The 72089-nt window shown below is 43.8% G+C and overlaps 1 long non-coding RNA gene and 1 other non-coding gene across 2 annotated transcripts; both read right to left on the bottom strand.

Moving 5' to 3' along the window:
• Positions 1–30344: 30344 nt before the first annotated feature.
• Positions 30345–58784, bottom strand: LOC112194929. Its single transcript, XR_005807777.1, has 5 exons — positions 58709–58784; positions 58505–58587; positions 32152–32194; positions 31651–31807; positions 30345–30465 (listed from the first exon to the last, which is right to left on the bottom strand). It is a non-coding gene; the product is annotated as an uncharacterized LOC112194929 (long non-coding RNA).
• Positions 31032–31133, bottom strand: LOC112195606. Its single transcript, XR_002934659.1, has one exon. It is a non-coding gene; the product is annotated as a small nucleolar RNA snoR109 (small nucleolar RNA).
• Positions 58785–72089: the final 13305 nt, after the last annotated feature.

Below are 72089 nucleotides of genomic sequence, written 5' to 3' on the forward strand. Positions count from 1 at the left end.
ATTTAGGTGAAATGTTTTTCACCTTCTTCTTTTCTGAAAAGCAAAAGTATCTTTTGAAAAAGGTAACAGTTGCTTTTTTGTTTTGGTGCTTTTTTCTTCACCAGCTGCTACATGTTGTCGTCAGTCTCTAAGTTGTGGCCAAAGACAAAGGAGTTGTTGTCTGCCTGGACCATTCTAACTGTTGTAGCATTGTCTTCGACATCTATATCAACATACATCTTGTAGTGGTTGTCAGTTTCAAGTTTTTCCACCTACTGTAAGCATGCCAGTGTCGAATCTATCTCTTTTCTGGTGAGAGATAGGAATAGGTCACTGCTAACTACGTCAGGATGATCGTAAGCAGTGATAATAGTTTTTTCTCCTGCTGCTAGGAAGGTATTGTTGATATCTTCAGAGATGATCTTTTTGATATATTCCAAGGCCATGGCTTTCATCCATGGGATGCTTGAGTTTGGCTGGCCATTGTATCCAACACAGGCTGGTTGAAGATATTTTCTTTGAATAATTCTCACATAATGATATGGAGAAATATACTCAACCTCTCCGTTTGCCTTGTGAATCCATTCTGGAGGCGTGGATCTGAACTTTAGACAAAGCATGCGGTCATTTTTTCTAATGTTCTTAACTGTATTGACAATGATGGGAGGCAAACCTTTTAGATCATCATTTGTTTTAGTCCACAGATTATGGACAAAACCATTTTCAACAAGCCAAAGCTTGTGTTCTTGAGGATGTTCACTCTGAACATTGACTAAATATCTTCCAACATATGGTCCTGCAATGATAAAGAGAGTTGGAGGAACCCGGTCTTCAGAATTATGACTTCTTATCAGACTATGAAATTCATGTCAGTCTGATTCATTAAGTGCCATGATAGAGACCCTAGCACTTTCTGGGCTTTCAAGGAAGTGAATTTTTTCTTTTCTTACAGCACTCTGCTGTGTATGAAGTTCTTCAAACTTTGGTCTACCATTTTCATAAAGTTCCTCAGCAAGTGCAAAGAGTGCTGGAAACATCAAACTACTGCTCCTTTCCTGAAAAGCAAACAGGAGATTATCCAGAATTGCTTTCTAGTGGTAGGCTAGTCTCCTACCAGTTCTGAACACAGGAGTATCGAATGTTTGAAGTTCATAATTAAAAACATTTATTACTCCAGTTGGAGTAGGTTTGCTTTTTGGCAAAGCAACAGTCTTCAACGGTCTTGATGAGCCTTTACCGTCTGCCGTTTGAGACGGGCTATCCAATCCTTTACCCTGGGATTGATCAGTTGTGGCTAGTCCTTTAGGACTTAGCAGAAACCTTTTGAGGATTTTTTCTTTGGTTTCCATGGGATCCTCTTCAGGTTCATGTTCTTTCCCAGTTCTTTTGCTTCTGGGATTACGACCTTCGTCGTCATCTTTTTGGCTGAACATTGCCAATTCTCTGATCAAGGCGTCTTGAAGATAGTTCTTGTTTCCTGCAATTAATTCAACAACATAATCATATTGGTTAAGAAATAATTGCCAGTTAGCTAATCTTCCTTTGTCAGCAGCTTTATCAAGTTTAAAATTTTTGAAATTCTTTACTCTAGCACAATCGGTGCGGACAGTAAAGGGTTTTCCAAGAAAAGCTGGAGAATTTAAAATTGTTTTTTTGACAGCCAAAATTTCATTTTCCCTTGTGGGATAACTCAGTTCTGTAGGGCAGAACTTGCCACTACAATGCAGATCTTTTCAATGTTAGTTCCAGGCGTTTTTTCCAGAACCACACCGGACCAATAATTATCGCTCGCATCTGTTTGGAGGATAATTTCCTCATTCTCTTCTGGTTGTTGAAGAGGAGGAAGGTTTTTGCAGAGATTTTTTATCTGCTTCACAGTTTTTTCATATCTTCTGTGAAGTTCCATTTTCTTTTGGAACTTGTCTTAGGAGATAACATTGCTGTTAATCCTGATATTTTGGGAATAAAATCTTTCCCATAATTTATGACACCAAGGAATCTCGCTAGACTCTTAGAATCAGGAATTCTATCTGGAAACTTCCAGATCTTCTTAAGGATGTGAGGCTGGAGTTTTATCACTTCGTTTTTGATATTTATTCCTAGGAAATCAACTTCATCGAGGATAAAGAAGATTTTCTTTTCTCCTACGATAATTCCATGCTGAACTATCAGCTTTACGACCTCATGGAGGTGTTTCATGTGTTCTTCTATGTTTTTGGAGAAGACCAGAATGTCATTTATGTAGACGACGCAGAACTCCGCAACATGCTTGAAGATGTTGTCCATCTTTCTCTGGAAGATTGAGGGAGCTTGCTTTAGACCAAAAGGCATTACCAGCCATTTGTAATGTCCTTGTGGTGTTCCAAATGCAGTGAGAGGTACACTCTCAGGGTGCATCTTGACTTGCCAAAAACTCGACTTTATATCGAATTTTAAAAAGACTTTAGCTCCTCTGAGCTGGTTGATCAGTACTCTTACTTGAGCAATTTGATAGCCGTCTTTGACAGTCTTTTTATTGACATCTCTGTAGTCAATCACCATTCTAGCTTTTCCTCTTAGAGTTTCTGCATGATTTCTCACGTAGAATGCTGGAGCATGATGAGGGCTACTGGAAGGTTGAATTAATCTCTTGTTCAGGAGATCTTCAATATCTTTTCTGAATTCCTTTTGATCTTCCTCTTTGTACTGAGGAATGGCTTTGACATGACAGATAGCATTCATGTCATGCAATCTCAGTTCACAGACCACTGGGTCTTTTTCCAAAAACTTCTGAAGGTTTACATCGATATTCTGTTCGAGTAGTTTCTTGATTTTATCTAAAGTGGGAATTTTTTGAGACTCAAGCTTATTCTGAAAGTGCTTGAGGTTATGCTCATGGATGAAACTAGTTTCTTCATTTTCACTAGTTTCTTCTTCTTCAGAAGATTCTTCAACAAGTAATTCTTCTTGTTGCTTGATTTGGAGTATGGGTTCAAATTTGGGTTTGTAGGGGGTAAGATCACCACTATTTTGTTGCGATCTCTGATATTGAGTAGTAAAATGAGGACCAACTACACTTTTGGCTTGAGTAAGCCTATCTGCCCAGAACACCCGTTCTCCTTTTCTGAAGCCTATTGCTTCTTCATCCTAAATAAATCTCTGTTGGAGGATAAAATCATTTCCCAACAAGAAATCTGATCCTTGGCCTTCAGATTGCCAAACATTATGGATGATAAATGTTCCTCCACCAATGGTGATATGAACATTTTTTGCTACCTTATTCATGGTGAGATGGCTTCCATCAAAAGTAACACCAGTATCTGTCCTTTTCTTATCTTCTTTCCAGAGTTCTTTTGGAATTGCAAATCTCTTTGCAACTGTAAATCCTGATCCATTATCCACAAAGGCATGTAGATGATATTTTTTGTGATCAGGGAATTTTAGTCCAATCTCTATGTAGTTGCTATATCTACTGATAGAGACGACTTTCGATTGTTGAAGCTCATTTTCTTGAGCTTGTTCCTTTGGAATGAATGGTTTACATTCTTCTGGAACAATTTCTGGTGGTTCAACCAGTTCAATGTTTACATTTTCATCGATTTTTTCTTCATCGATGATTTCTTCCTTTATATTTGAGGAAGATGGTTCCATAATTTCTTGGAACAAGGCTTCTACTTTTTTCTCTTTTTGTTCAGAGAAATATTCTTCATATTCTTGTTCTACCAATTGGCTGACAAGGCCATTCTTGGTTTTCCTTCTTGCTTCAGCTATGAAGCATTCTTTGTGATAAGTTTTTTTTGACTCCTCACAAAACATAGGGAGACCATCCTTTTCATGACATAGGCAGTAGTCACAACCGAATGTATCAGGGTTCACCTGATAAAAAGACATTAAAGATTCTGACTTACTTTCTTCCCAGTTTTTGATTTTTAGAACATTCATCTGTCTTGATTCGAAGTACTCTACTTCAGAATCTGACTCAGATTCAGATGAATCTTCTTCTTCAGACCAGGCAGAGTAAACTGACTTGTCGTCTTCTTCATCATCAGAATAGGCTATTTCGTAGCCTTTCATATTTGCTGTTTCTATTATCTGTTCATATTCTTCAAAGAGAGCTTTAGTCGATCTTTTACCCTTTTCCGGGCATTCATTGGCATAGTGCCCTTCAGCTTTACATAACCAACATCTGCAAGCTTTCTTGCTTGGTTGTTTATGCTGGTGAGTATTCTTTTTTTTCTTGAAGAATTTCTTTTTAGGATCTTCATCCTGATGTTTCTTGTAATTGGAACTTTTCTTGAATTTCCAATCTTTCTTCTGATTACTCCTTTTGAATTTTTTAGAGTAATATCTTTCTTTCTTCTTTCTGTGGAATTTGATTTCATGACATCCCCAGTTGGTAGGCATATCCAGTATTCCGTAGCAGAAATTTTCAACTCCTTTGAGTTGTTTCTTGGCCATCTTTGCTTTAAGATTGGCTTTACACTGTTCTTTCAGTAATTGCCGGATTCTGTCGGCAATTCCTCCAATTGAAAATCTTTTAATTGGTTTTTCAGCTATGCTTTCTCTCACAGCTGTTCTCCATGGTTCAGGGAGTTTTCTGTGCAACAGATTAACTAGATCAGTATTTTCTAGTTCACCAATTGTACAGTAATATTCTTGAAATTCATTCAAGTATTCTTCAAAATATCTCATGTCACAGATTTTGAGAGCATAGATATTTGATTTGGCCGTTTCTTTAGCCTTTTCACTCAGATTTGAAAGATCTCCACAGAACTGATCGTACAGGGGTACTGCAAAATCATACGGAGATTTCTATGTTTTGATCTCCTCCAGCCATTCTTTTCCTCTGGCTGTCTCTTTGAAAGAGAAGTAATACTTCTTTGCTACCCCAGTGAGAGTAGTTTCAAAGTACATCTGAAGATCGGGAGCTTCAAATTTTCCAAGGGTAAGAGCAGATGCCATCATCAGGCTGTCTACCCATTGGTCAAGAGTTTTTCTCTTGCCTAGAGCTTTGTCTAGATCTAGCTAGATACCATAATTGGAAATTGGTACTCTGGGAATCTTGTCCTCTGGGACAAATCTTTGAGAATTTCTTTCTCTATTTTTGCCAGTAGGGGCCTTCTGTACAGAGAGTTTTAGTTCTCTCTTTTCTCTAATTATGAAAGTTTTGGAGCTTTCTCCGTCTTCCATTTCAATATCCTGATAGGGAAGGAGTTTTCTTTCCTTTCTTGGTTTGAACTTTTTCATTTCTTCGATTAGTTTTTCTAATCGTTCAGGATTTTCGCAGAATTCTACTTCTTCATAGAGATCATAGAGCTTTTGTGCTCTAAGCATGTTTACTGGTCTGTTTAGATCAGCTTCTAATTCTTCTTCAGATATTAGCTCTTCAATAGTGGGTTTGGTAGTACTAGCCTCTCTAGTGCTGTAGCTTCTTCTGAGAAAATTTTTGTTTATCTTGATATTTTCAGGACAGACATCACTTTTCCTGTGATTGTCAAAATTTAGACTGATTTCTCCAGTCTTTCTACTTTCATAAATTTTAGCTTTTGCACTTTCTGCTGGTAGCTTCGGACCAGATAACTTCCATTCGATAGGAAAAGTCACTTCCTCCGAAGTAACTTTGTGAATCTGTTGAGAATGGTTCTTCTGACTGGTGAGGAATCCAGTAGTAAGACCAGGGATGTTTGATATCCATATCTTTGGCTCTACTATGGTGCTCATCAGTTTGTAGTATATTCTGTATACTATTGCCAATTCTTGCATATCATTTTTCATAGAGATGCCATCTGTCTTGACTCTCAGTCTTAGACAGTGGGCTGCATCCTTCAAGCTGGTTGAGAAGTTTGGAAAGCAGTTGAAATAAGCTACTTGATTGCATAAGGATGCTTCAAGGGTTCCCAGCAAACTAGCTTGAAAGTCTGTTAGTCTATTGTCTTGTAAGACACATAGAACTGAATAGTTTATGCCTTCTCGGGCAAGAAGTTTTATGCCTACTAGGACTGCTCCAATATGCATAAATTGATAATTTTTTGCTTTTGCTCTGGCAACTTCAGCAGGAGTGATCATCAAGAGATCTGTTTCTCCTGTTGTTGAAGGGGTCGTAAATTTCAATAATTTGAAGTGATGGCTGTCCATCAGGTCAAATGTTCCCCTTTTGTAGATTTGTTTGAAATCTAGCTTTGGAATTGAGGCGTTTTTTTACCTCATGCTCGATTTCTTTGTGTTCGAATTCTTCAGCATTTAGGAGTTGTACTCCTTTCTTTTTCCTGAAGATGCTCATCATGTTGACATCTCGAGTTTCTTTCGGATTTTCATACCGAATACTAGTAGAACTAGTTGATGGATCCAGAAAAATCATATTTGGAACATGATTCTTGTCTGGTTTTTCTAATGGTTTGAATCCATTAGCTTTCTTTTTTACTGTAGGCACTTTCTTGTCCTTCAGTATATTTTTCATAGAATCAGCGTTTTTTGCTGTTCATTGATTTTTCTACTAACATTTGTTAGCTTTTCTTCTTCCGTTTTTGGAAATTCCTTGATATAATCCAGTTTGTTTTCCAATTTTTCTAATTGGTGGATTATAGCAGGTATTTTTTCTAGATGATTTTGACATCTAGTCAATTCTTGCTGCAGGTTCTGATATTTTTCATCAAAAGAGTTTAATAGAGAATTCAGTCTCTCTATTATCAAATCAGATATTGTCCCCATTGGGGATTCCCCTGCTGAGCTCTTTACAAGCTCTGATACCAGTGATTTGCGGATCTAACCAATGCTCAAATGATCAAGAGGTTTTTGTTCCTCTTCCAGAATATATAAGAGATTATCAATATCTTGTTCTAATTTGTAAATTCTGGTTTGAAGTCTATAGATGATATCCCAGTAGTGGGGGGTTTCTCTATTAAGACTTTCTCTATAGTCTTTCAATTTTCTCAATTTTTCTCTTTCCTTTTGCAATTCTTTGCTAGTATTTTTACAGATAGCAATCAGCTCAAGTCTGTCAATGATCGAAATTATGAATAGTAATTTGTACTGTTTACCTTTGAAAAGTAGAGGATGACTGTTAACATCTGTATATATATATATATATATATATATATATATATATATATATATCTAAACAAATAAAACTTTGATGGGCCCACCACGTTTTAACAAAATTTTTGTTACGTAAATAATGAAGTAGAAAAAAAAAAACCAGACTGACAAGGACAACCAAGAAGGGTACTACTGGTAGGGGTTTCGACAAGATGGGTAGGTAGGAAGTAAAGGGAGAAAAAGTTGTGTAAAGAGAAAGAAAAATAAGACACTGGGGTGGATGAGAAATATTCTCAGGGATTTGGGGTGTATAAGCATTAACCCATTTATTTTTCCATCACCCAAGGCTCTCTCAAAATTGCCATTGGTAGCCTTGAAAAGTCGCTGCATAGCAAACCATTGAAAAAAAAAAAAACCAAAAAAGAAGTAGCAACATAGCATCATAACGTGGGACCACAGCATTGCATAATTGTTTAGAGCAAATGCACTGCAACTGGCATTTGGCAAAGGCAAAAGGAGAGGTTTTGCCTCCTAATTATGCACTATTCATTAATTTTGCCTTTGCCTTTCATTATTTTGGTGCACCCCTATCAGGCAAGACTTTCATCTGCTATAGAGTACATTCTTTTCTTCTCAGTTTTGCCCTTGCTTCTGCTTCTCTTTCTTCTTCCCCTTCTTCTCTGTTTCTGTCTTCTTTTTTGTAGCAAAGGTCAAAAGTGGGAAGAGAAAAAGCTGGTAGATAAAATAAAGTGTTTCATATGCTTTAATTACGTAGGTCCCACTGAATTGGTCGACCAGATCAAGAGACAAAAACTGCCAGTGTGCTTGGTCGATCAGCTTTTAATCGGGTAATAATCCATGCGGTGCATTTGATTCTGGGCTGATTAAGAGGCAAGACCATGGTCTTGCCAGTTGCGGTGCATTTGCTCTTAGGCCTAAAGCCTTGCTATAGTACATCACGTGGGAGTCTTCTTTCCATCACGTGGGACCACAGCCACCCAAAACAAATTTATTCTTTTTTAAATTTGTTCTCAATCTGCCCATCACATCGCAAGTTTGTTCTTCAGCATTGAACGGATTTCATAGCAGCATAACTTGGGGACAAGCCCTGCTGCAGCCGACAAGCTCCGCTCAAGCCGACAAACGCTGCTGTAATTCTGCAGTCCTTTTGTTTGTCACGTGCGGCCTTTGCTCCCTACACGTTGACTGTGGAAGTCCAGACCCTTGAGTTTTCTCAATAGAAGAGGACCCCGCCACCCTTGCACTCCACAGCATGCCTACAATCATCTAACATGGTCCTCCCTCAGTCTTCTCAACTCCTCCACCACACCGTCCTCCGGGTACAACAAATGCATATGCAAATACAAAGTGTCCGCTTTGTGGGATTTTGGGTCATAGCAAGCAACGGTGATATGAAGTAATTGGCTACCATGATTGGTGGGATTTCACTAAAAAACCTCAAAAGAATCTCGGAAAAGCTACTTTTCGTGGCTACTACAGAGGACAAGCACCCATCTAGTGCCTCCGCTAATGTAGCACAGTCAGGTATGAAGGGTAAGGTATCTATGAATAGTTCTTGGATAATTGATACATGTGCATCTGACCATATGACTAATGATCCTAGTCTCTTAGAAAAGCTGAAACCCTCCTCTCAAAACATTGTTTGTATGGCTGACGGTACTCCAACTCTGGTTACCAGAGAAGGTTCTATTGTTCTATCTAATACATTAACCCTTGAGTCTGTGTTAGTTGTTCCTTCATTGGCATATAATCTCCTATCTGTTGGCCAAATTATTCTAGCACTAGCATGTATTGTGACTTTTTATCCGTCGTTCTGTGTGTTTCAGGACATTCTGACTCAACGGATTCTTGGTTATGGTGTTAGAAGTGGGAAATTATACTACCTGGACCTGACAGAGACTGGAGAGAAATAAAGGCATCTTTTGGGACAAGCTAATCAGATCAACAGGGTCGAAAATGCAAAGGAAGCTGTATGGTTATGGCATCGCCGTTTAGGTCATCTATCTTTTAGTTATCTTAAGAAGCTGCAACCTCATTTGTTTTCAGTTGTCAGTGATTCAGATTTCCATTGTGACATTTGTGAACTGGCCAAGAGCCACCGTATTTCATATTCACCAAGTCTTCATAAAAGTCCTGTTCCTTTTATGAAAATTCACTCTGATGTCTGGGGCCCTGCGAAAATTCCTTCTTTTTTTGGAGCTCGGTATTTTGTAACTCAGTATCAACAATTCCTTCTTTTTTTGTAACTCGGTATTTTATTGATGATTGCACTCGCATGACATGGGTGTCTAGACTGAAGAATAAGAGTGATGTATTTGGGATGTTTATCGAATTTCACAAAATGGTGGCAACTCAGTATCAACAATCCATCAGAGTGTTTCATTCTGACAATGGTGGAGAGTTTGTGAATGGCCCTATGATTGAGTTTTGCTGGTCACATGGAATTCATCATCAAACCTCCAATTCTTATACTCCTCAACAAAATGGTCTAGCAGAACGGAAGAACAGGCAGTTGATGGAAGTTGTTCGTGCTTCCTTGTTTGGCATGAATGTACCTCGGTCCTATTGGAGAGAAGCAGTGAAATCAGCAGCATATCTTATCAACCGTACTCCTTCACGGGTGATTGAGTTTCAGAATCGTTATCAGAAGCTTCATACACTTCTGACCATCCATTATATGCCTAATTTGGAGCCCCGAGTGTTTGGATGCACAGCTTATGTTCATATTCCCAAGCCTTAACGCAGCAAGCTTGATCCTCATGCCCGTAAGTGTATATTTGTTAGTTATGCGGATTTCCAAAAGGGTTATCGATGTTATGATCCTGTGACTGGCACTATGTATGTTTCTCTTGATGTTGTGTTTCGCGAATCTGAGCCTTATTATTCAAGGGGAGGTTCAGAGTCTTCCCTTCAGGGGGAGAGAGATTGTGAAGGAAATCCTTGGGATTTATTTGCATTTGAAGAATTCGAAGAATTAGAAGCTTTGGAGTCAAAATTTGGAGTTGGGAACTTCCCAATATCAGTTGACTATGATGGGGCAGGAAAAGAAAAAGAAAAAGCAGGAAAAGAAAAAGAAGATGAAGGTGAACTTACTGTCAGGTCCGCAGGAGAAGAAGATGGGGCAGGAAACGAAAAAGAAAGAAACGCAAAAGCAGGAAACAAAAAAGAAGCTGGAGGTGAAGGTGAACTCACCGTGGCGTCCGTAGGAGAAAAAAGTGGATGGATGGGAGAGAGAGAAGGTGAAGGTGCCGTGAAGGGAAATAAAGAAGATGAACAAATGGGTGGAAGTGGACCTGCGATAGGAGCTAAAGAGAGTGGACAAATGGATGGACCCGTGGGGCCCCTAGAAAGACAAGCTTTTGACTTTACCAGCAAATGGCTTGGCTCATGCCGACAGAGTGACAATTTAAATAGTGTTGATGCATTAATGCCCAGTGGTGATGCACCAAATGAACATAATATATTTCAGAGCCCTCATCTATCAGAGTTCTTCCCCCTCTCTACATCATCAAGTAAAGAATCCGCTACGAGTGTTCCTTCTCAGGTACCTTTAATTTCGAATGAATCATCTGGGGTAGAGAATATTGAGCCTAGAAAATCATAGAGGGTTACCAACGGTATTCCTAAGAAACAATATGAACCAGACATCAAAACCAAAGCTAAGTATCCTATAGCTAATTACATGTCTAACCATAGGTTGTCTGGGTCATATGCACTTGTTGTTGATCAATTATCTACTGTATCTATTCCTAGTAATGTACAGGAGGCATTGACGGATCCTAAGTGGACTCAAGCGATGAATGAAGAACTAGAGGCCTTGCAGAAAAACTTAACTTGGGATATTATGACTATGCCTGCTGGAAAGAAGACTGTTGGATGTCGTTGGGTGTTTACAGTAAAACTTACGGCTGATGAGAGTATTGACAGGTACAAAGGCAGATTAGTTGCCAAAGGGTACACCCAGAGCTATGGAATTGATTATGAAGAGACGTTTGCTCCTGTAGCAAAGATCAACACTGTTCGAATCTTGATTTCACTTGCTACAACTAAAGATTGGCCTCTACATCAGTTCGATATGAAAAATGCTTTTCTCAATGGAAACTTGGAGGAAGAAGTGTATATGAAAATGCCGCCAGGTGTCAAGAATATGCCTTGTGATACTGGGAAGGTTTGTAAGTTGAAGAAGTCTTTGTATGGTTTGAAACAGTCTCCTAGAGCTTGGTTTGGGAGGTTCTCTAAGTCTATGAGGGTGTTCGGGTAGAGACAGAGCAACTTGGATCACACCTTGTTCATCACGCGTAGTCAGGGTAAGATTACCTCTCTAATAGTATATGTTGATGATATGATTGTGACAGGAGATGATTTAAAAGAGATGGAGGCTCTACAGAAGCATCTTTCTAAGGAGTTTGCGATGAAGGACCATGGGCAATTGAAGTACTTTCTTGGAATTGAAGTTGCAAGGTCTAAGAAGGGAATTTCTTTATCCCAACGTAAGTATGTACTTGACTTGTTAGCTGAGACCGGAATGCTAGATTGCGGACCTATTGAGACACCGATCGAGATGAACCACAACCTCGCTATCTATCCGGATCAGGTTCCAACTGATAAAGGAAGGTACCAACGTCTAGTAGGGAGGCTTATTTATCTTTCTCATACTAGACCTGATATTGCTTATGCTGTGAGTGTGGTTAGTCAATTTATGTATTGTCCCAGTGAAGAGCATATGGATGCAGTGTATCGTATTCTGAGATATCTTAAAATGGCACCTGGAAGAGGTTTATTGTTCGAAAAGAAGGGTGAATTGGAAGTTGTGGGGTACACGGATGCAGACTGGGCTGGTGATAAGACTGACAGACGGTCTAAATCTGGATATTTTACATTTGTTGGAGGAAACCTTGTGACTTGGCGCAGTAAGAAATAGAAGGTTGTTGCTAGGTCGAGTGCTGAAGCTGAGTTTCGAGGTATGGCACATGGAGTTTGTGAGATGTTGTGGATTTGTAATGTGTTGAAAGAATTGGGTTTTAAACTCAAGAAACCTATGGACTTGCATTTTGATAGCACATCTGCTATTGAAATTGCTCATAATCCTGTTCAGCATGACCGGACTAAGCATGTGGAGGTAGATCGGCACTTTATTAAGGAAAACTTGGATAGAAAAATCATTTGTTTCCCATTCGTGTATACAAAAGATCAGTTAGCAGATGTTCTTACGAATGGAATGTCGAGGAAAGTGTTTGACAACTCAATTGGTAAGTTGGGCATGATCTACATCCATGCACCAACTTGAGGGGGAGTGTAGAATATTATGTAAATATTTACTTTCCTTGTATGTGTAGATTAAGTATCCTGTATAATTGTAGGAGATCTTTTGCTATTAGGATTACACTTGTACCTCCATATATATCTCCTTTTTTGGAGATGAATATTATTATTGAAGCATTCCAAATACCTTGAAGTCTTATTTTCTACTCTACCCACACGTGGTAGCCCTTCTCTGCTTTTCTACTTTTTCTTCCCTTTGGGAAGCAAATCTGTCTCTTGTCCTACTCCCCTTCGCTCAACATGTCTTATCATGATCACCTTGCTTCCCGTTTGGAAAACACTTGCTGCCTCGACGAGATTGAGAATGGTGTCTCTCTTCTTGGAGCACTCATTGTAGATGTTGTACCAAACATAGGTGGCATAAAGGGATCCCTCAAAACTTCCTAGAGGGACCGCGGTACGATTAAGATTGCCCATCTGCACCACAACATTTTCTCCATAAAGGCTCCCCCTCAAGCTACCTCTACTCTTCTAGAAGGTGGTCCTTGGCATGTAGACAACATGAGATTCAACGTGGTTAAATGGCTTTCAAATCTCACTGTAAGGCCACGTTTGGTTCGCGGAAAAGAAGATTCAGGAAAGGAAACTTGCGTTTGGGATGCAAAAGAAAAGAAAATCGTTTTCTGAGGGAAGGGAAAATAAGGGGGAAAATGGTTCCTTCCAAATCTCAAAGGAATCATTTTCCCATTTCTTTCCTTACAACATATTATTTTATTACATTATTTACAAACTTTTTAACAACTTTTTTGATAACTTTTCTTACGTCACCAAACATCGGAATGGAAAGTTGTTATGGGAAAGACAAATGAATTATTTTCCTTTCCGTGAACCAAATGAGGCCTAAGTGATATTCACTTCCACAAGGTCTGGTATTGGGTCCAGATCTTCGGCCTCACAAGGGAGAAGATGAATACCAAGAATGCTTCGTTGATAGGCTTAGAGATTGGCACTGTTCTTGAAGTTGAAAACCATGAAGTTGTGGATGCTACCCTCAGTGGCTCCTTGAGAGTTAAGGTTCTCATGGATTCCGAAAACCCCTTCCCCACTGGCTTCTGGCTCCCACTTAATGAGTATACAAGTACTAGGGTGGATTTATGGGTATGAAGGTCTGTGTGACTTCTGTTATAAGTGTGGGAAGCTAAAGCATCACCCTGTTGTGTGCTAGAATTATAGGGTTATCAACCTAGAAGAGTGGAGAACCAGAGAACATTTGGTATGGCCCTTAGATGGAGAGGAGATCCATCCCTATGAAGCACCAATCTTGGCTCGATCAGCCAACAAGGGTTCACCGGAGAAAACCAAAATTCAAGAGAGTCACGGGTTCATGTTCAAACTCCCCTTTCGAGTCACATGCCAGCCCTAGTAGACAACCCCATGAGGTCAGACCTGAGTCATCACTGGTGGTCAGCGATGTGACTCTCCCTCTTATCATTGAGCCAGATGATGTTGACTCATCACCCTAAAATTCAAATTCTCAAGATTCCCTCGTGGTACTCCGAGGCCCAGGATCCTCTTTGCCTCCTACCCCACATGGAACGCTTACATCATCTGTAAAGGTAAACCCATATCCTAGTCCAAACTAGTGGAAGCTTGCTGTAACAACTACAAAAACCATGTGGAATGGACAAAGAAAATAATTTCCCTAAGCCTAACCCACCCCACAAACTCCAACAGGCCCATACCCTACTAGCTCCCAGTCTCTTACCCACAAAGACCCCCGAGGCCCCTCGTTCTTTCTGAACAAAAGTCTAGCCATGCTGTCATCACTGGTAGGCCTGTGGTCAATGACACGACTCAGGACTATCAAAGGGGAAAGGTCCAACCCAACCTGAGCTTCCAACCCACATAGCTGAGAACGATCTCACTTCTGGTGCTCTTCTATCCCACTATCAAACACAAGTGCTGAATTTCAGCTCCCCATCCCCTTTACCAATCTCAACTAAAAGATTCCACCCTCAAACTAACTCATCTACAAGCCCCCAACATGCCAAAACCATACTCATATCCCAACAGCCTCATAGCACTGTTCATGAAGAAGGTGGTGACCTTTTTATCCCAATCCCCACTCTATACATGGCTGCTCAATCTAGGGGTAGAGGCAGCCACCGTGGCATGGCAGAGGACAGAGAGGAGGATGATCTGACTCACAGTCTTCGGGGATAAATTCGGGCAGGAATGGCAGCAGATTAGGTACAAAAAAGAGATCCTTTGGAACATACCCAAGCACTGAACTCAACTTGGGAGCTGTCCAAGAGATCAGAGTTGAAATTATGGAGGATTCATCAGAAATTAATGCTAACACTCAAGGTTTTTCTCATGATCTGGAGGAAGTACCCACACTCAAGGGCGGTGGTGGCTGGCCAATAGCCACAAAGAGGCCATGAGTCAACTCCTCTCCTGGAACTGTTGTGGCTTGGGACGAGCCTTGACAGTCCAAAAATTAGGGGAGCTCATCCGCTCCCACTCCCTATCCCTGGTTTTCCTTTGTGAGACCAAACAATCAAGCTTCAGAATCAACAAACTTCGCCGCCAACTCAAATTCTGTAAAGGCATCACCATGGACCCATCTCTCAATTTTGCAAGAGGACTGGCTCTGTGGTGCCGTCCTGAAGTGGAGGTTAAGGTACTGTTTAAAGATAAGAACATTATAGATACTTTTGTTAAGTTCACAAATTTGAATACTTCTATGATAATTACATGGTTTTACAGCCCTCCTTACCAGGAGGATAAGATTGCCTTTTGGTCGTCTCTATCTTATTTATCAACTCCTCCGGATACTCCCTGGATTTGCCTTGGTGATTTCAATGAAATGATCTCAATTGACTAGAAAGAAGGGGGAGTCCCTTGGCATTGAAAATCGAACCAGGTACCTGAATAATTTTATGGATCAAAATGCTATCTTTGACTTGAAGTTCAGGGGACCCAAGTTCACTTGGGAAAAGAAGATAGAAGATTCAGGTGAAGTTGTTCGTGAAAGAATAGACAAAGTTATTGGAAACGCCGTGTGGTTGAGCTCCTGGCCTGATTGCATCACTCACTAGTCCTATATACTCACCCTCAAGTGAAAATAGGTCCTAAACTCTTCAGGTTCGAAGCAACTTGGGCTGATGACCCAAAGTATGAGGAGATAATCAATATGAACTGGTCTTCTCATCCCAACACTAATCCCTTCAGTTTATGGGGCTCGAATTTGTTAGCCTGTAAGAGGAGCCTAGTGCAGTGGAATAAGAGAAAATACCCAAACAATAGAGTCGTGATCAATGCTCTGAATTGGGAATTGGGTGAGATACAATTCGGGGAGTTTTCTTCTGTGCCAAGAACTAGAGAGAAGGAGATTGTGGCTGAACTGGAGACTACTTGGAAACTGGAAGAGAGCTTCTGGAGGCAAAGGTCGAGGATTAACTGGCTTTTGGAAGGAGATCGGAACACAAGGTTCTTTCACTTATCCACCCTTCACAGAAAACAGAGAAACATGATAAGTAGTCTGTGTATTGAGTCTGATATTTGGATTTTGGAGGAAGGTCAAATCCGTGAGGCTTTCACTAGTTTCTTTGGCAATCTTTACTCTTCTTCTAGTCCAAGGAATTGGGGAAATACTCTTGACAGTGTCGTCCCACAGATTTCCTCTGAACAAAACTCAAAGCATACTAGACCCTTCTTATTAGAAGAGATTCATACTGCTACTAAACAACTTGGCAATTTCAAGGCCTCCAGACTAGATGGCTTCCCTGGCTTCTTGTATAGCAGATTTTGGGAGATTTTCTGGGACAATATAAACCAAGCTATTTCTGGTTTCTATAGTGGGAACTACTCTATTGACACCCTAAACCAAACAAACATTGTTTTGATCCCGAAAGTCCCCCTTCCTGAATCTGTAAACCAATTTAGACCCATTAGTCTCTGCAACAATTCTGTCGAAATCTTATCCAAGCTTCTTGCCAATAGAATCAAGCCCATTCTCCCCCTAATTATTTCAGAACACTAAAATGCCTTCGTCCCAGGCAGACAGATTCAAGATAATCTCATCCTTGCTTATGAAGCTTATCACTACTTGAATCTGAAGAACTTAAAATCTGATCATGAGCTTGCCTTGAAATTGGATATGAATAAAGCCTACGATCGGGTTGAATGAGATTCCTTGGAGGCAGCACTACTGAAGTTTGGTTTTGATTCTAAATGGGTGAGTTTGGTAATGAATGTGGTGACAACAGTTTCCTTTTCTTTGTTGATTAATGGAAAGAAAGGCCGGAAGTTTTTCCTTCAAGGGGAATTAGACAAGGGGACCCCCTGTCTCCTTATTTGTTCCTTATAATAGGGAAAGTCCTATTAAGAAACCTATCTGCTGCCTTATCCTCCAATACTCTTCAAGGTTTGAAACTCACCAGGAACTGTTTAGGTTTATCCCATTTATTCTTCGCTGATGATGCCTTGTTTTTCATGAAGGCCACCACGGCAAACTGCCAAACCCTATGCTCAATCATTGATACCTATTGTGCAGCCTTGGGACAGTTGGTCAACTATGAAAAATCCTCCATCTTCTTCTCTGCCAACACTCATCCGGAAGCACAATATGAAATTGCTATTGTGCTCAACATCCCTATTTCGAATGAGCCAGGTACATATCTTGGTCTTCCAACCCACTGGGAAATTCCAAAAAGAAGGCGCTGACCTATATCAGGGATAGGATCAAGCAGAAATTGGATGGATGGAACGCAGACGTCTTATCTCAAGTTGGCAGGGAAATCTTAATAAAAGCAGTGGCAATGGTTGTCCCAGACTACCGATGTCCGTTTTCCTGATGCCTAGTACTCTCTGCAAAGTAATAAATTCTGATATCGCTAATTTTTGGTGGGGATCAAATGGTAACAAAGGAAAAATTCACTAGAAGGCATGGGATTCTCTGTGCAAAAGTAAGTCGGAGGGGTATAGGCTTTAAAGAGTTGTTGAAGTATAATAAGGATCTCTTGACAAAGCAATGCTGGCATTTGATTAAAAACCCGAAGTCCTTTTGGAGTAAGGTTTTGAAGGCTAGATATTTTGATAATACCTCTTTCCTAAAAGCTAAGAAAGCTACTAGACCATCATGGATCTGGAACAGTGTGCTGGCAGGGAGAGATACAATAAAAAAGATTGATTTATGGCAGATCAGAAATGGTAGAACACACTACTAGAATAACTCAATCACATGACAGCCATCAGACGACACATGGGTTTTTGCTGCATCTGAGTTAGTCAGACGACAGATTTTTTAAACCTGTCGTCTCACTTCTACTCATCCAACACATGATTCTTTGGTAAATTTGAGAGATTTCAGACAACATGAACAAGGATATCTGTTGTCTGAAAAACGAAAAAAAAACACAAACAAAATTTAATTTACATTTATTTTTTTCCCACTCAAAACCTAGCAGCCTTTATGAAAAACCTGTGTTCCCTCCCTTAGCTAAAATTTTAGGAAACTCTCCCTCCCAAATTGCTCTCAGCCTCTCTCTCACTTACTGTAGCTCTCAGCCTCAGTCCCCCTCACCCTCTCAGCCTCGCTCTCAGTCTCAGTCGATACACTCTCAGTGGGCTGTCTCTGTCGATCTAGACTGACTTTAGTCTTCAACCTCCATCTCTCTCTCTCTCTCTCTCTCTCTCTCTCTCATAAATTCTTCTTGGTTTTTCTTACTTCAATATAAGATTCATGTTCTTCAATTTTTCAGATCGAAAAAAAAAAATTGGGTTTTCTGATATTGGTGTGCAGCTATTGCAGTAATTTCAATTCTATAATTGACATTCTCAATTCTATCGCCCGCACCTCTCTCTCCACCGCAGGTTCTCTCTCCTTCAGTCTCTCAGTCGCGACTCTCTTCTCCCTCCCTCCTTGTCCTTCTTCTCTATCTCTTACTCCTCAATCAGATGCAGTTTTTCGTTTTCTTTTCATTGGGTTTTGATTGAGTTTTTGAGTTCTAATATGATTGATTTTCAGATATTGCTGTTTCTGTTATAAATGATAATGACTATTCATGCAATAGGAATTTCTTAATGTATGTGATTGACAGACTGGTAATGTATGCGATTGACAGACTCGTAATGTATGCGATTGACAGACTTGTAATGTGCGATTGATTAGTATAGCTATTATGTATTGCCTTTTGTATACATGATGTAACCCTATATAAACCTCATGGTGAGATGAATACAATACAATTATCCAATTCTCTACAACACGTTATCAGCACGATACTCTAACCCAAGCCCTAGCCAGGAAAAAAAACCCCTAACACCCAAAATTTCTTTCACCAAAAACTGCCGCAAGCTCCTAGCCCTTGCTAGCCATACCGTGCGCTGCTCCTGCAGCCCTTGAGCACCCGTTTGCCTCCTACTACCCCTGCAGCACCGTCGCACGCCTGCTGCCTCTGCAGAACAGCAACACACTAGTTCCTGTGCAAATCAGCCTGTTTGAACTCCCCGAAACGTCTTGATAGGGACCTCAGATCAAAATCCTTCCTTCATCAAAGTTTTTCGTCTCTGCCTCTTCTATCTGAACTCCAAATTTCAGCCCTATTGGAGTCATTTTGAGATCTGTACACCATTCGAAGTGGGAGTTGTTTAGAACCGAATCTGCTCCGAATTTCAACAAGTAAGTTTTAAAGATTAAAGTTCCTGCTTTCTTGTCTTTTAAATTCCTTTATTTTATGCAGGATTTTCAATATACGAACATGGGTTCGATTATTTAATAAAGCAGAATTGTGGGGATTCACGCTTAACGAACTAAGAGTGTTTGTATGAACTAAGAGTGTTCGTATGAACTAAGAGTGTTCATAATGCTCGGACTAAGAGCGTCCGTAAGCATCAAATTGTGACCATATTAAAACATTATTGTTTGGTCTAATCCAAAAGAGATTCTTGGAAATTGTTTTCTTGGTAGCATAACTTAGAAATCTTATTATTTTGTTTTCGTGGAAGTTTAGCTCCAAAACTAATATATCTTCTCTTCTTATTTTCAGGATGTCGAATGAACCTAGACTCGACTTTCCCATGCTTAACTCAACAGGCTCGGATTACCACAGTTGGGTAACCGATGTTGAGAACCACCTCACTTCAAAGGGAATATTACCCATAATCTAGGCACCTAACCCGGATCATGTGTTCGTGCGAACACCTACAAAGCATGCTCAAGCAGTTATCTTGATGCGACGCCATATGGACAAGACACTCAGATTGGAGTATATGTCGATCAAGGATGCAAGAGAGCTATGGGTAGCGCTAGAAGAGCGCTTTGGCAATGTCCAAGATTCCCTCCTCCCTGACTTGAAGGTTCAATGGAACAATCTGCGCTTTGCTAATTTCAAGTCTGTTGCTGAATATAATTCAGAAGCTCTTCGCCTACAGTCCATGTTGAGGTTTTGTGGACAACCTATCACAGAGCAAGTGCTAATTGAGAAAACTCTCTCCATCTTCCCCGTTTCAGCCATTGTGGTATCAAAGCAATACCGCACTGAAGTCAATGCTGGACGGATCACGAGGTTTCATCAGCTTATCAATCTCATATCTGTAGCTGAGAAACATGATAACATACTCGTGAGGAATTATAATTCAAGATCCATTGGAACTAAAAGCGTTCATGAGGCGAATTATAATGCACCCAAAAGAGGGCGCAAGGAGTGGAACCCTAAGAATAAGGGATATGAGGGACGTATGGGTCCATATAACCGCCATAACAAGGAAGGAAACCGCAGGTTTGGTGCGGATACAAGTGGTGGCAATGCCACACGTGGGAGAGGTGGTCGTGGTGGTGGCGCTATGGCTCGTGGTGAAGGCGCCATGGGTCGTGGTGGTGGCACCAACCCTCCTAGGGAACACCCACAACGTGCACCTCAGTTAAAGGGAGGCAACTACAATGACATGTGTCATCGATGTGGATCAAGTGAGCATCGGTTCAAGCAATGCAAGGCAAGCGAGCAACTAGCTTCAAGATACAGGGCATACAGGGACCTGAGGGAGCAAGAAGTGTACCTTGCAGAAGAAGAAGAAAATGGTGGAGACATCCATCTCACCATAGAGGACTTCAAGCTGACGATGAAGTGCACAAGGATGCCGCAGACTTTGATTAGATTAGTCCTTTTATTTTCCAAGAATTTTTGTAATGGAAATATGCCTTAGTCAATAAATGAAAATTGTATTAAACTCTTTCTTATGTGGTGCACCCAATGAAATATGATGTCTAGGAAAATCATTGAGATTAATGGTACTTAAGAGTGCCTCGCTCCACCAACATCTCTCTCTACTTTCCTGGTCATATTTGATTGGAGTTACCAAATGGATAGAGTGACTACAATGTGTCTTAGTTTGATTTTATTTTGGATTGGACTTTTTGGGACCTTTGATGTAATCATTGGCTATCTTTATTAATAAAGTATCGTATTATTATTCGATGTCATGGACATGTTTTAAATCCGAACTTTATTATTTTTCAGTATGTTTCCTGGAGAGTTTGAATGCCTTGTTGATAGTGGCACCACACATACTATATTGCAACATAGGCAACTATTTCTATGGATGACGCCTAGTCGATCTTCTGTGAATACGATGACTGGACCATCATAATTGATTCATGTTCGAGGACCAGCTCAATTTATGTTGCCAAATGGCACAAGTATTAATGTCACCAAAGCTTTATATGCTCCTAGGGTTGGAAGGACCCTATTGAGTTTTAAAAATATAAGAGCCAATGGTTTTCATGTGGAAATGTGAGAATGGACAAGAGTTCCTTTGCATCACCTCTAATGACTACAGACATAAACGAGTATTAGAGAAACTTATGTGTCGATCTAGTGGGTTGTATGCTACCACTATTTGAATTATTGAATCCAACCATGTCATGAGAGATGGCTTATGGGATTCTGACACATATAGGCTTTGGCATGACCATTTGGGACACCCAGGTCGTGATATGATGATCCGTATATTAAAGACTTCACACGGACATCCATTTTTCAAAACGAAAAGAAGTTAGAACCAAAATTCGGTCCAAGGTAGGGCTGGCGCCGCCTACCCTTTGCGGCCCAAAAGTGGTATTGACGCCACCAATACCTCCTTAGTTCCTTTTTCTACTTCTAAAGTCAATTGTGATTTTGTGGCTCAACCGGATACTTCCCTGGTTGTTTCTAAAGCCCATTTTCGTTTTGCAAAGCCTGCTCTTTAGCAAAATTAGGATCGAGACCATCCTATGCAAAGGACACTAAAGAAAATATTCCATTCTTACAAAGAATCCAAGGTGATATTTGTGGACCTATTCAACCAACTTGCGGACCATTTAGATATTTTATGGTGTTGGTTGATGCATCGACATGATGGTCACATGTCATGCTATTGTCCACAAGAAATGCTGCATTAGCTAAACTCCTAGCACAAATCATTAAATTGAGGGCTCACCATCCCAATCATCCCATTAAGTCAATTCGTCTTAACAATGCTGGAGAGTTTACATCAAAAATGTTTGTTGACTATTGCATGTCCATTGGGATTGAGGTTGAACACCATGTTCCTCATATTCACACCCAAAATGGTCTCTCAGAAGCTGCCATTAAAAGACTTCAAATGGTCGCTAGAGCATTGATTATGTGCACTAATCTCCATGTTTCTGCTTGGGGCTATGCAATATTGCATGCAACTATGCTTATTCATTTGAGGTCTACTGCCACTCAACCCTTTTCTGCATCCCAGATGGTTACTGGATATGAGCCTGATGTCTCACACTTACGCATATTTAGGTGTACAGTTTATGTGCCAATTGCGCCGCCACATCACACCAAAATGGGTCCTCAAAGACGATTAGGCATTTATGTTGGATATGACTCTCCAACCATTATCCGCTACTTAGAACCCTTGACATGCGATCTATTTACTGCTAGATTTACGGATTGTCTCTTTGATGAGACAATCTGCCCATCGTTAGGGGGAGATAGGAACAATAATGTTCAACAGGAATGACAGGAATTATCGTGGTCTGTCCCCACTTTGTCTCATCTTGATCTCCAAACCTCACAGTCCGAAATTGAAGTGCGGAGAATTCTCGATCTTCAGAACATAGCAGACTCTATGCCTGATGCGTTTAATGATATCGCTAAAGTAACAAGATCACATATACCGGCTGCAAACGTGCCTGCAAAGATTGATGTCCCTAAAAAATCATGGACATGGCGCCACCCCTAGGGGTATTGGGCATGGCGCCTCCACCACTAATAGTGATGGCAATGTGGCTTAGGCCAGGCTCCCAGCAAGGAAACATGGGAGGCCCAAAGGTTTGATGGATTCTCGCTCGAGAAAGAAAGCGAGTTTGGCACAGAAAGATCCATTAATCATCGACATAAATAACCCGTCTCATAAAGATATTCCTGATTATGGTTATGTCCAAGAGACATTATTGGGGGATGCTCCAATGTTAGAACCAATTCCAGGGAATAGGGAGATCTCCATGAATTACACTAGTGTACATGAGACGTTGAATCGAGATTCTATTATCCTTGATGATGTGTTTGCATATTCTATTGCTCAAGGAATTATAGAACACGATGATATCGAACCTCGCTTCGTTGAGGAATGTCAACGAAGAGCAGACTGACCTAAATGGAAAGATGCGATCCAGGTTGAATTGGATTCACTAACAAAGAGACAGGTATTTGGGCCTATAACACTGACACCCCCAAGTATAAAGCCTGTTGGCCATAATTAGAAAGTGTAATGAGAAAAATGAGGTTGTTAGATACAAAGCCCGCCTTGTGGCGCAAGGTTTCTCACAACGCCCTGGAATCGACTACGATGAGACATATTCTCCCATAATGGACGTTATAACATTCCGCTACCTTGTTAGTTTGGTAGTTTCCGAAAAACTTGACATGTAGCTTATGGATGTGGTTACAACATATCTCTATGGGGATCTAGATTCAGAGATATATGTGAAGGTTCCAGATGGACTTCAATTACCCAAGTCAAGTGGCTCTAAACCACGGAGCGCATTTTCAATAAGATTGAGATGCTCACTATATGGATTGAAACAATCTGGACGGATGTGGTATAACTGTCTAAGTAACTACTTGATTGGGAAAGGATATGTCAATAATGAAATATGTTCATGCGTGTTTATAAAGAGGACAAGTTCCGGATTTGCAATTGTAGCAGTTTATGTCGATGACATGAACCTAATTGGAACTCTAGATGAGTTAAAGGAAACTGCTAAGTACTTGAAATCTGAATTTGAGATGAAAGATCTTGGGAAAACACAGTTTTACCTCGGACTAGAACTTGAGCACCGTAGTGATGAGATTATGATCCATCAGTCAGCATATACTCAAAAATTATTAAGGCGCTTTAATGAAGATAAAGCAAAGCCTGTGAGTACTCCCATGATCGGTCGTAGTTTTGAGCCTGAAAAAGATCATTTTCGTCCAAGGGATAAGGACGAAGACTTATTAGAGGCTGAAGTGCCTTATTTAAGTGTAATAGGCACATTATTGTACTTAGCTTAATGCACAAGACCGGACATCTCATTCGCAGTGAACTTGTTAGCTAGACACAGTTCTGCGTCAACACGCCGCCATTGGATTGGCATAAAGACAATCTTTCGATACTTGAGAGGTATGATTGATATGGGCTTATTCTATCCCTACAGAGAGAAAAGAAATAACGAAAGTGTGGGATCGGACTCCACAAGGCAAAACGCCACCTTCCGTGCTTCTCCTCCCTTCCATCAAAATGACAACGATGTCTTGATGGGTTTTGCTGATGCACGGTATCTCTCTGACCCTCACAAAGGTCGCTCCCAAATGGGTTATGTATTTACCATGGGAAGCACTGCGATATCTTGGAGGTCTACAAAGCATACCCTTGTTGCTACTTCCTTAAATCATGCAGAGATTATCGCTCTACATGAAGCCGTGTGAGAATGCATATGGCTAAGGTCTGTAGTTAGACACATTCGAGGAACTTGTGGTTTGAAGTCTACCACATATGAACCTACATGCATTTATGAAGATAATGCAGCTTCTATTGAGCAAATAAAGTTAGGTTTCATCAAGGGCGACAACACCAAGCATATATCGCCTAAGTTCTTTTACAATCAGCAACAACAAACACTTCTAAATATTGAAGTGAATCAAATCTGTTCAGAGGATAATGTAGCGGACTTGTTTACCAAGTCGTTTCCTAAATCCACCTTTGAGAAACATGTAAAGAGCATCGGATTAAGAAAGTTATCCGAACTCCCGTAATTGTAGAAATCAGGGGGAGACCTTAACATCAAGGGGAGGTATGATGTTTACATGTTCGATCTCGAAGAGTGTAGGACGTGTTGTGCTCTTTTTGCCCTTCAACCAGGGTTATTTTTGTCCCACAGGGTTTTTATTACCTGGCAAGGTTTTTAGTGAGGCAACGATCAAAACGTCATCACAGAGTTTGAGCGACACAAGGGGGAGTGTGGAAGGATGTCAACTACTCCACATTCACTCGCGTTATGCTCTTTTTCTCCTTTGACCAAGGTTGTTTTTTCCCACAAGATTTTTATTACTTGGCGAGGTTTTTGACGAGGCAACTTAGAAGCGCATAGCAGAGGCAACACTATTGACATGGAATATCCAAGGGGGAGTGTTGTAAATTTAATGACTATTCATGCAATAGGTATTGCTTAATGTATGTGATTGACAGACTCATAATGTATGCGATTGACATACTTGTAATGTGCGATTGATTAGTGTAGCTATTATGTATTGCCTTTTGTATACATGATGTAACCCTATATAAACCTCATGGTGAGATGAATACAATACAATTATCCAATTCTCTACAACAGTTTCTTATTTATTGGGTTTCTGAGATCGATTGATACTTTGAATTTTGAAATTGGATGGTTGCTACTTTGAATTTTGAAATTGGATGGTTGCTGCAATTGTTCATGTTTCTAAGTCTGAAATTCTTCTTGTTTCTTAATAGTTAATAGTATTGACATTTGTTTCCTTTTCTTTTTTTTTGTGCGGGATTAGGACTAGAAATTGTCACAGTTCACCGACTTCACCCTCATCGAGCCTCTCAGGTGCGCACTCACATGCACTCGATACACAGTCAGCGACCGCGTCTTTCTCCTTCGCGATTGCCGCCAGTCTCTCCACCACAGGTTCTCTCTCCGTCAGTCTCCCTGGGTCACAACTACACCTCTCTCTCTCCCCTTACCCCCCCCCCCCCCCCCCGGGTCCCTCTCCTTCCTTGTAAGTTCTTCTTCTCTTTCAGATTTAGTTCAGTTCTCCATTTTTTCATTGGGTTTCGATTGGGTTTATTGATATAATTGGGTGTATTGATTTGGTTTTCATAGGTACCCAGTGCTGGAATCCATACAAAAGTACTAGTGGCCAAGACTTTGCAAGCTTGACAAAAGAACCTTGTAAGTAGAAATTCACTTTTTTTTTTCCACCGATACACTATAGTGCTTATATAAATGATCTTGCAGAGACCGAAAATAAAGTTTGGTCTTCGATAAATTAAATACCAATAGGATAAATCCTTTTGATGTTGATGAGCTGCTCTACCAGATGATAACATTTGTAAAAGTATGTTCTTGTCGCATGATATATTTGAAGTGATTTCATCTTTCTTACCACAAGCTTAGAATTGATAAAATGGCATTCATTGATGCAGGTCTTCTGTACAAAAAGCAAACCGAATTGCAATGCATGTCAATGAGAGCAGAATGTAGGCATTATGCAAGTGCATTACAAGGTTTGCATACAAATTCTCCACCTTTGCATTTTAAAGTCACAAACTCTATCATATAGGTAGTTCCAATAGTTAAGAACACGTTTTTCATTGGTGGTGAGAGAACATCCTGATGAGCAAAAATAGTCTTAAAGAAATAAATGGTTATATTTCATTACGACACATGAATGAAATTAAACAATTACAACTTTGCTTATCAGCAATATGAAATTAAAAACATAGATAGTTCAAGGAAAAAAAAGAGGAAAGAATCGTGAATCATATTGTTACGTAATCAAAGGCCCATTATTTGGTATTCACCAATCCTCAGTCTAGTGAAAACTATGGACAGGGAACACCAAATATCGTAGGCTGCTTACTTGACAAATAATAATCCTTATAAAGCCACTTTACAGCTATTTTGTTTGACAGATTTACACCAAACATCTATTGATACAGAGCAAGACTTTCCTTGCCAGGGCCCGAGGGGAAAAGTATAGTGAGTGCAACTGAAGATAGAAATACCTATCAAAACCCTGGTGAGATCAACAATGGAATGCCTTTACCTCTCCCTCTCCCTCTCCCTCATCCTGACAGGACAGAACAGTCGGAAGGAAACCAACAACTTGAAGTAAGCCAACAATCAAAACCAAAGTCTGCACTAGGTTATTGTGAACCTATTAGAAGAACCAGTAACACTAGAGCTAGAGTGCACACAGATAGTAGAGTACATTGAGGACTTCTATGAGGACCCAGATGAAATCCCTACTATTAAACTCAACATGGAACAGTTCACTCAAAACTGGCAAGTTTATATGCAACAAACATGGAACTTCAAGAAGAAGAAATGTCAAAATCTTTAGTTGCTCTAACACCAGATGCTGCATTTCTTCCCATGCCAAAGCTTAGGAATGTGAGCAGACTACGAACTGAGCATCAAGTGTGAGGTGTGAGTCTCGTTACTTAAAAACGAACAAGATTTAGTTTAGAAAAAAAGCTCTGTAGTTTTATGGACCTTGATATTACTATGATGTTATCACCTAACAATGAGCCTAGTATTTTTGTGTTACTTATTCTTGTTGGTCATAATGCAGCTATAAACTTCCTGATTTGCACCCTCTTCTAGATTAGCTAAGTAATATCTACAGCTAAATATCATTGTTTATGGAAGTCGCTACTCAAGTAAGTATGGCTCCTTTTGAGTTTAGGCTTATGATGTTCAAATGCTTACATAAAATAGCTTTTTGGTGTTCATTTAGTGATTAGCTACTTGATAAAATTTGTTTGGTGTTACAGAGAAGCTTATGAAAGTGCTATGAAAGAAAAACATGATGCTTTTTAGATAGAAGGATTTTTGGATGAAGCTAGTACTACCTATATCGAACAGTTAGAGGCTTTTGGAAAAGTATTTGAGAAAGCTGCAGAAGCTGACACATGAAGTTGGTGACTTATGTTGGTAACTTTTCCATCGAATTGCTTTACTGGCATATAGTAAACCCTTTTGGTATGCTGACCCTCCTGTATGATATAATGGATATGCTATGCTGATTGCATTCATATGATCTCATTATTCACATGTAAATCGTATTATATTCTTTCATGTGCAGAATTCATGTTGCTCTCAAGCACACAATGATTTCACCCAAAGAAGTTTACCATTGTCAATCTCAGGTATTATCACTACACTTGATATCAATCTTAGTTATCCTATGTGATGCTCTGTTTTCCCTTCCATAACAGCTTATTATTATCAGGGAAGGATTTATTATTATTATGAACCTTGATTTCAGCTTCTTCAAGGTTGGTAAAATCTGCCTATTCTTAGGTATTTTGTGTAAATTTTTGTTCATTTTATAATAGTCATGAATTATTGGATAGTTTTCTGAATTCTAAGTGCAAACCAATTTGTTTCAGTAGGAGAGAAGAGGGAAGGCAGCATATACACAGCACCATATTGATGTAGTCAGAACAGAGTGGGCAAAATCTGTTGTTAAAACATATATGTAAGCAAATGATCACATCTAGCTGGTTAGTACTTGGGCTTGGGGACTTAGTTTGGTAACCTTGATATATGATAGACTTGCTATATTGAGTTACTTTTGGTTAGGATTGCTGAATTGTTCTGGATATCAATTTGCACTTTTGTAAATGTGTTGGATATGGCAGTGTATGAAACAGATGACAGTAATCAATGACAAAGTGGTATTTTGGATATGTTTTGGACATGAAATTTCATATCTGCAACTAATTGTGCAAAGCCCATTTTGACATCAAATATAGGTCAACTGTCTATTGTCTGAGATTCACTCAGACAATACATACTTAAAGCAGCAAATAATTCATGTTGTCTGAACATGCCATTCACACAACAGATATAACAAAACTCATGTTGTCTAAGCTTCTATTCACACAACATATATAACAAAACTCATGTTGTCTACCCTCATCTTAGCCAACATATATAACAAAATCAATGTTGTCTAAGATTCATTTCACTCATCATATATAACAATAAACTGTTGAATGAGGTTCATAAAATACAACTAAAAACAATAAAATATGTCCTCTGAGTATTCAATGAAATGACATATTCCATTTTGGAACTGTTATTGTTAATGTATCTCACACAACTAAGAAAAATGACACAATGTTGTTGGAGATTCATTTCAGACAACAAAGGTTTCTCAACAGTGTGGTCTGAAATTTATTTTAGACATCACGTAGTCATGTTCCGCTTGTCTGAGATTCATTATGCACAACATAGTTCTCTTAAAAGTGTTGGGGTAATATAATGTTTCTCAACATCAAATAAATGAATTGTTGTTTGAATGTCTAACAGACAATAATTTATCCAAATTAAAATAGTCTGGTAATTTTCAGACGACAATTATGAGCTTATATATGTCGTCTAAATGTAACACAGACAATAGTTTTGAAATGTCGTCTGAGCGAAGTCAATCAGACCACAAGCTACTAGACAACATTAGCTTTTTTACTCAGACGACAGTTCAGGAACTGTCATCTGATTAACTTTGTGGTGTAGTGACAATTGATATATGGAATGATCGATGGGTTCCAAATAAAAATGGGGGTTTGATCAAACCCACGATCACATCCAACAGATTCACTCCGCTTTTGGTTTCAGAGATCATTGATGAGGACATAAACTGGAACATCTGCCATCTTGAGCAATTTCTAGAAGCCTCAGATATCAGAAATATAAAGGCCATTCCAATTGGACAGGCAAATGAAGATGACACACTAGTCTGACCATATACAAAGAATGGAGTTTACTCAGTCAAAAGTGGTTACCAAAGATTGAAGGATTCTCCCAAACCAGTTACAAAGTGCAAGCCTTCTTCATCTCTGCAAGTCAACCAAAAAGTCTGGTTATTAATTTGGAAATCTCATTCCATTTCAAAAATTTCAAATTTCCTTTGGAAGGCTCTTTCGAATGTCGTGCCTACAAGTTGGAACCTGCTTTCAAGGAAGTTGGCCTCCAATCCTATTTGTCAAGTTAGTGGCGAATATTGTTAAACCATTGAGCACTCTCCTGTGACCTTGGACCACGACAGTGTGTTTTGGAGTCACAATTGGATACAAACCAGATAAACAACAAATCACAACCTTGGAAGCATGGTTACTGGAAATACTTCAAAAGGCTGCCCTTTTGTCTGGTGAGTCAGAGTAATTGTTGAATTGTGTTTTCATTCATATATGGGAGATATCACTAGTACAAAAATTGAATCAGACGACGGCTAAAAACTGTCGTCTGATGAAGAGCTGACTGTCGTATATCTAGCTGCCGTCTGATGAAATATGATTTAGAGAACCATCGTCTAAAGAACTCGGCATCCATGTCGACATCATTAACTATTGTGTGAACGTCAGTCAGATGACGGATAACTTAAGAACCCGTTGTGTGATTGTGATTCAGAAGTCATTTTTTTTCTAATAACCGTTGTGTGACTGTTATTCACACAACTAAAACATTGATAGCATCTGTGATCTGTATTACTCTCACACAACTGTTTTTATTGTATGGCTGTTGTGAACATTGTGTACGTATAATAGAAAAAAATATGTTTGTTTTCACATGACATGCCGAAAACATGAGAAGAAATTGACCAAATTAACAGTAACTGATCAATATATAGAAGAAATTGTTATGATCCACATCATGCACCAAAATGGATTGTGCAAAGGTAATCTTTTATCCACAAAAGAAGTACATCTAATACTACTTTTTTTCTTTCAACTTGGGTCTTTGGAGGAGGGGCTGGCATAGCATCTGGTGAAGATTGGAGGGAACTAAGAGGTTCTCGTCTCACAGACTCCTCCAAAGCTTGGACCATATTTTCAGCCGACTCAGCAAACGATGCCAGCTCTTGCTTCTGCAACCTGCATTCAGAGATGGAGTTTTCATTGTCAAAATTGGCAACTTACAACATTGAAACCAACGGTAGCCAAAACAAGGAAAACCATATCAAACAACAGGAATAAAGGTTTAATGTTTCTCTCTATATAAGATGGTCTGTTCTTCTTAATTTCTGTTACAAATTATATCTAAACCAGCAAAAGAGAATGTCCTCTCTTTCACCAACTGAGACCCATTTATACTTTTACAGGTATTGCTGGGAACTCGTCGACCTTTTCTAACATAATTACGACTTTATATTTTATCTTATTAGATGGTTGAAAGGTATGCTATGAAGATTCTCCTGGAATGCACGGCATCTTTAAAAATAAAATTAAAAATAAAGAAGAAGAAGCAAAAAGATGCAAGCAACTAGGCACTGATAGAAGCATACAGCTGGGGAGTCGAAGCAAATTTGCATGGAAGGTGACATAGTTAACATATTGATGTTAGAAAAAGGCCTCTTGAAAAGGCTATATCTTACTCCAGTTCCCTCTTCTCCCCTTCTCATAAGATCCACTCAATACAACAAACAAAAACCATTCAACAGAAATGTGAGAAGCTCGGTAAGCAGATCCATTGACAGAGATTTAGATAAATCTCACAATGGCCGGCCAGTAAACTTCTCAACCATTCGATTTGGCTACAACCAATTTGGCAATTCAAGATCAAGGGTACTTACTTTTGTTCAAACCCTTCTCTTGGTACATGTAGCTCCATAAAATCAAATCTTTTCAAAAACAAAAAAAAGCATATAAATAGTTGAACATTAAAAGAAATGTGAGAAGCTTGGTAAGCAGATCCATAGACAAAGATTCACAGCTTCCGTAACCCATTCTGTTACAGAAGCTCTGTCTATTGATTGAAAAGATAAAATCTAAGACTTATCCACACAGCATGCTCGCAATGCAAGATATGCCTAAAATTTGATTGTACCTAACTGGCAGGCTTAAACACTTTAACATATTCCATACAAACGCAGCACAGCCCTTGTTTCAATTAATATCACTCTCAGCAGAAACTTGTAATATTTCAGAATGTCAACCAATAAACAGAACAAACACAATATTCAACTTCCACAAGATAAAAACCAATTCCAAGGTTCAATCCGGAAAATAGTCCGAACTATAGGAGACTATGAATAAGGAGAAGGCTGAGAATTTGATTACCTGCTGTTTGAACCGAATCATAAATATATAAACACCTCGGCATTTGGAATGATATGGAACTGTTGTTGATAGGTTGACTTAGCTGAAGGGCTTTTCCAGGTATCTTGATGTACTTATCAATTTCCTTTTGGGCTACATTTGTTGCAATTGAGATCTCCTGCCATATCAAACCACAACCCATTGGTAAGAACTTAATGAGTAACTGAAATGGCTGCAAAATTAAAGGACACAAGAGAGGTATAGCTATTGGGAAAACAACTAAACCAATGACCTCTATGATTTGAAATCAGATGTAGTTGACAGTACAACTGAAAGATCCTCAAAAGGTGAATGCAAAAAAAGGAATAGGATCATAGGGATTGGTAAGCTGCAAACATGTTTATCACCACACAGTAGCAACTGAACTGAAGAATTAAACCAAGAATAAGAAAGCCATAAGTGCAAATCACATTCCATAAACTATCGAAATAGCAACAAACAAGGAATGAAAACTGATCTTACCTACAATTGGCAGCAATAGCAGCGAGGCCATCAGTTGTAAAGCCTTCACAGGCAACAAGAACCAAAGACTTAAATTAAATTCAGACTGTATATACAAATGAAAGAGTCACAAAAAATGGAAGAAGTAGCAGAAAACAAACTTGGAAGACAGTTGAGAACAAGATTAGAGAAATAAGCTTTTACGCTCTAATTCATGACAGAAGGGGCAAAGCTATAATCATTTTCTTTGCCCTCATTTTATCAGATAATGAAACCATTGCAGGATTTTAAACTTGGTTTCACATGACCTTCCCTGGAAAAATCTCCTGGTATCCAGAACTAAGGCACTTCTCACACCAGAAAGAAAATACTAGCAACTCTACCTATCAATTTGCTGATTTGAAAGATATAAAAGGTCAAGCTCTGCAAACTACAAAATTTTCACACAATGAAACACATTGCCAAACATTGACAACCACATAACACAGTGCTAAAGATCTAAAAAGGTTGGGAAAGAAATCATGACAGCCATAGAAAAATTATTAATTAAACATTTAAATAACAATTGAAAGACAATATATTGTATATATCTACACGGATGTGGGAAGATCCCACCATAGATTTATTTGGTGGGTTCTCAATGCTGCATCACCTTTATTAATCCTAAAATACAAGAACCATTACATAATGTGTCTATAATTAAATACCTCCAAAAGCCAACTACACAAGCCTGATGCAGCCAATATAACTCATGATAACATTGAAGCGATAGAAAAAAAAAACAACAAAATACATAAAAGAGCAGCAACTCATAACAAAAACTCAGCACCACAAGACAATTTTGCTAACACCATAAATACAACAAGACAATTTTGTTCTCTAAATTAACCCACACAACTTTCATACCCAAACCTACTGTTAATGTCTAAAAGTTCGGCGGTAGCTGAACCTTCGTTAACGCTGATCCGACTGGCGGGTCGATACCTGCGATGTTCTTAAAGCTTTCGCTATCTGTCAAATAAAACACACTGGGACGTCAGAGGGAGACCGCGTTGGGCGGTCTTCGACTCTCCGATGCCTAAGTTAGTCCATGTATTTATGTTGACAGAGTAACAATAGGTAAATATGGAATGCTTAATTAATGAGGAGAGAGGAGAGAACCTTTTATGGGTGAGGAAGAGGTTGACCTTCTCTTTGTTTTCGATGTGGGACTGATATGCTTCAGTTCCCCTTTTCAGAAGCCTCTGATGCCATCTTGGCGCGGCGCGTGGCGGCGCGTCGGCGGCGATCTGGAGGTGGTCCGACGTTGAGGCTGTAGCCTGTCTGGCAGTGTGTCTGCATGTCATTCCTTTGGTTGGAATTAGTACCTCTGGCGGTACAATGAGCATGGCCCATTATAGCTAATTATGCTTGCAAATGTACATGTATTACAAGTCCCCCAAGTCCCCAGTCAAGGAGGGCAATCTTGGTTGGGGAGTTGTTCGGCGGTTTGAAGCGTTTTATTCCGCTAGACTTTGCAAGAGCATAATTAGCGTCAGTGCGTTGTCAACCGTTGGTTTTACTGAGCAAACGCTTTATACCCTTTCGGGTGGGCCCCTGCTGGGCCCCCCAGGGAGTCCCCCACTCCCCGGCGAAGATAGACTTCCGGATGGTCGGCAAATTATTTGTTGAGGGGGAGCTGCACGGAGCAGAGGGTGTTGGGTAGCGAGCCCAATGTTTAGCACCCAAATGACGGGGGTCAACGTGCCTGATCAGGGCCGTCGTAGACTGTTGACTAGTCCCCGTGTCCCGTAGGGACGGTCTGACGGTAACGCTGTGTGGCGGTCGTTGTCAGAGTGAGGCGTGGCCTCGGGATTCGCCGTTTGGCGGGTATCCCCCCGCTAAATGTAGCAAGAAGCAGCGTCTGGTAGACGTGCCTGGCGGTATTTTGTCTGAACGATGTTGCGTTGAACAAAGCACGCAATTTGCAAGTTGAAAGGGGGGTTCCGCCAGAGGTGTATAGCGGAAGACACCCCGCTTGCAGGATGGCTAGGGAGAAGTTCTGCTGGCGGGGTTTCGCTCAGCGGAGGCTTCGTCACTTGGAGGGTGACAAAGGAGAAGTTCCGCTGGCGGGGCTTCGCTCAGCGGAGACTTCGTCAGTTGGAAGATGACAAGGGAGAAGTTCCGCTGGCGGGGCTTCGCTCAGCGGAGACTTCGTCACTTGGAGGATGATAAGGGAGAAGTTCCGCTGGCGGGGCTTCGCTCAGCGGAGACTTCATCACTTGGAGGATGATAAGGGAGAAGTTCCGCTGGCGGGGCTTCGCTCAGCGGAGACTTCGTCACTTGGAGGGTGACAAAGGAGAAGTTCCGCTGGCGGGGGTTCGCTCAGCGGAGACTTCGTCAGTTGGAGGATGACAAGGGAGAAGTTTCGCTGGCGGGGTTTCGCTCAGCGGAGACTTCGTCAGTTGGAGGATGACAAGGGAGAAGTTCCGCTGGCGGGGTTTCGCTCAGCGGAGACTTCGTCAGTTGGTGAAGTCATCCCAGTGGTTACTTCCACCAGATGCTTCGTCTGGTGGTGGTTGACACGTGTCTAACCCGCAGGGGGTTAGCGTGCGGAGGCTTGTCCCCTAAGCCTGGCCGTCTTCTCGCCATAAATGATAGTAATTATGGATTTCGCAACCGAAGCGACGCCTCGGTTAATCCGGGTAGTAAGTGGAGGTCTGTGACACGTGTACGGCTGTCGTGTGATGTCGTTTTTTAGCGGACGGCGGAGAACGCGCTGATGTTGACATAAAAGGGGGGGAAACCCAGCGAGATTTGACACTTTGGTAAAAGCTTCAAACTCACAGTCGTGTTCTGCTCGCTCTGCTTGTCCGAGACTGAAGAAAGAGGTTGCCAGAGCCTGGAGATATCGTTCCCGGAGAAACGACGATAGCACCCCCCTAAGATTGCTGTGCACCATCGTAACGTAGGCTTCACCACCAAGGTTGGTATCTGGATTTCCTTTTTCCTGTTTTATTGGATCTGCTATTTTCTGGGTTTTGTTGTTTTTGTCTTTCTGGGATGATTCCTGTTTTTCTTTGGCGTGTTCTGAGGTGTAAAATGAGATTTGGGGGGGGGGGGGGGGGGGGGGGGTGTGTTGGATTATGGTGGTTGGCAAAGACTTGGTGTTTAGGGATTTGTTAGATGGTCGAATCTGGGTTGAGTGCGTTTGTTCCTACTTTGGGATTTTCTGGGTTTTGCCCTTGATGCCCTTGGCTATAACTGATGTAAGAATAGGCTAGATCTGTGTTTGTGCTAACTGGTGTGGGTTTTAGGTTTGGGATGGCTAACGTCATAGAGATTTCGAGCAGTGAGGATTCCGGGTCCGACGTGTCGTTCAGCGCGGCGGATAGGATTTTTATTGATTCGTTGCGTCCGTCTGCCCATGCAGGAACCTCACTGCCAGAACCGCTAGAGGTTGAGCCGCTACAGACCATACCTTGGGAAGTAGCTATGGGTAGTGGTCCGCGTCCAGAGAGCTCTAGGGTGGGTGAGGCCGCTGTTGCCAAAGCTAGGCGCGACGAGCGTTTGGCGAGCAATAGTGCTGCCAGGGCTCTGCTGGGGAAGAAGAAGCAGCAGGGTAGAATGCTGAGTCAGCGTGGTTCCTCCAGGATGGCACCGCCGTCGACGAGGCAGGAGGGCGGATGAACGCCGCCGCTGTCACTCGAATGAAGCAGAAGTTCCGGTTGCCGGGCTCGGTGAAGCTCCGCCCGCCGATGGCGTATGAGAAGGCGTCGATTCTCCCAGTGGGATTTGCGGCCGTGCATGAGGCGATATTCCGCCAAGGAGTGACACTCCCGCTGGTGCCAAATCTCCAAATCCTGGTGTGCGAATTTGGCCTTGCCTTCGGTCAGATTTGCCCCAACATGTGGCGGTTGATGTTGGCAATGAACTCACTGTGGCGGTTGTCCGGGTGCGAGGGACCTACTGTGGCGGAAGTGCTTCACTTCTACGAGCTGGTGTACGTGAAGCGCCGAGGTTGCAGAGGGCAAGTGAACCTGAGCCGCCGTCAGGGAGCGCCCAAATTGATCGAGAATCTAAGGGACTCAATGTCCTACTGGTGGGGACCTTCTGCGTCGCCACAGAGGGTTGGGAGTATCACGCCAGGTCGAACGAGGAAGGGCCGACATTTAAGATTAAGTCGGAGTTCCAACCCATCCGAGGTTGGTAACCGGTTTCCGCTGAACGTAGTTGGCGGGTTCATGTATTTGCAGACTTGTATTCTTACTAACGATTACTGTGTTTGTGCAGCGGGACTGCGGTATACTCTAACGCGCGAAGAGGAGTGTCGCGTAGCGAGGATCAGAGGTTGCTGGCGGAACCGCAATTTGTTGGACTTCCGACTTCTGACCGGTTGGGAGTTACTGGTCGAACAGCGGCTAACTCGCTCCGTTGGTGAGAAATCTCCGCCATACCATTTTTTTTTTGTAACAAGTGATCCGGACTGACGGGTTTTTTTTATAATATTTTTAGAAACCCCGCCGGGTAACAAATCGAGTCGCGACGCTTTTAAAAAAGCAATGGACCGCGCGGAGATAGACAACTTTCTGGAGACCATGTACGCCGAGGGGCTGGCAGCCCAGAAGACGCTGGTGAACCTCGAGACACTGGCGCTGAGCCAGTCCGAGGTTCCGGTGGTGCTGCCAATGCCGCACCACTCCCATCTTGGTGAGGATGGTCTGCCGGTAGTGCAGGCGGGGACCCAAGTGGCCGGCGGGGAGAGGGGAAGCGCTGCAGCTGGGCAACAAAAGGAGCGGATGCCTGCCAGTAGGCGTGGCCCCCAAAAGGAGAAGGTGGTGCGGCGGCCTAACGGGTATCTCAGGCCCCACGGCAATTGACCAATGGCCCTTCAGCTCGGCGTTTGGTCAAATATCGGCGGGACTGCATGACATGTTCGTTGCGGCGTCAAAGCAGCCCCTGGTCGAGGGGGAGCTCAGGGAGGAAATCCAAGGTCTCCAGAGGGAGTTGGCGGAGGCGAATGAGCAACTGGCGGAGGTAGAGCGGGGGCTGGCCAAGGCGGAATGTGACTATGCCGACGTCCGCGGTAAGCTCAACGTAGCCATCGAGCGGGACTTGGAGAGGAATGAACGCGTCTCCAAGTTGGAGCAGGACATCGCCCTGCTGCAGGAGCGGATAGCCGCCAAGGACAAAAACTCATTGTTGTGCAGCGGGAGTCCGCCGCCAGAATGACTGAGGTGAAGCGGCTGGAGGGTGAGGTTACCCGCTGTACATGCATGTCCATTTGCAAGCATAATTAGCTATAATGAGCCACGCTCATGGTACCACCAGGGTACCAACGCCCACCATATGAGTGACTGGCGTAAAGACAGTTAGCCGGGTTACCGCCTGAGCCCCGGATCAACCCCAAAGCACCGCCGACGCGCCGCCACGCGCCGTGTCAAGATGGCATCAGAAGCTACTGAAACTGGGAACTGAAGCACCATCAGTCCCACATCGAAAACAAAGAGAAGATCATCCTCTTCCTCACCTATAAAAGGTTCTCTCCTCTCTCCTCATTAAGGACGCATTCAATACTTACCTACTATTACTTTGTCAACATAAATACATTGACTAACTTAGGCATCGGAGAGTTGAAGACCGCCCGGCGCGGTCTCCCTCTGACGCCCATTGTATTTTATTTGACAGGTAACGGGAACCACTCACAACAAAGGTATCGATCCGCCTGCCGGATCAGCGTTAACTAAGGTCCAGCTACCGCTAGACTTTTAGACATTAACATTGGCGCCGTCTGTGGGAATCCTTGAACAGAAGGTCATCCCATCACAGTTACCATGACTAACGGTAGCGGGGGAAATATCGGGGAGCAGGCAGACCAGTCCGCCGTTCCCCAACCCGCCCGCCCAGCGGTAAGCATCAACCGCGCACTATTCAACACCCCGGTCAACCCAGGCGGTGAAACAAATCCAAGCAGCAGCCGTCCCCCAGGTCAGGACCTCACCGCCTTGTATGAACTGGCGCTGGCGGACCTCCACAAAGCAAACAGAGAGCGCGAGCAGGAACGCAAGGAGAAGGCGGAGGCCCAAAACCAAGTGGCCACGCTGATGACACGTTTCGACGAGCTAAGGCGAACGCTGGACGCAAACGCCAACCCTGCACGAAGTGAGCAGTCACACAGCACCAGACACAGCCGGCCTACCGCTGGTATAGGACCCATCGTGCAAATGCAGGTACCGCTAAGCCCACCTGAGCTGGCAGGAATGGGACCACCCCCTATCCCACAACTGCCGGAGCAGGAGGCGGAGTCATCGCTGCGCACCCACCACTCGAGGACTAGAACAAGGACTGAGGGTAATCTACCCATTCCCGGGCGGGGGTTCGCTCCGCGGAACGCCCGAGCGGGCCCCGCTGGCGACGCAACCACCCAAATTTTGGAGAGGATGCAGCAGTTAGAACGGAGATTAATCCTGGCGGAGGCAGGCACCCCGGCGCCAGCCCCAAACCCACTCTTCGCGTCCAGGCCAGGCCCATTCACCGCCACAATTTTGCAAGCCGTCAGACCACCGTTTGCAAAGACCCCAAAAATGTCACATTATAGCGGTAAGACCGATCCCTTCGTCCACATGGACACGTTCAAGAAGGTCACCAACAACAAGGGATTTGATGACGCCACCCTGTGCCACTTGTTCAGCGAAACGCTGGATAGTGAGGCAATGAGTTGGTTTTTCGAGTGTCCGCCAGGGTCCATCGACTCATTCCACGCATTATCTCATGCTTTCCTCTCTCGATTCATCTTGTTGTCCGCCGGTCATCACAACACGAGCCAGTTGTTTGGCGTCAGACAGGGAGGGGACGAATCATTGAAGGCATTCGTCACAAGATGGCGAGCGGCAGCATCTCAGTGCCGCAATCTCGACAAAACAATGGCTTCGGCGGCTTTCAAGCAGGGACTCCTCAAGGGACCATTCCTATATCACCTCAACTACAATCATCCAAATGCGGCGTATGATCACCTTATGAGTGAGGCGGTCATTCATGCCCAGGCAGAGTTTATCACATATGGAGAAACCCCACCGCCACCAGCAACACCAACAAAGTCATCTCAACCCTCCTCCAGCCATCAAGAGACCGCCAGCAAAGCCCCCACTGCACCGCCAGCTGACAAGAAGAGGAATGGCAGCAGGGCGGTTACCAAAGCAAGAGGCAGAAAGACAACCACTACAAGGGCAACCGCCAATCCCAGGGGGACAATCGCAACAAGCAGACGGAATCCTCTCAGCGGTATGCAGTGTTCACCGTCCTCACAGCCTCGTACGAGGAGATTTACAATCAGTGCAAGGATCAGATACCACCGCCACCCTCGCCGAGATTCCCCAAAAAGGGTAAGCCAAGAAACACCGGCATGTGGTGCAAGTACCACGAGGACAGCGGTCACAATACCAACAGTTGCAACGCTCTCAAAACAACCATTGAGACCCTATACCGTGACGGCAAGATGGATCAATTCAAGGTGCGCCAACCGCCACCTGTGATTGCCAACATTGAGCCACTGGGCCGCATCAACACCATCGACGGCGGGGCTCCAATCACCAACATGTCTCACAGGGCAAGAAAGCGTTACGCACGCGCCAATCACCCAAAGGAAGTCTGTAACATCCGCTACGAGAGATCCACCAAACTCCCAAAGTCTGGTTGGGAGCCCATCACCTTCTCAGAGGAGGAGGAGCGAGGAGTACATCTACCCCATGACGACCCATTCCTGATCGATGCCATTCTCGACAGATGGTCAGTAGGAAGAATCTTGGTGGATAGCGGATCTGCTGTCAATGTCATATTCAGCGGTTGTTACAACAACCTTAAGCGGAACAAGAAACTACTACAAGACCATGAGCCATTGCTTAGCTTCTCCGGCGATATCACTCAGCCGCTGGGCTCTGACTACATGCGGTTAACCATCGGCTCCAGTCCATGTATGGCGGAGATACATACCGAATTTATAATTGTGGACTGTTTCAGTTCGTATAACGCCATCATAGGACGGCCGGCACTCAACAAGCTCAAATGCATCATCGCCAGATACATGCTTCTCATGAAGTTCCCCACACCCAACGGCACAGGCTGTGTCAGGGGAAGTCAGCAACTGGCACGAGAATGCTACTCTACCACCATTGCGCGGTCAACCCGCCGCCACGAAATCCTAACGGTAGGAAATCAGGCACCGCCACCAGATATCTTCGAGGATCCTAGGGATGAGGAGGAGAAATACGTAAGGAAGGAACCGGTCAATCCTGAAACATCGTTGAAGGTCATCAGCATCTCTGACGAGCACCCAGAGCGGACAGTCCGCATAGGAGCTCAGCTAGACCCAGAAGTAGCCGCAGAACTCACTCAATTCCTGCGGGACAACGCCGCCGTTTTCGCATGGTCATATGCGGACATGCCAGGTATCTCTCCCGAAATCATCACACACAAACTAACCATTAAGCCATCCTTCCATCCCATCAAGCAGAGGCGAAGGGCCTTCGACGAGGAGAAATACCGCGCCATAGGAGAAGAGGTCGCCAAACTCCAGGGCATTGGATTCATCCGCCAGGTAATCTATCCCCAATGGATCTCCAACCTGGTCATGGTCAAGAAGCCTAGCGGCAAGTGGCGGATGTGTGTCGACTTCAAAAATCTCAACAAGGCGTGCCCAAAGGACAGTTTCCCTCTCCCACGCATTGATCAGCTGGTTGACGCAACCGCCGGGCATGAACTCCTCAGCATGATGGACGCTTTCTCCGGCTACAATCAGATCAAGATGCATCCCAGCGATCAGGAGTGTACCACCTTCACCACCGACAAGGGCCTCTATTGCTACAATGTTATGCCTTTCGGTCTGAAGAACGCCGGAGCAACTTATCAGCGGCTGATGAATGCTATGTTCGCTGAACATTTGGGCAAGATAATCGAGGTCTACGTGGACGACATGTTGGTCAAGAGTATAAAAGCCAGCGGACACGTGGCAAACCTCAAGATCATAGTTACCATCCTCCTGGCCTATGGCATGCGCCTCAACCCAGAAAAATGCTTCTTTGGCGTCACCGCCAGCAAATTTCTGGGTTATATCGTCAGTGAACGAGGCATCGAGGCTAACCCGGACAAGGTGCAGGCCATACTCGACCTGGCAGACCCTGAGTATAAGGTACACGTCCAATGACTCCAAGGCAAGTTAACCGCCCTCTCTCGATTCATCTCCAGGCTCACTGACAGGTGTGCCCCATTTTTCAAACTCCTCAAAACAACTCACAAGAAAGTCATCAACTGGAACCCAGAATGTCAGGCGGCGTTTCAGGGCTTGAAGGATTACCTGGCGGCAGTCCCACTACTCTCTATCCCTGTGCAAGGAGAGACACTGTTCATATACCTAGCGGTATCAGTATCAGCGGTGAGTTGCGCCATTGTCCGGCGGGAGGGACAGGACGAGCTCCCAGTTTTCTACGCCGGCAGGGGCATGAACGGGGCAGAAACAAGGTATCCACCCTTAGAGCAGCTAGCTCTTGCACTCATCGTTGCCGCCAGGCGCCTCCGCCAGTATTTTCAAGCGCACACAATCCACGTGCTGACCAATCAACCACTGAGACAGGTGATGCAGAACCCTGAACATTCAGGGCGCCTCAGCAAGTGGGCCATCGAGCTCAGTGAATTTGACATAGACTACAAGCCAAGAACCGCCATGAAGGGTCAGGCGGTAGCGGACTTCATCGCCGAGCTCACTGAGCGTCAGCCCAGTCCCAGCACGGAGAATTTTCCCGGGACGGAAATGGTCACCGCTAAGGAGCCAGCTCCCTACAATCAGATTGGAACCTGCATGTGGACGGCTCCGCCAGCGCCAAGGCCAGCGGCGCAGGAGTCATCCTCACAGGCCCTGGGGGGCTGAATGTGGAATACGCACTAAAATTCAACTTCAAAGCCTCCAACAACATGGCGGAATACGAAGCACTCATTGCCGGCCTACTCCTCGCCATCGATTCAGGGGCTGACAGCGTCAACATCTTCAGTGATTCCCAGTTGGTCGTAAATCAGGTCAATGACAGCTTCCAGGCCAAGGACCAACAGTTAGCGGCATACTTGGGGTACGTTAAGACACTCCTCAAGAAATTCAAATTTCATAACATCACACAAATCCCCAGGGAAAAGAACGCCAAGGCTGACTCACTGGCAAGGCTAGCAACCGCCCAGCCACATCAGAGTCCAGCGGACACAAGAGTGGAATGTCTTGACAAGCCAAGTATCGCAAAAACCCTGGCGGAGATCTTCAGCATTGAGGTCAATACCAGCTGGATGGACGAAGTCATTGAGTACAAGCGCAACGGCACATTGCCGGACGACAAAGTTAAGGCGCGACAACTCCAGCGGAGGGCAACCCGCTACAACATCCAGAACGGCAAGCTGTACCGCCAGGGATTCACCCATCCCAACCTCCGCTGCCTAACCCCAGAGGAGGGAAAGGTCGTTCTGGCAGCAATTCATAGCAGAGAATGCGGAAACCATTCAGGCGCCAGATCCTTAGCCAATCGCACAATGCGACAAGGCTATTTTTGGCCTACTCTCGGCGACGATGCCCGCCAGGTAGCAAGATCATGCCACAAGTGCCAACAATTTGCTGACATCCCGCATGCACCGGCGGAACCACTATCGGTCATCGTCGCCCCATGGATCCACTCAACTTGGGGCCTGGATCTGATGGGAAAATTTCAAACCGCCAAGGGCCAGTTCAAGTACATTATAGTGGCTATCGACTACGACAGCAAGTGGATAGAGGCGGAACCACTAACAGCAATAACTACCGCCAAGGTAATTCACTTCCTCTGGAAGAACATCTACTGCCGTTACGGTGTCCCACACACGATAATCACCGACAATGGCACACAATTCAACAACAAGGAGCTCATCTCTTTCACCGCCAACTTGGGTACTAAGATGAGTTTTGCATCTGTCGCCCACCCCCAGACCAACGGTCAGGTCGAAGCAGCAAACAAGATAATCAAAAGGCTGCTGAAGAAAAAACTCGACAAAGCAAAGGGTCTATGGGCGGAGAAACTCCCGGAAGTTCTATGGGCCATCAGAACAACCCCAACTTCCGCAACAGGTGAAACTCCCTTCTGCATGATGTTCGGAACGGAGGCTGTCCTGCCCATTGAGGTCTCTCAACCTACCGCCAGAGTCGAGGGCTACCGCCCAGAGACCAACACTGACGGCATCAACCTGGACAAGGACCTCCTGGAGGAAAAGCGACACAGGGCCCACCTATGCAACCTGCAAAACAAGCAGCGGGTATCGCGTTTCTACAACGCCAGAGTCAAGGCCCGGAACCTCCAACTGGGGGACTGGGTAATGAAGGAAGTCATTCCACCGCCAACAAAGCTTCGCCCAACTTGGGAAGGTCCATACAAAATTGTGGAAGTCGTTAGCCCAGGCACCTTCTACTTAATGGACAAGGACGGCGTCACAACGACCCACCCTTGGAATATCGAACACCTTCGGTATTATTACAAATAGTCATGCCGCTACCCAAGAGCATCTTGACTTAGCTAAATTTTTGTTCAATATTTAGCTAAGGGAAGCTACCCAACGGGTACTACCCTCTTTTGTAAACGCTGATCAGTCAGCTATCAATGAAACGAGGAATTATTCAAACCATTGTTACCAAGTCTAGCACTGAGGGCAACTGGCAACGCCAGGAATCGTCAGCGGACCACGTCCGCTACGTGGTGCACTTGGACCAATTTTAATTCCTTTAATGTTTCATTGCTTGGCAAAAGAAAAATCTCTACGTCAAAACTCTAGCGGTACAAACACATCATGACAAACGTCAAACTCTGAAATTTCATTTCAGGGCTGGGACTCCCCACCCAAAATAGTTCATTATTACAGTGTAAAAAAAAAAAAAAACCTATGGAAGTCTCAGCTGGCTTCAGCGGTTGTCTTCGGCTTCTCCGGCTTCAACTGGCGGCGGCACGACCGATCGGCTCGCCTGATCGGACCCTCGAGCTGTCGGACTGGGAGTCTCCATTGTACCATCCGCCCGGGTGTGTGCCTCCAGAAATCCGGCACGTGACACCTCCGACGGGGTCTGCTGGGGAGTCTGCCGGGACCTTTCCGGCGGATGGGAGCCACTTTCCCCGCTGCCCGAATGGGTACCTGCCGCAGTGGGAGGCACGACTTCTGTCTCCGGCGGGACACCCTCGACCACCGGCACGTCGGGCTGTGACGCCTTTACAAAGTCAATGGCGCCCTTCCGCGTCAACATGTCTATATTTGCCCGGGCCCCAGACTTCGCCGCTTCGGTCAATGTCTTTTTATACTCCGCCGACATCTTGAACGCTTCAACGGCGGCGGCTGCAGAAGAACTCTGTTCATTTTTCAGGCGGTTGACCTCCCCGTCCAGCCGCTGCATCTCACCCAGTCTGGCGGCAGACTCCCGCTGCACAATAATGAGCTTCTTATCTTTAGCGGCTATCCGCTCCTGCAGCAATGCGATCTCCTGCTCCAACTGGGAGACGCGTTCATTCCTCTCCAGGTCCCGCCTTATGGCCGCATTAAGCTTGCCGCGGGCGTCCGCATAGTCACACTCCGCCTTGGCCAGCCCCTGCTCGGCCTCCGCCAATCTCTCCTTGGCCTCCGCCAGCTCCCTCTGGAGACCTCCGATCTCCCCCCTGAGCTCTTCCTCAATCCGGGGCTGCTTAGACGCCGCCTCGAACATATCATGTAACCCCGCAGATATTTGACCAAACGCCGAGCTGAAGGGCGATTGGTCAATTGCCGTCGGGCGCGATATGCCCGCCAGACCCCCGAACCCCAGCCGCTCGCACAAATGGAAAAGGAATGCCCGCTCCCCTTCTGTCATGAATGGCGCATACTCGGCAAAGGAGTCCAGATCACTGACGGCTGCTGCCTCCCCCTCCGCCACTGCACCCTTCGACGCAGCTTGTCGAGCCTTCTTTTGTTGGCGGACTCCGATCACCACCTCTTCTTCCTCTTCCTCGTCGGGGGAGTCAGGCTGCCGGCGTTTTTTCTCCAACGCCCGTTGTGTCCCAGCAGCGGTCCTCGTCACCCGCACCAGCGGCTCACCCCGGGACTCGGTGGCAGTCCCCGTCGGCTGCACCGTCTTCTTTTGAGGACCGCGCCGGGTGGTAGGCATCCGCTCCCGCGGCCTTGTACCAACATTCCCCCTCTCCCCGCCACCCACTTGGGTGTCCGCCTGCACTACCGGCAGGCCATCCTCACCCAGATGGGAGTGGTGCGGCATCGGCAGCTCCACCGCAACCTCAGACTGGCTCAGCACCAGCGTCTCCGGGTTCACCACCGTCTGCTGGGCCGCCAGCCCCTCGGCATACATGGCCTCCAGAAAATTTTCTATCTCGGCACGATCCATTGCTTTTTCGAAAGCGTCGCGACTAGATTTGTTACCGGGCGGGGTTTCTGAAAAGAAAAACACAAACACCCGTCAGTCCGGATCAAAAAAAAAAAAAAAAAAAAAAAAAAAAAAAAAAAATGATGAGGTGTGGCGGAGTGGCTCTCACCAATAGAGCGAGTTAGCCCCAGGTCGACCAGCAATTCCCAACCGGTCAGAAGACGGAAGTCAAGCAAATTGCGGTTCCGCCAGCAGCCGCGGATCCTCGCCACGCGACACTCCTCTTCGCGCGTCAGAATATACCTTAGTCCCGCTGCACAAACACAATAATCATTAGCAAAAACCGCAGGTTTGCAAAAGTTTGAAACCGCCAGTTAGTTTTAGCGGAAACCAGTTGCCAACCTCGGATGGGCTGGAATTCCGACTTAGTCTTAAACGTCGGCCCCTCCACATTCGACCTAGTATGGTACTCCCAGCCATCTGTGGCGACGCAGAAGGTCCCCCGCCAGTAGGACATTGAGTCCCTTAGATTCTCAATCAACTTGGGCGCTCCCTGGCGGCGGCTTAGGTTCACGCACCCTCTGCAACCTCGGTGCTTCACGTACACTAGCTCGTAGAAGTGAAGCACTTCCGCCACGGTAGGCCCCTCGCACCCCGACAAGCGCCACAGGGAGTTCATCGCCAACAGCAACCGCCACATGTTGGGACAGATCTGCCCAAAGGCAAGACCAAACTCGCACACAAGAATTTGGAGATTGGGCACTAGCGGGAATGTCACTCCTTGGCGGAATATGGCCTCGTGCACGGCAGCACATCCCACTGGGAGCATCGAGGCCTTCTCATCCGCTGTCGGGGGCGCAGCTTCACCGAGCCCGGCAACCGGAACGTCCGCTTCATCCGGTTAACAGCGGCGGCATCCATCCGCCCACCTGCCTCGTCGACGGCGGTGCCATCTGAGAGGTACCACGCCGACTCGACATTTTGGCCCGGCGCTTCCCCTTCGCCAGCGGAGCCGCTAGCAGCACTATTGCTCGCCAAGCGCTCGTCGCGCCTAGCCAACTCACCCGCCCTAGAGCTCTCTGGACGCGAACCACGATCCATAGCTATTTCCCAGGGGATGGTCCGAAGTGGCTCAACTTCAAGCGGTTCTGGCAGTGAGGTTCCTGCATGGGCAGACGGACGCAACGAGTCAATAAAGGTCATATCCGCCACGCTGAACGACACGTCAGACCCAGAATCCTCACTGCTCGAAATATCTATGACGTTGGCCATCCCAAACCCTAAAACCCACATCAGTTAGCACAAATACAGATCTAACCTACTCTCACATCAGATATAGCCAAAGATGCCAAGAACAACTACCCACAAAAATACCAAAACAAAAACAACCGCACGCTCAACCCAGATTAGACCGTCTAGCAAAACCCAAAACCCCAACTTTCTGTCAAACACCATAACCTCCCTCAAATCTCTCCCTACACCCTCCGAAAACAGCACAGAGGCAATATCATACCATCAACAGAAATACCAAAACCCAGAAACCACCATTGCAGATTCAATGAAACAGGAAGAGGATCCGAAATACCAACCTCACGTCGAAGACTTTGGAGTGCAGTTCGTCTTCACTAACAGATTTCGTCCTCTCCAGTCCGACTACTCCACGCAAACTCGGGGATCTCCTTCGCAATTCGCAGGCGAACAAGGCTCGAAGCAGGCGACTCAGATTTGAAGATTTTCCAGAAATGTCGAAACTCGCTCAGTTCCCCCCTTTTTATGTCAACATCAAATAATCCTGAGCCGTCCGCTACAAAACTACATCACGTACCAACCGTACACGTGTCCCACGTCTTCATTAACTCCCTGGATTAACCGAGGCGTCGCCTCGGTTACGAAATCCATCATTACTCGCATTAATGACGAGAAGACGGCTAGGCTTAGGAGGCAAGCCTCCAGACGCTAACCCTCTCAGAGTTAGCCACGTGTCCACCGTCATCATTCTTTGGCTTCCAAGGGAAGTCACCACCTGACAAGTAAACCCCCCAACCATGGCAAGTCTCCGCTGAGCGAAAACCCCGCCCAGCGGATCCATCCTCACTTGTCATCTCCCAAGTGACGGAGTCTCCACTGAGCGAAACCCCGCCAGCGGATCCTCACTTGTCATCTCCCAAGTGACGGAGTCTCCACTGAGCGAAACCCCGCCAGCGGATCCTCACTTGTCATCTCCCTAGTGACGGAGCCTCCGCTGAGCGAAACCCCGCCAGCGGATCCTCACTTACATCTCCCAAGTGACGGAGTCTCCACTGAGCGAAACCCCGCCAGCGGATCCTCACTTGTCATCTTCCAAGTGACGGAGTCTCCGCTGAGCGAAACCCCGCCAGCGGATCCTCACTTGCATCTCCCAAGTGACGGAATCTCCGCTGAGCGAAACCCCGCCAGCGGATCCTCACTTGTCATCTTCCAAGTGACGGAGTCTCCGCTGAGCGAAACCCCGCCAGCGGATCCTCACTTGCATCTCCCAAGTGACGGAGTCTCCGCTGAGCGAAACCCCGCCAGCGGATCCTCACTTGTCATCTTCCAAGTGACGGAGTCTCCGCTGAGCGAAACCCCGCCGGCGGAGCTTCTCTCCTCATTTGGTAAACGGGGCGTCCTCCGCTACACAGCGCACCGCTGGCTGACCCCATTTCTCATCTGACAAGCTGCGTACTTTATTCAGCGCAACACCGCTCAATAAAATACCAAGCACGTCTACTTGACGCTGCTTCCTGCTACATCTAGCGGGGGACTTCCGCCAGCGGCGGATCCCGAGGCCACGCCTCTCTGACAACGCCGCCACGCGGAGTTACGGTCAGAATGTCCCTACGGGACACGGGGACTAGTCAACAGTCTACGACAGCCCTGATCAGGTACGTTGACCCCCGTCACCTGGGTGCTAAGATTGGGCTCGCAACCCAACACCCTCTGCTCCGTGCAGCGCTGCTCCGTGCAGCTCCCCCTCAACAAACAATAACAACGACCATCCGGAGGTCCATCTTAGCCGGGGAGTGGGGGACTCCCTGGGGGCCTAGCAGGGGCCCACCCGAAAGGGCACAAAGCGTTTGCTCAGTAAATCCATGGTTGACAACGCACTGACGCTAATTATGCTTCTGCAAAGTCTAGCGGGAGAAACGCTTCAAACCGCCGATCAACTCCCCAACCAAGATTGCCCTCCTTGACTGGGGATTTGGGGGACTTGTACATGCATGTCCATTTGCAAGCATAATTAGCTATAATGAGCCACGCTCATGGTACCACCAGGGGTACCAACACCCACCATATGAGTGACTGGCGTAAAGACAGTTAGCCGGGTTACCGCCTGAGCCCCGGATCAACCCCAAAGCACCGCCGACGCGCCGCCACGCGCCGTGTCAAGATGGCATCAGAAGCTACTGAAACTGGGAACTGAAGCACCATCAGTCCCACATCGAAAACAAAGAGAAGATCATCCTCTTCCTCACCTATAAAAGGTTCTCTCCTCTCTCCTCATTAAGGACGCATTCAATACTTACCTACTATTACTTTGTCAACATAAATACATTGACTAACTTAGGCATCGGAGAGTTGAAGACCGCCCGGCGCGGTCTCCCTCTGACGCCCATTGTATTTTATTTGACAGGTAACGGGAACCACTCACAACAAAGGTATCGATCCGCCTGCCGGATCAGCGTTAACTAAGGTCCAGCTACCGCTAGACTTTTAGACATTAACACCCGCCTGAGGGCTGAAGGGAGTACCTCCGCGGCCGCCGCTGTTGAAGCATTCAAGCAGTCGGTGGAGTTTAAGAAGGCGATGATCGAGTCAGCGAAGGCTGGAGCCGTAGCAAACATAGACATGCTGAAGCGGAAGGGCGCCATCAACTTCGCCAAAGCGTCACAGCCTGATGTGCCGCCGGCCAAGAGTACCCCGCTGGAGAAAGATGCCGTGCCTGCCCCAACGGGAGGCGCCCGGTCAGGCAGTGGAGAAAGTGGCGCACATCCGGCGGAAGGGTCCCAGCAGACTCCCCACCCCACCCCGTCGGAGGTGTCGCGTGCTGGATTCCTGGCGGCGCACACCCGGGCGGACGGCACCATAGAGACCCCAAGTCCGTCGGCGCGAGGGTCCGATCAAACGAGTCGAGCGATTGTGCCTCCGCCTGCTGAAGCAGAAGATGCCGAGGGCAACCCCTGAAGCCAGCTGGGACCACAGTAGACTGTCTTAGTTTTTTTTTTTTTTGGCATATATAGCCGCTGAGGCATGACAATTTGTAATGAATGTTGCGAAATGGAATGAAGTATTGAATTGGTGTTTGCTATGATGTGTTTGTACTGCTAGCACTTTGAGTCGTTTGTCCATCAATGAAACATTAAAGGAATTAAGATTGGTCCAAGTGCACCATGTAGCGGACGAGGTCCGCTGACGATTGTTGGCGTTGCCAGTTGCCCTCAGTGCTAGACTTGGTAACAATGGTTTGAATAATTCCTCGTTTCATTGATAGCTGATTGACCAGTGTACAAAAGTGGGGTAGTACCCGTTGGGTAGCTTCCCTTAGCTAAATATTGAACAAAAATTTAGCTAAGTCAAGATGCTCCTGGGTAGCGGTCTGACTATTTGTAGTAATACCGAAGGTGTTCGGTATTCCAAGGGTGGGTCGACGTGACGCCATCCTTGTCCATTAAGTAGAAGGTGCCTGGGCTAACGACTTCCACAATTTTGTACGGGCCTTCTCAAGTTGGGCGGAGTTTTGTTGGTGGGGGAATAACTTCCTTCATTACCCAGTCCCCCAATTGGAGGTTCCGGGCCTTGACTCTGGCGTTGTAGAAACGCGAAACCAGCCTTTTGTTTTGCAAGTTGTGCAAATGGGCCCTGTGTCTTTTTTCTTCTAGGAGGTCCCTGTCCAAGTTGACACCGTCGTTGTTGGTGTCTAGGCAGTAACCTTCGACCCTAGCGGTAGGCTGAGTTACTTCAATAGGCAGGACCGCCTCCGTGCCAAACATCATACAGAAAGGAGTTTCGCCGGTGGCGGTAGTTGGAGTTGTCCGGATGGCCCATAGGACTTCTGGAAGCTTCTCCGCCCACAAACCCTTGGCGTCGTCGAGCTTCTTTTTTAGCAGCTTCTTGATTATCTTGTTTGCTGCTTCGACTTGGCCGTTTGTTTGGGGGTGGGCGACGGATGCAAAACTTAACTTGGTGCCCAAGTTGGCGGTGAACGATATGAGTTCTTTGTTGTTGAACTGTGTACCGTTGTCTGTAATGATTGTATGTGGGACACCATAGCGACAGTAGATGTTCTTCCAGAGAAATCGAATGACCTTGGTGGTAGTGATTGCCGTCAGTGGTTCCGCCTCTATCCACTTGCTGTTGTAGTCGATGGCGACGATGATGTACTTGAACTGGCCCTTGGCGGTCTGGAACCTTCCCATCAAATCGAGGCCCCACGTGGAGTGAATCCAAGGGCAGATGATAACTGACAGTGGTTCTGCCGGTGCATGTGGGAGATCTGCAAACTGTTGGCATTTGTGGCAAGACCTCGAAATTTGCCGGGCGTCATCGCCAAGTGTGGGCCAGAAGTAGCCCTGTCGCAATGTGCGGTTGGCCAAGGATCTGGCGCCTGAGTGGTTTCCACATTCTCCGCCGTGGATTTCCGCTAGGACGACCCTTCCCTCCTCTGGGGTTAGACAGCGGAGGTTGGGATGGGTGAATCCTTGGCGGTAAAGTTTTCCATTCTGGATGTTGTAGCGGGTTGCTCTCCGCTTGAGCTGTCTTGCCTGGACCTTATCTTCTGGCAATGTGCCGCTGCGTTTGTATGCAATGATTTCGTCCATCCAGCTGGGGTTGACTTCAATGTTGAAGATCTCCGCCAGGGTCTTTGTGATGCTTGGCTTGTCAAGGTATTCCACCCTTGTGTGAATTGGACTCGGCTGTGGCTGGCCGGTTGCCAGTCTCGCCAGTGAATCAGCCTTGGCGTTCTTTTCCCTGGGGATTTGTGTGATGTTCTGAAATTTGAACTTTTTTAGCAACGTTTTGACGTACCCCAAATATGCCGCTAACTGCTGGTCCTTGGCCTGGAAGCTGCCGTTGACCTGGTTAACGACTAACTGAGAGTCGCTGAATATGTTGACGCTGTCAGCCCCTGAGTCAATGGCGAGTAGCAGACCGGCGATGAGTGCCTCGTACTCCGCCATGTTGTTTGAAGCTTTGAAGTTGAATTTCAACGCGTACTCCGCGTTTAGTCCCCCGGGTCCTGTTAAGATGACTCCGGCGCCGCTGGCCTTGGCGCTGGCGGAGCCGTCCACATACAGGTTCCAATCTGACTGTAGGGGATCTGCCTCCTCAACTGTTACCCTTTGTGTTCCGGGACCTGTCTCAGCGCCGGGTTCCGGCTGACGCTCGGTGAGTTCAGCGATGAAGTCCGCCACTGCCTGGCCCTTCATGGCGGTTCTTGGCCTGTATTCTATGTCGAACTCGCTGAGCTCAATGGCCCACTTGCTGAGGCGCCCCGAGTGTTCAGGATTCTGCATCACTTGCCTTAGCGGCTGATTGGTTAACACATGGATCGTGTGAGCCTGGAAGTATTGGCGGAGGCGTCTGGCGGCAACGATGAGTGCGAGGGCCAGTTGCTCCAAGGGAGGATATCTTGTTTCTGCTCCGTTCATGCCTCTGCCGGCGTAGAACACTGGGAGCTCATCTTGGCCTTCCCGCCGGACAATGGCGCAACTTACCGCCGATGCCGATACTGCTAGGTATATGAATAGTGTTTCTCCTTGCACCGGGACAGAGAGGAGAGGGACTGCCGCCAGGTATTCCTTCAGGCCTTGGAACGCCGCCTGACATTCTGGGTTCCAGTCGATGACCTTCTTGTGAGTTGTTTTGAGGAGTTTGAAGAATGGGGCACACTTATCAGTGAGTCGAGAGATGAATCGAGAAAGGGCGGTTAACTTGCCCTGGAGGCACTGGACGTCCACCTTATACTCGGGGTCCGCCAGGTTAAGGATGGGTTGTACCTTATCCGGGTTAGCCTCAATACCTCGCTCGCTGACGATGTAACCCAGAAATTTGCTAGCGGTGACTGCAAAGAAACATTTTTCTGGGTTGAGGCGCATACCATAGGCCAGGAGGATGGTTACTATGATCCTGAGGTTTGCCACATGTCCACTGGCCTTTATGCTCTTAACTAGCATGTCGTCCACGTAGACCTCGATGATTTTTCCCAGATGCTCAGCGAACATGGCATTCATCAACCGCTAGTAAGTTGCACCGGCGTTCTTCAGACCGAAAGGCATGACATTGTAGCAGTAGAGGCCTTTGTCGGTGGTGAAGGTGGTGCATTCTTGGTCGCTGGGGTGCATCTTGATCTGATTATATCCGGAGAAAGCGTCCATCATGCTGAGGAGCTCATGTCCGGCGGTTGAATCGACTAGTTGATCGATACGAGGTAGCGGGAAACTATCCTTTGGGCATGCCTTGTTGAGATTTTTGAAGTCGACACACATCCGCCACTTGCCGCTGGGCTTTTTGACCATTACCAAATTTAAGATCCACTGGGGATAGATGACTTGGCGGATGAATCCAATGTCCTGGAGTTTGGCGACTTCTTCTCCGATTGCGCGGTATTTTTCCTCATCAAAGGCCCTTCGCTTCTGCTTGATGGGATAAAAGGAGGGTTTGATGGTCAGTTTATGCGTTATAATTTCAGGAGAGATACCTGGCATGTCCGCGTAGGACCATACAAAGACGTCGGCGTTATCACGTAGGAATTGAGTGAGCTCTGCCTCCACCTCTGGGTTTAGTTGGGCGCCTATGCGGACTGTCCGCTCAGGGTGCTCGTCTGAGATGCAGACAACTTTCAACGATGTGTCCGGGTTGACCGGCTCCTTCCTTACATATTTCTCTTCCTCATCTCTAGGATCCTCAAAGATGTTTGGTGGCGGTGCCTCATTACCCACCGTCAGAATTTCATGGCGGCGCGTTGACCGTGCTATAGTCGTTGAATAACATTCTCGTGCCAGCTGCTGGCTTCCCCTCACACAGCCCGTGCCGTTGGGCGTGGGGAACTTCATGAGAAGCATGTACCCGGCAATGTTGCACTTGAGCTTGTTAAGCGCTGGTCGGCCAATGATGGCGTTGTACGAACTGAAACAGTCGACAATAATGAATTCCGTATGTACCTCCGCCATGCATGGACTAGTGCCAATAACTAGTCGCATGTAATCCGACCCTAGCGGTTGTGTGACGTCACCGGAGAAGCTGAGCAGTGGCTCGTGATCCTGGAGTAGCTTTTTGTTTCGCTTGAGATGGTCGTAGCAACCGCTGAAGATGACGTTGACAGCGGACCCGCTATCCACCAAGATTCTCCCCACCGAGAATTTGCCAAGAATGGCATCGACCAAGAATGGGTTGTCATGGGGTAAATGCACTCCGCGCTCCTCCTCCTCCGAGAAGGTATTAGGTTCCCATCCTGATCTTGGGAGTTTGGTGGATCTATCGTAGCGGATGTTGCAGACCTCCTTGGGATGATTAGCGCGTGCATAGCGCTTTCTTGCCCTGTGAGACATGCTGGTGATTGGAGCACCGCCATCGATGGTGTTGATGCGGCCCAAGGTCTCAACGTTGGCAATTACTGGTGGTGGTTGGCTCACCTTGAACTGCTCTAGCCTGCCGTCCCGGTATAAGGTTTCAACGGCCGTTTTGAGAGCATTGCAGCTGTTGGTATTGTGGCCGCTGTCCTCGTGGTATTTGCACCACTTGCCGGTGTTCCTGGGTTTGCCCCTTTTTGGGTACCTTGGAGGGGGTGGCGGTGGGATCTGATCCTTGCACTGATTGTAGATGTCCTCATACGAGGCCGTCAGGACCGTGAATACTGCATATCGCTGGGAGGACTCCGCCTGCTTGTTGCGGTTATCCCCATGGGTTGGGCGGTTGCCCTTGTTGTGATGCTGGTCCTTCTGCCGCTTGTTCTGGTGGTGGCTATGCTGCCACTCCCTCTTCTTGTCAGTTGGCGGTGCTGACTGTATCTTGTCAGCGGTTTCCTGATGAATGGAGGATGGCTGTGTTGACTTTGTTGGAGTTGCTTGTGGCGGTGGGGTCTCTCCATATGTGATGAATTCCGCCTGGGCGTGCATGACCGCCTCACTCATGACGTGGTCATACGTTGCATTGGGATGACTGTAGTTGAGGTGATAGAGGAACGGTCCCTTGAGAAGTCCTTCCTGAAGGCCGCTGATACCATTGTTTTGTCTAGGTCACAGCACTGAGACGCTGCCGCTCGCCACCTTGTGACGAAGGCCTTCAGTGATTCGTCCTCCCCCTGCTTGACGCTGAACAGCTGACTTGTGTTGTGATGCCCGGCGGACAATAAGATGAACCGGGAGAGGAAAGCGTGTGATAATGCATGGAATGAGCTGACAGACCCCGGCGGACACTCAAAGAACCAGCTCATTGCCTCGCCATCCAACGTTTCGCTGAACAAGTGGCACAATGTGGCGTCGTCGAACCCCTTGTTGTTGGTGACTTTCTTGAAGGTGTCCATGTGTACGAAGGGATCAGACATTCCGCCGTAATGCAACATCTTTGGGGTTTTTGCATATGTCGGTCTGACAGCCTACAGAATTGCAGCGGTGAAGGGCCCAGGTCTGGAAGCGAAGAGCGGATTCTGAGTTGGAGCTGGGACGCCCGACTCCGCCCGGATCAACCTCTGCTCCAGTTGGTGCATCCTTTCCAACATCTGGGCAGTTGCTTCGGCGGCAGAATCAGCCTGAACGACCCGCTGGGACGGCCTGCGTCTCGGCACAGGTGGACTGCCTTCAGTCCTCGCCCTAGCCTCCGAGCGGTTGGTGTGCGGGAGTGATTCCGCCTCCTGCTCCAACATTAGCTGGGGTATGGGCGGTGGTCCCATTCCCAACAACTCAGGTGGGTTCAGCGGTACTTGCATCCGTATGACCGGCCCCGGTACCAATGTGCCGGTGCTGGGTCGACTACGCCTGGTGCTACGTGACTGCTCGCTCTGTGCTGGGCGGGCGGTGGCCTCCAGCGTCTTCTTTAGTTCCTCGAAACGTGCCATGAGCGCAAGGTTCAAAATCTCTGCGATATATCCGATATATCCCCCGATATCTCATTTTTTCGACGAACCGATATATTTATGGGGGTAAATATCTTATCTGTCACCGTTTCTGCGAAATTTCTCCGACATCGTCAAATATCCCCGACATATTAGATATTTGCGATATATCCCGATAAAGTGAAGAAATATCTGTAAAATTTGAGGTAAAAAAAAAAAAACTCAGTAATTCTCTACGTTATAAAAATAAAAAATAATGATTATATATATAGACTACGTTATAGTACTTCTAAAAAAAAATCAAACATATATAATATATATAAGTATATAACAAACTGCAACCGACAATTCTCTATTTTTCTCCCATTTTCTCCTCTTTTCTGTAGTCCCCTCCGGCCCTCCCCACCTTTTCTTCCCTTTTCTTCTCTTTTCAAATGGTTAATGTAGATTGTATGCTTTAGAGATGCAAAGGAATCATTTGGGTCAACCATAGCAAGAAAAACAAGAGAAACAAAAAATACAGGTTTGTGGTATATCCGTATATGTATACATTAAAACACACACATACGCACACATATAATTTCTTTAATAGAAAATGTTGATCTATTATAGTAGTAACTCATTGTAGTAGCTTTACAGCTGATTGGTGGACACAATTTGGGTATTCTGCACCAAACATGCAGAAAATTGCAATGCGTATTTTGGCACAAACGGCTTCTTCTTCTGCGTGTGAGAGAAATTGGAGTACATTTGCTATTATTCATACCAAGCAAAGGAACCGTTTGGCATATTAGAAGTTGGAAAAGCTTGTATACTGCTACTACAACATGAAGCTGCGGCTGCGAGATAAACAGGCCAAGAATAATGTGGTCAATGAAAACAACTATATAGATCTACATCATGTTGCAAGCGAGCCGCTTGATAATGGCATTGATCCACTTCATGATTGGATTATGCCTGCACACCTCGATGATGAAGCTGGAAGACCTCTTCCACAAGTTGTAGAAACTGCAACTAATGCTGGAATCAACGTAGAGAGAGTCTTATCTGAAGAAGTTGTTAAAAACCCAGAAGATAATTCAGATAGTGATGATGCGTGGGGTGGTACAGCAACTCCAGATAGTTCTGATGATAGTGGAGAGGGTGGAAGCGGAACAGGTGGTGGAGGTGAAAGATATGAATATGGACAATCTTCTGTGGATGAAGGATTCCAATTTACCTGTGAAGGTAATTTTGATCATGCCACCCAAGATGAAGACCACGGAGTGAGAACAGCTGGTCATGGTGCTCAAGAGAAGACCCGATATGGGAGGAGGACTAGAGGTGCAACTGATGATCAAAGTACCCCATCTGATGTTTCCTCAATTGCCTTAAGTTTTGACTCTATCAGTTTAGGCACAGAGCGCAGTGGGATCTCAAATGAATCTCATGAAGGCAACAATCAATTTGGTTATGATGCTTATGGATATAATCAATATGGAGAAGTATATGATCAGTCATCTAGTTGGGTTCATCCTTATTATCCCCTTATAGGGGAAACAGTCGGCAGCTCTAAAGAGAGATTTATAACTATCATGTTCATCACTACAATTCGCACTATATGGGTCATATGTCTTGGTCTGATTATTGCATTTTTGTAGACCAACGAGCGGCTTTTCAACCGCCTAGAGTCTCTTTTTGGATGTAGATGAAGTTTACATTCATATGTATTTATATGTAGTTCTAAATTTCTAATAAATTGACTTTTTTCAAAAACGATATTTTCGTACACTGTATCCCCGATATATCCGATATCTCCCTTTTTCAAAGTACCGATAGATATGAAAATACCGATATTTAAAACCTTGCATGAGCGTAGCCACTTGTCCCTGTGCTTCAGCCTTTTCTTTGCGTTCCTCCTCACGTTCTCTGTTTGCCTTATGAAGATCCGCTAGTGCTAGCTCGTACATAGTGACGAGATCTTGGCCCGGGGGTCGACTGCTGCTTGGATTTACCTCACCGCCGGGGTTGACCGGGGTTGTGAATAGTGCACGGTTAACTCCTACCGCTGGGTCGGAGGGTTGGGGGATGGAGGGATGGTCTGCCTGCTCTTCAGCGTTTCCCCCGCTACCGTTAGTCATGGTGAGTGTGGTGGGATGGCCTTTTGTTCAAGGATTCCCACAGACGGCGCCAATGTTAATGTCTAAAAGTTCGGCGGTAGCTGAACCTTCGTTAACGCTGATCCGACTGGCGGGTCGATACCTGCGATGTTCTTAAAGCTTTCGCTATCTGTCAAATAAAACACACTGGGACGTCAGAGGGAGACCGCGTTGGGCGGTCTTCGACTCTCCGATGCCTAAGTTAGTCCATGTATTTATGTTGACAAAGTAACAATAGGTAAATATGGAATGCTTAATTAATAAGGAGAGAGGAGAGAACCTTTTATGGGTGAGGAAGAGGTTGACCTTCTCTTTGTTTTCGATGTGGGACTGATATGCTTCAGTTCCCCTTTTCAGAAGCCTCTGATGCCATCTTGGCGCGGCGCGTGGCGGCGCGTCGGCGGCGATCTGGAGGTGGTCCGACGTTGAGGCTGTAGCCCGTCTGGCAGTGTGTCTGCATGTCATTCCTTTGGTTGGAATTAGTACCTCTGGCGGTACAATGAGCGTGGCCCATTATAGCTAATTATACTTGCAAATGTACATGTATGTACACCTGCATCATGCGTTTTAAGGGTTGTGCTGTGTCAATTAGACAAACAACCCAAGTTTGAACAGAATCATAAATAATTTAAATGAAATCACATAAACTAATTCCAAGTCGCCATCCAATGAAAGAAACTTTTCTCTAAGGCCTCAATATTTGAAATTCATGAGAACCATTAAATTAGCCCGAGTCTGATTAACCATGCACATAAGAAACATGGAGAAGAAGGAAAAAGAGCAAGATGATACCATTAAGACGTCATTTGCAACTACATCCCTGAATTTTGTAGTGCTAATAACTTCTGGGTTATAACAATTTCCCCGAGCAAAATCTACATGGACAAAAATCAAGAAATTCAAATCAACGGATTCAATTGGGGTCCCAAAGAAGAAAAAGACCAATGCTTTACAAAGAAACCCTAAAAAACAAAAGGGGGGTTTTCACTAAATTACCTTTATTTGCATCAGAGCAAGAAGAATCGGAAACCACCATGGTCAAGCTTTTCAATTTCGCGCACAGTACCGAGTCTACAAAAGTAAAAATCAACAAATCAGAGAATGAATTCAAAGCATTTGAATCAACAAACCACTAAATGGAGAATTAGAACCCAAAGTTGAAATTTAATCTCAGAGATTGAGGACCGGGACAATGACTTTACCGAGAGGAGTACCACTTGTCGCGATACGAATCGATGAGCCCGTGTTCGATTTTCAGAAGACCAATCGAAGTCAGACAAGAAGATCTGGATAGACTTAAGGTTGAGCTGCCGTCGCGTGAAGTTGGAGGCGGAGCAGGCTCGCTGGGCCTCCCAAAACTGTGATTGGGATGGCGAAGAGTAAGGAGGTTTTGGCTCTAGGTTTTTTTGAGAGAATAAGGAGCTATCGAGGGTGAGGGTTTTGGTTTTAGGTCTGTGTCGAGAGAGAGATCGAGAGAGATCAAGGCACTGTCGAGACGGAAGGTAAATGTAATGCTTATGTTTTTTTTTTTTTGTCAATTTTTTGGCTCAAGTGTTAGCGTTTCAAGCCCATTTGGACTAAGTCCTATCAATTTGATAATGACTCACACGACAGAATTTTATAACAATGTGGTCTGAATGTAGCGACTTCAAATTTGGGGTTTGTCTCCTATCAATTTGGCTTCCCTCCAAGGTGGGGTAGAGAAAAATGGTGGTGGGAAATCTCCCTCCTTTTTGTCAAACTATTTTATCAGACCACAGTTATATTATTTCTTGTCGTATGATCAATACATGTTGGGGAAAATTTGGGGTTTCATATGGGGTTTGGCACCACTAATGCGGTGGGAAACTTGGCACTCAATTTTTTTTAGGGTCACACAACAGTTTTTATCTTAAATATCTTCTGAACTAATTCCTAAGTCCCTATCAGAAGACTGCTCTTATAAAAACGACGTCTGAAAAAAAAAATCAATCACACAACAGATAATTGCGTAGCGTCATCTAAGAGGTGTCGTCTGATTCAATTTTTGTAGTAGTGTATGAAAACACAGATGTGAGGTTGTGATGAAACATGGCCAACCAAACCCCTTAATCACCATTGAGAATATTCAAATGAGCATTTGTGAGTGGTCAAATATGTCAGCAAGCCAAACCCCTTAATCACCATTAAGAATATTCAGAGCTTTTGTGAGTTGTCAAATATGTCAAGCTTTCTGACCAAACATCACCATGATGTTACTAATCAGGAACCCCTCCCGAGTTGGCAACGCCCCCCCCCCCCCCCCCCCCCCCCCCAATCCCTTTTTTGTAAAAGTTAATGTGGATGGAGCATGGAATGAAGAAAGTCACCACAGTGGGATTGGAATTATTATCAGAAATCACAAGGGTCATTCTATTGCTGGTGCAAGCATCCACGGGAGTCATAACTCGACCATTGAAGTGGAGGTTGAGGCAGTGGTTAAAAGCCTCCAGCTCGCTGCACACATGAAACTTCAGAAGATCATTGTTGAAGGGGATTGCAAAGAACCTAATTTCCCTCAACAACTCTTCATGCTCCCCAAACTGGAGAATATCCCCTAGTATCAACAAGATTTCTCACCTAAAAACTTTGTTTGCCGAGATCAATTGGAACTGGATCCTTTGTGAAGTTAACCGTGTTGCGGATGCAGCGGCCAAGCTTGCCAAATTGAGGTTGCGCTCTCATGATTGGGCCAACAGGCCTCCAACCTCTATAGTCTCCATTCTTAGAAGTGATGGCCTCCCAGGGCCACCTTGTAACTAGCTGTGAGGCTGTGTCCTCCTCTGTTTTTGTGTTGTAGCCTTGTTCTTCCCTTGCTCCTAGTTTTTTTTTTTTTTTTTTTTTTTTTTGACTTTGTCAAGGGGAACCCAAAGGCTTCCTAGGCCCAAGATAAACCCCTTCAGCGCATGTGAAATGCTCCAACTGTGCATTGCAGCACAGTGCCTGGCCACTTTGACAGCTTCGGGATTCGAACCTTGGTTGGGGAGCACACCCAATTAGGCAAGAACCACTAGGCCACTTGCAGTGGCTCTTGCTCCTAGCTTCTGTTCCTTGTAGTTTCTTTCGCTTGCCCGAGCGGCCTAATGAATTATCATTATTGACCAAAAAAGAAGGACGTTTCCTTTTGAACTTTGAGAAATGTGATTAAAATGAATGAATCGGGGGTTTCCAAGAATTTGAATTGTCGAATAACAAACAATATGAGCCCAAATTAAATGGGTCGATCGACCACTAGCTTTTCAACCCAAATGTTTGACCTTTTTACTTCCCAATCGACTTCTACCTACTGTGGTTAACATGTGGAAACAAGTTTAGCAGAGAATTAAAAAAGCGAATTCAGGCTGTGCAGAGCATGCTCCTACCTTATCCAGGAATGACACAAATGTCAAACCAATAGCTGATCAAAGGAAACCTCTTGTATCACTAATTCAAAAACCACTGCCAAAAATAATTTGTGCCAAAATTCAACATTGGTGAGGGGGTACCAATTATACTACTGGTACGGTTAATATCACTCACTAATTGAGGAAGTCCAAATCATCAACTCAACCTCTCTCTTGTGGCAAGGCTCAAGCTACTACCTCTCCGGAAAGTGTGCAAGAGACGCCCCCTGTACTACAATGGATGAAACTGGTAGACCGATGGTCAGACTATTTCTATTAGGAAAATGTGAATTAGATTATAGCTCGTTGAATTTTGACATTAGAAAAAATGAAAAGCCATCTTTAATACTAAGGCCTTTTGTATTAATATATACGGGGGGCGGAGCCATGTGGGGATCCAATAGGTCTCATGCCCCACCCACTTATATATATATATATATATATATATATATATATTTTAATTTATGTAAATGAAAACGTCAATAAGTAGTTTAGAGTTTCTTAATGTTTTTACTAGCCAACTTGGTGTAGTGGCAAGGCATATGCATGGATTTTGTAGCTGGTCCCAGGTTCGATCCATGCGTCATGCGTGTTGGGAAGATTTTCCAATTTCTTTTTTTGAGAACATTGACACAATTTTTCCTAATAGTTTTAAAATTTAAAAATAAATTATGTCTCCATAATGAAAAATTGTCTAATGTAATTTTAAGAAAAATATTAATCTTACCGTAATTTTATTCTAATTAATTATATTTTATTAAAATTTTGGTATATATTTTAAATTCTAAATATTTTTTTCTAAAACTTCTAAGTGCCTCGTAGCTCCACTAAAAAGGATAACAACAAGAAGAGAGAACAAATGGACCTGGTAGGGTTCTTGACCATGTTGAATTGAATCTCTTTGGAAGGTCTGCAATTCATGATATATATGCAATAAACAAAAACTTATATAAGTGTTCACAGAAACCTGCTTGATCTTTTAAGTTTCTTCTTACACTTTCATGATTATGGATGATTAGAATTCTAAGAAACTTCGCTTGAATCTCATCTAAGCTTCATTTTAAGAAAATGTCAAGGAAATTCGAAGTCAATCACAATGATCCCCCAAAAGTCAATGACAATATTTCTCAACCAAAAAGAAAAAGGGAAAATTCTCATAAACCCCAAATCCACCAATATACTTCCCATACACCCCACCAACTTATTTTTCTTCTCATTCACACAAATCTTTTCATTTTTTCCACTACTATCCAAAATATCACTTCCTATTCATCCCACTTTTACCCCTCTTTTATTTTTATTTTTTATTTTGATAAAGCGTAGTGGGCCCATCTTGAATTTATTTATCTAGATATAATTGCAGCTAAATTGCATCCTCTATTCGAAGGTAAACAGTAAACAACTTTACTATTCATAATTTCGATCGTTGACAGACTTGAATTAGTTGCTATCTGTAAAAATACTAGCAAAGAATTGCAAAAAGAGAGAGAAAAATTGAGAAAATTGAAAGAATATAGAGAAAGTCTTAATAGAGAAACTCCCAACTATTGGGATATCATCTATAGACTTCAAACTAGAATTTATATAATAGAACAAGATATTGATAATCTCTTATATGTTCTAGAAGAGGAACAAAAACCTCTTGATTATTTGAGCATTGGTTAGATCCGCACATCACTGATATCAGAGCTTGTAAAATAGCTCAAAGGGGAATCCCTCCTAATGGGGACAATGTCAGAATTGCTATTAGAGAAAATAAATTCTTTATTAAATTCCTCTGATGAGAAATATCAGAGGCTGTTACTAGAATTATCTAGATGTCAAACTCATCTAGAAAAACTATCTGCTATAATCCACCAATTGGAAAGATTGGAAAACAAAATGGATTATATCAAAGAACTTCCAAAACGGAAGAAGAAAAGCTAACAGTCGTTAGTAGAAAAATCAATGAACAGCAAAAAACGCTGGATTCTATGAAAACTATACTGAATGACAAGAAAGTGTCTACAGTAAAAACAAAGAAAACAAATGGATTCAAACCATTAGAAAAACCAGATAAGAATCTTGTTCCAAACATGATTTTTCTGGAACCATCTACTAGTCAAACTAGTGTCCGGTATGAAAACCCGGAAAAAAGAGATATCAAGATGTTAAGCATCTTTGGAAAAAAGAAAGGAGCCTAAATGCTGAAGAATTCGAATTCAACGAAATTGAACAGGAGATAAAAAACTCCTCAATCCCAAAATTAGATTTTAAATAAATCTACAAAAGGGGAACGTTTGATCTAATGGATAGCCATTATTTTAAACTACTGGAAATTACAACCCCAGCTACAGCAGGAGGAGAGACTGATCTTCTAATGATCACTCCTTCAGAAGTTGCCAGAGCTCAAGCAAAAAAATACCAATTTATGCATATTGGAGCAGTCCAAGTAGGCATAAATCTGCTTGCTCGTGAAGGCATACACTGTTCGGTTCTATGTGTTCTACAAGACAATAGATTAACAGACTTCCGAGCTGGGAACTCTTGAAGCATCTCTATGTGATCAAGTAGCATATTTCAACTGCTTCCCAAACTTCACAACCAGCTTGAAAGATGCAGCTCACTGTCTACGACTGAGAGTCAAGACAGATGACATATCGATGAAAGAGGATATGCAAGAACTCGCAATAGTATACAGAATATACTATAAATTGATGAGTACTACAGTAGCCCCTAAGACAAGAATAACAAATATTCCAGGTCTTACTACTGGTTTCCTCACCAATCAGAAGAACCATTCACAACAAATTCATAAAGTTACTTGGAACGAAGTGACTTTTCCTCTTGAATGGAAATTATCTGGTCCAAAAAAGCCACCGGAAAGAGCGAAAGCAAAAATTTATGAAAGTAGAAAGACTGGAGAAATCAGTCTCAATTTTGACAATCACAGAAAAAGTGATCTCTGTCCTGAGAACCTCAGGATAAACAAAAATCTTCTTAGAAGAAGCTATAGCACTAGAGAAGCTAGTGTTAGTGGTACAAAACCCACTGTCGAAGAACCAATATCTGAAGAAGAATTAGAAGCTGATCTAAATAGACCAGTCAATATGTTCAGGGCAGAAAGGCTCTATGAACTCTATGAAGAAGCAGAATCTTGCGAAAATCCTGAACGATTAGAAAAACTAATCAAAGAAATGAAAGAATTCAAAATCAGAAAGACGAGAAAAGTCTTTCCTTACCAAGATATTGAAATGGAATAAGGAGAAAGCTCCAGAACTTTCATTAGCAGAGAAAAAGGGAAAATAAAACTCCCAGCTCAGAAAGCCCCCACAGGTAAAAAAGGGGAAAGAAATTCCCAAAAATTTGTCCCAGAGGACAGTATGCCTAGAGTTCCAATCACGAACTATGGCATCTGGTTAAATCTAGACAAGAGTCTAGATAAAAGAAAAACCATTGACCAATGGGTAGATAGCCTGATGATGGCTTATGCACTTACCCTTGGAAAATTTGAAGCACCAGATTTGCAGGTGTACTATGAAACTACTCTTACCGGAGTAGCCAAAAAGTATTATCTATCTTTCAAGGAAACTGCCAGAGGAAGAGACTGGCTAGAAGAAATCAAAAATTCAAAATCTCCGTATGATTTTGCAGTACCCCTGTATGATTAGTTCTGTGGAGATCTCTCAAATCTGAGTGAGAAGGCTAAAGAAAAGGCCAAATCAAATATCTATGCTCTCAAAATCTGTGACATGAGATATTTCGAAGAATACTTGAAGGAATTTCAAGAATATTACTGTACAATTGGTGAACTAGAGAATACTGATCTAGTTAATCTGTTACACAGAAAACTCCCTGAACCATGGAGAACAGCTGTGAGAGAAAGCATAGCTGAAAAACTAATTGAAAGATTTTCAGTTGGAGGAATTGCCGACAGAATCAGGCAATTACTAAAAGAGCAATGCAAAGCCAATCTTAGAGCTAAGATGGCCAAAAAACAACTCAAAGGAGTTGAAAATTTCTGTTATGGAATACTTGACATCTCAACCAACTGGGGATGTCATGACTCCAAGTTCCACAGGAAAAAGAAAGAAAAATATTACTCTTAAAAATTCAAAAAGAGTAATCAGAAAAAGGATTGGAAATTCAAGAAAAGTTCCAATTACAAGAAACAGTAGGATGAAGATCCTAAAAAGAAATTCTTCAAGAAAAAGAAGAATACTCTTCAGCACAAACAACCAAGCAAGAAAGCTTGCAGATGTTGGTTATGCAAAGCTGAAGGGCACTATGCCAATGAATGCCCGGAAAAGGGTAAAAGATCTACTAAAGCTCTCTTTGAAGAATATGAACAGATAGTAGAAACAGCAAACATGAAAGGCTACGAAATAGCCTATTCTGATGATGAAGAAGAGGACAGGTCCGTTTATTCTACCTGGTCTGAAGAAGAAGATTCATCCGAATCTAAGTCAGATTCTGAAGTAGAGTACTTCTAATCAAGACAAATGAATGTTCTAAGAATCAAAAATTGGGAAGAAAGCAAGACAGAATCTTTAATGTCTTTTTATCAGGTGAACCCTGGTACATTCGTTTGTGACTACTGCCTATGTCACGAAAAGAATGGTCTCTCTATGTTTTGTGAAGAGTCAAAAAAGACATATCACAAAGAATGCTTCATAGCTGAAGCAAGAAGAAAAACAAAGAATGGCCTTGTCAGCCAATTGGTAGAACAAGAATATGAAGAACATTTCTCTGAACAAAAAGAGAAGAAGGTTGAAGCCTTGTTCCGAGAAATCCTGGAACCATCTTCCTCAAAAATAAAGGAAGAAAGCATCGATGAAGAAAAAATCGATGAAGAATGTAAACCATTCATTCCAAAGGAACAAGCTCAAGAAAATGAGCTTCAACAATCGAAAGTCGTCTCTACTAGTAGATACAGCAACTACATAGAGATTGGACTAAAATTTCCTGATCATAAAAAATATCATCTACATGCCTTTGTAGATAATGGATCAGGATTTACTGTTGCAAAGAGATTTGCAATTCCAGAAGAACTCTAGAAAGAAGAAAAGAAAAGAACTACTACTGGTGTTGCATTTGATGGAAGTCACCTTACCATGAACAAAGTAGCAAAAAATGTTCATATCACCATAGGTGGAGGAACATTTATCATCCAGAATGTTTGGCAATCTGAAGGCCAAGGATCAGATTTCTTGTCGGGAAATGATTTTATTCTCCAACAGAGATTAATTCAGGATGAAGAATCTATAGGCTTCAGAAAAGGAGAACGGATGTTCTGGCCAGACCGACTTACACAAGCAAAAAGTGTAGTAGGTCCTGATTTTATTACTCAGTATCAGAGATCGCAATAGAATAGTGGTGATCTTACCCCCTACAAACCCAAATTCGAGCCAATACTCCAAATCAAGCAACAAGAAGAATTGCTTGTTGAAGAATCTTCTGAAGAAGAAGAAGAAGAAACTAGTGAAAATGAAGAAGCTAGTTTCATCCATGAGCATAACCTCAAGCACTTTCAGAATAAGCTTGAGTCTCAGAAAATTCTCACTCTTGACAGAATCAAGAAACTACTCGAACAAAATATCGATGTAGACCCTCAGAAGTTTTGGGAAAAAGACCCAGTGGTCTGTGAATTGAGATTACATGACATGAATGCCATCTGTCATGTTAAAGCCATTCCTCAGTACAAAGAGGAAGATCAGAAAGAATTCAGAAAAGATATTGAAGATCTCCTGAACAAGAGATTAATTCAACCGTCCACTAGCCCTCATCATGCCCCAGCATTCTACGTGAGAAATCATGCAGAAAACCTCAGAGGAAAAGCTAGAATGGTGATTGACTACAGAGATGTCAACAAGAAGACTGTCAAAGACGGTTATCAAATTGCTCAAGTAAGAGTACTGATCAACCAGCTCAGAAGAGCTAAAGTCTTTTCAAAATTCGATACAAAGTCGGGTTTTTGCCAAGTCAAAATGCATCTTGAGAGTGTACCCCTCACAGCATTTGGAACACCACAAGGTCATTACGAATGGCTGGTAATGCCTTTTGGTCTCAAGCAAGCTCCCTCAATCTTCCAAAGAAAGATGGACAATATCTTCAAGCATGTTGCGGAGTTCTGCATCCTCTACATAGATGACATACTTGTCTTCTCCAAAACCAGAGAAGAACACATGAAACACCTCCACGAGGTTGTAAAGCTGATAGTTCAGCATGGAATTATCCTAGGTGAAAAGAAAATCTTTTTTATCCTCGATGAAGTTGATTTCCTAGGAATAAACATCAAGAATGGAGTAATAAAACTCCAACCTCATATCCTTGAGAAGATCTGGAAGTTCCCAGATAGAATTCCTGATGCTAAGAGTCTAGAGAGATTCCTTGGTGTCATAAATTATGAGAGAGATTTCATTCCCAAAATCTCAGGACTAACAGCAATGTTATCTCCCAAGACAAGTTCTAAAAGAAAATGGAACTTCTCAGAAGATGATGAGTTCAGAAGACATTGAAAAGATCTGCAAATTTTGTAGTGGCAAGTTCAGCCCTGCAGAACTAAATTATCCCACAGGGGAAAAAGAAATTTTGGCTGTCAAGAAAACAATTTTAAATTCTCCAGCTTTTCTTGGAAAACCCTTTACTGTCAACACCGATTGTGCTAGAGTAAAGAATTTCAAAAATTTTAAACTTGACAAAGCTGCTGATAGAGGAAGATTAGCAAATTAGCAATTATTTCTTAACCAATATGATTATAACGTTGAATTAATTGCAGGAAACAACAATTATCTTCCAGACGCATTGACCAGAGAAATGGCAATGTTCAGCCAAAGAGATGATGACGAAGGTTGTAATCCCAGAAGCAGAAGAACTGGGAAAGAACATGAGCCTGAAGAAGATCCCATGGAAACCAAAGAAAAAATCCTTAAAAGGTTTCTGCTAAGTCCTAAAGGACTAGCCACAACTGATCAATCCCAGGGTAAAGGATTGGCTAGCCCGTCTCAAACGGCAGACGGTAAAGGCTCATCAAGACCGTTGACGGCTGCTGCTTTGCCAAAAAACAGACCAACTCCAACTGGAGTTATAAATGTTTTTAATTATGAATTAAGAACCTTTGATGCTCCTGTGTTCAGAACTGGCAGGAGACTAGCTTATCACCAGAAGGCAATCTTGGATAACCTTTTGTTTGCCTTTCAAGAAAGAAGCAGTGGTCTGATGTTCCCAGCTCTCTTTGCACTAGCTGAAGAACTCTATGAAAATGCTAGGCCACAATTTGAAGAACTTCATACACAGCAGAGTGCTGTAAGAAAAGAAAAAATTCACTTCCTTGAAAGTCCAGAAAGTGCTAGGGTACCGATCATGGCACTCAATGAATCAAACTGGCATGAATTCCACAGTTTGATAGGAAGTCATAATTCTGAAGACCGAGTTCCTCCAACTCTCTTTATCATTGGAGGACCTTATGTTGGGAGATATTTAGTCAATGTTCAGAGTGAACATCCTCAGGAACACAAGCTCTGGCTTGTTGAAAATGGTTTTGTCCATAATCTGTGGACTAAAACAAATGATGATCTGAAAATTTTGTCACCTATCATTGTCAACACAGTCAAAAACATTAGAAAAAATGACTGTATGCTTCATCTTAAGTTCAGATCCACTCCTCCAGAATGGATCCAGAAGGCAAACGGTAAGGTTGAGTATATTTCTCCATATCATTATGTGAGAATTATCCAAAGGAAATATCTGCAGCCTGCCTGTGTTGGGTATAATGGCCAGCCAAACTCAAGCATCCCTTGGATGAAGGCCATGACCCTGGAATACATCAAGAAGATCATCTCTGAAGACATCAACAATACCTTCTTGGCAGCAGGAGAAAAAACTATTATCACTGCTTACGATCATCCTGATGTAGTCAGCAGTGACCTATTCTTATCTCTTACCAGAAAAGAGATAGATTCGACACTGGCATGCTTACAGTGGGTGGAAAGACTTGAAACAGACAACCACTACAAGATGTATGTTGATACAGATGTCGAAGACAACGCAACAACTGCTAGAATGGCCCAGGCAGATAACAACTCATTTGTCCTTGGTCACAATTCAGAAACAGACAAAAACATGTAAAGCAGCAGGTGTAGAAAGCACCGAAAGTACTTTTGGACTTTTCCCAAAAGCTGCTTTTGCTTTTCAAAAAGCAGGTGAAAAACATTTCACCTAAAGGAATCTGCTTTTCCCCCGTCCGACCTCCACCAGCAGGAGCACTGAGGAAAGCAGGAAATCACGGAGTCGTCCTGTACATTTTGTTGTTTTCAATTGTAATTTGAGTTCCGCTCCCTATATAAAGAGCTTTAGCTTCTCTTAGAAGGCATTCGAAAAATATTCCATATCAGTTCTAGATAATAAAAAAACTGAGCAGAAGAGTCTTCTCTCAAGTAGTAGTAGCAGTGTGCTTCCCTTCCAGTCTAAGTGTGAAGTAGTGTGCTTTCATTACAAGTAAGTACCTGTTCTCATTCTTATGGAGAGCTAAACAGCCTTTTGCTGTTTACCTGAGAATGAGGCTCTGAATACCTCTTTAGTCTGTAATTATGTTTAAATAAATAATTCCAGATTGCTCATCCACCTTGTCTTTATATTTTTAATGTTTGATGTTTAAAATGTGTATATCTGTCTCTGCCTTGACTCCTATACTATTTTTAAGGTTTAAATCTTCTTTTTCCAAAGAAAAATTGTCTCTGCTTAAGATAGAAACAAGCAGCAGTGATTCCGCCTGTTAAAGTAACCGCTAGGCAGGGAGCCGTTAGGTGAAAAACTTGGGTATGTTGAAAGCTAGATTTGTTTTTGTTAAGAGTTCGAACAAGATTTCCTAAGAAAAGGCAAGGGTTAGACCTAAAAGTCAGCATAGGGCATATTAGGCACTAGTTTAGAAAAGACTACCTTTATAGGTCTTTTCTCTAAAAGAGTTGTGTAATTGGGCACAATACAACTTGTTGGTGCAAGTGGGCAAAAAACTTGTGAATTCTGGGTAAACAAGAATTAACCCAAAGAAAAATGGATAAAGATGTCTGACTTTTGGCACGTTTAAAAATATAACAAATTACATATAAGTTATTGACAAAAGATAACTTAACTGATACATCATTTAAAGATTGAATTAAATATATAAGGACAATATGCTCTCCAATTGCCACATGTCATGAGTTACTTTACTTTTTACCCTTAACTACTTCTTTTGACTTATAATCCCTTTATGTTACTTTTTTTTTTCCTGAGAATAATCCCTTTATGTTACTTCTCAAAGAAAAAAAACAAATCTCTTTCTTTTACACGTTGCTTAGAGAGAGAATCTCAGAACTCTTCGTCAAACTTCTTTTTCTTCTTTATTGCTGAACGTGTCCTTGGTTCAGTAGCAGCTTCATTTGCAGTAGCAAGAGCAGGAGTAGTAGCAATATTGATTGACTTCGAAACATTGGATAAAGATGTCTGACTTTGGGCATATTTAAAAATATAACAGATTACATATAAGTTATTAACAACAGATGACTTAATAGATACATCATTTGAAAATTGAATTAAACATACGAAAGCATAACTTAAAAAGATCTATGCATAGAGAAGGCAGAGCAACTTATGAAAGCAGTGACATCTTGAGCAAATTCGTCTTGGGTTGTTGAGAGAAACATTGGCTTTAGCAAGACAAAAGGAAAGGAAAGAAGCAACAAAAAAAAACAATCGAAGAAGTGAACTTAAACAGGAGGAAGAGGAGGAGGTGTGAATGGAGCCAAGACGATCGGTGTAAAGAATAATGGGAGCCATCACTGTTGCAAAGAGCATGAGCATCACCACATTCCCACCATCATCTTTCATATTTGAATCTTTTATACAGAAAACGAAATTCCGACGAAGCCCAGAGGCGGAGACCAATCCTGAAACTGATTGGGGTGAGGAGTGAATAGACTAAGAGATTGTGACCAGACATGGTTGAGTGAGAGAAAGAAAAGTTTGGGTCTCAATCAATGAACAAAGGTAGCTGAGAAAAAAGTCATAATCTTTTGACAATGGCATCACAGTAATTTTAACGAAAAATTATATTAATTCTTAATTACGCATGAAATCTCAGAGATTAGGTCTACTTAATTCTCCTTGGGCCTAGGCTTTGTGTCCTTATTTGTATAAATCTAATATAAGATGAGTTTTATGTTTTTTTTTCTTTGTTTTTTAATTTTTTTTTTTTTTAATTTGGTCTGTTACTTACATGTAATTTTCTAAAGAGTTAAATACTGTTTAGTCCCTGTACTTTGCCTCTCTCATCGTTTCAGTCCCTGACATTCTAATTTAATCTAAAAACTTCCTGACCTCACAATTTCGCTCCAATAGATCCCTTCCGCGTCAAATTAGGAGTTGGCCTTGGGTGAAATGTCAAATATACCCCTCTGTTATTTCTTTTTCCTTTTTTTCCTTTTTAATTTCTTTTTTTTTCTTTTTTCTTTTTCCTTTTTAATTTATTTTTTGCTTTTTCTTCTTTTTTTCTTGTTCCTTTTTAATTTCTTTTTTCCTTTTTTCTTTTCTTTTTGTTCTGCCTACTTTCTCCTTCCTCAACCCACCAATCTCATTCCGATCAAACTCCACAACCCATCTGTTTCTCTCCCTAAATTGAAACCAAACCCAGCAAAGACCTAGCTTGGCGTTGTATAGATGGACATCGAGCAAAAGCAAGAGGCTGGGAGCTGATCGATCACTTATTCACCTTCTCTGAAGCCATCTCCCTCCGTTGTCTCTTAGCGGATCCGCCTCGTCTCCATGGTCGCCGACGCCATCTCTCAAACATAAGAAGATTCCAATCAGCTCGGAAATTCGCCGCTCAACCACTCCCCTCTTGTTTTCACAGCCTACTTCTCTCTCTCCCACTCAAATCCCACTCTCTCTCCACATCAGGCCTCAATTTGGAAACTTTTCACTGAAAACTACCATTTTTTCAGACTCTGAGGTTTTTGGGT

The sequence above is a fragment of the Rosa chinensis genome, chromosome 3 (assembly GCF_002994745.2).
Source record: "Rosa chinensis cultivar Old Blush chromosome 3, RchiOBHm-V2, whole genome shotgun sequence".
NCBI classification, from domain to species: Eukaryota; Viridiplantae; Streptophyta; class Magnoliopsida; order Rosales; family Rosaceae; genus Rosa; species Rosa chinensis.